A 71843-nucleotide genomic window follows, 5' to 3' on the forward strand; every position below is an offset into this window, starting at 1 on the left:
GAATCATTTTGAAGGTTTATCCAAATATAGATATCCCTCGATAGCCAAACTCTTACTCTCTGAAACAAGGATTTGGAGAGTAAGGGACACTTTCAGACATATCTCAGTCAAATATCACACCCATGATCTTCTACCGAATTAGAATCTCTTCAGGAGTGCAGGTGGGGGCTGCTCTATGTGAATGCAGCCTACAGTAACCTCGGTGTCTGGCAGTCCTATTGTCTACTCTCTGAAGGTTCAAGGGGATCTCACTACCTGTGGGACCTCCCACCCCAAAACATACACATCCCACAAAATAGCTGCTAAATCAAGGCTTTCCTGCCCCCACGTTTATACTGGTCACATCCTTGCCCTAATAATCCCAGTTTAAACTGCTGATTTCATGGGGTTGTGTTGGGATGAACTCATTGGGCCAAGAACAAGCACTGGCCAAATGTGAGCTTGCCTCCCCACCTAGGACGTAAGTTCGCAAATGCAAGGGACTTCGGAAGCTGTTTATTTTGTGTCTCCCCCAAGAGCTTAGCACAAGGTTCTGCACACAGCTAGCTTGTAGGTCCTGTCTGCCAGCCCATTATCAAGTTTGAGGTGGCCTTGTTCTCTGCACTACTGATCTGGATCACTTCTTTAGCTGAGAGCTCTGTGTACCTGGAAAGTAACCTATAAAATGCTAATGTGTTGCCCAGAAGGGAAACCTATTTAAAAAGTGTTTAGGGCCCATTAGCCAGCTGGGGCTTGACCTCAGGGGACTAGGACCCAGGCAGTCTGCCAGGAGCGAAAATTGGGGGAAGGCAAGTCCAGATGGAGGAGCCCCGGACCCCCAGAGCAGGGGCTGCCCATCAGGGGAGGCACATCTGAAATGGAGACAGAAGGGCAGCGCTGACCACACTCGTTCCCTTCTGTCCTGGGGGGTTTGGTCGCCTCTCTGCACTTTGATTCAGGTCCCCACCCCCACTCCCGCCGCCTTTTCCCAGGCCTAGGCGAGGCGGCGGCCCAGCGCCCTGGTTAGCTGGCTGCCTTTAGTCGCTTTGCGGTTACTGTGTGAGCTCGGCTCGCGGCCGGGGCTGAGCAAACAGGAAGCGGGCACATCCTGCGCGCCGGTTCGGTTCGGGGACGCGCCGTCGCGGTGCGAGCCTGGGAGCTTCTGCGGGGGCTCCAGCTGCGGGAGCCCCCGGTGCCCTGAGCCCCTGCAGCCCTGTGCCCACCCCTCGCCCCGCGGGGCCGCGTCCCCCACCCCTGCCAGGCTCCTTCCCAGGCAGCAGAGACCGGAAGCGAGCTGGGGTGCGGAATCTGTTCAGGAGCCCGCCTAGCAGGCTGAGGACAGAGCCAAAGAAGGATGGTTTCAGCCTGGGGGGAAAGGACCGGGTCTTCCCTGAGCTCACCCCGACGAATGGATGGTCAAAGGGCGTGGGGCAGGCTGGGGGACAAGCGGGGAGGAAGTCAACAAGAACATCTTGGGAACAGGAGAGGGCCAGCCCAGGATTTCACAAGTGCTACAGAATGCAAAGTCTTAAAAACATGCACACCTTTTACCCCGGGATGCCCCTTCTGGAAATCCATCCAAAGGAAAAAAATTGTGGCTATGAATATTTACCTTAAGGATGTGCAATGAAAAGTGAAAAAAAAGTTGGCATAGTTGAATATTTCCTAGCATGAGAAAGTCTCAATGACACTGTATTCGGTTTAACAAGGAGATACCAACAGAGTTGGGGAAATGTGACTTTTTTTTCATTTTTGATAATTTAAAAACAGTTTCTTTAGGTATGATTGACCTACAATAAACTGCACATTTTAAAAATGTATGATTTATTTTGACATATGTATACACCCATGAAACCACCACAACCAAGATAGTGAACATATCTATCACCCCAAAAAGGGTCCTTGTGCCCGTTATGACCTCTCCTTCCCCTCCCCACCCCCTCAAACCACAGATCTGCTTTCTGTGCAGTATGATTTTTTTTGTAAAATACGTATATAGAGAGAGAGGTAGTTAAATGCTCAAAAATAGAAAGATATTTATTCAAACAGTATGGAAGATAATTATGGAGAGAATTTTTAAATTTCCTCCTTTTTGTGTATCCACGTTTGCTAAATTATATATGATGAATATGAATTGCTTCTGGAATAAGAAAATCATTGAAGTTATTAAAATATCTGCCACAGATAACCCACAAAGTGAACATTGTAAACTTAACTACACACGCATTCAAGAAATTCCTTGAATGGGACATTTGCTAGTGGTATGAAGTTGCTTGTGAAATCATGTCTTTTTCATGGTGATGGCTATTGTGATGACAAATATATGGGGGTGGTCAAGGAGTTTTGACTCCAGGCATGACTGCTGTGGTGAGGATGGCAGTCAGCATGGTTGTGGCAGTGGGGATGATAGCTGTAGGGAGATAGCTGTAACCATGACTGCAGATAGAGGCGGATGGCTGAGAGTTGTTGACTACACAGGTGGTTGTTCTAGCAAGTGGCTGTGGTAGCATTGGCAATGACTGCAGCAGTGACAGTGGTGGGATGTCGTGATGGCTGTAAAGGGTGATGACTGTAGGAATAACTGTTGTAGGGGTAAGATGTTGGGGTGGTAACTAGGTGTCTATAAGGGTGACAGCCGTGAGGCTGATGATTGTAAGCTGATAGCAATGATGAGGACTGTGGGGGTAACGGCTGATGGTGCTGACTGTAGGGGTGATTGCTGTGGTGATGATGGCTGTAAGTGTGCTGATGATGGTGGGGATGACTGGTGGGAATGACATGGTTGTAGGGGTGGTAGTGGTGGTAGCAATGACCTTGGTGATGCAAGGTGACCAGGAGCATTGGGTTAACAGGCAGAGAGACATGGTCCAGCTTCTGGCTTCTGGCTTCTGGTCAGTGAGATAAGAGGTGTGAGTAGGCCATATAATGTCCAGTTGATTGGCCACCTGCGGGGAGATGGAGCAGGATTGCTGATGATTGACATGAGATGGCATAGTAGGGACTTTGCTTCTTCAACCTAAGAGCCGTCTGCATCGGAATCTCTGGAGACTGAAGCTGGGACTTCCTTCCTCCCTAGGGGCCAGCAGGGGCTGCGATTGCTGTAAGAGCAGGTCACGTGGCGGGGCTTCCTGTATGCTGCCGCTGCCGGGTGTCCATGGCCCGCACCCCCAAGCTGCCACTGCAGCAGTCAGAGTGGCGGCCAGAGGCTCGGTCCATGCTGTGCTCCCTGGACAGTGTTAGCGAGGCTGAGCAAGAGGCCTCAGTGTCTCGACACCTAAGATTGCAAGGACGGAGCGTCACCAGGTCGGAGGACCATGTTGCGCCGCAAACCCTCCAACGCCAGCGATAAGGAGCCCACTCAGAAGAGAAAGGTGAGGAGCATCTCTGAGAACCCACTCCTTCCTTCCCTCTGGTCTCTCAACCCATTCCCTCCAGGAATCTTAGAAGTGGGAAGAGCCAAAGGCCATACGTTGTGTCGGTAGGCAAGGGCCAAAGGGCAGTGGGGCAGGGGCCCAAAGGTTACTAGAGTAGCAGAACTACAGAAGAGACTTTCAAAAGCTAGAGAAGCAAGGTTATAGAATAGACTCTTAGAAGTCTGGAATTCTAGAATTCAACTCCACAACGATGGGATAGAGACCTAAAATTAAGGGTTAGAACCCTAGACCAGAATTCAAGAATCACAAAATATAATTCTCGAGTTGAATCCCAAGATTGTACTTAATTCTCTATCCCCTACGCTGGTCCTGCCACTACTTCTGCCCAAGCGTGGCCTCTCAAGAGCTGCTCAAAGAGCCTTGCTGGGCCACCCGGTTAAAAGCCATGATGCTCCTGGGGCCCCTACCCTGTGGCTATCACCTGGACTCTGCCCCCTTGGTTCAGTTCTGTTGCAGCTCTCCAGTACCACAAGAGTGGCAGCCAACTAGAGAGTGGGCCCAAGGTGATTTCTATACTCAAGAAAAGAGTTTCCAAAGCTGAAGTAGAATGCACATGGTGTACAGCTTCTTCCCAGGTGGGGAGAAATTATTTGTGAAGACTGAGAAATGAAGCTGGTGAGATGGGAAGGAGGAAAATTTCAGTGGAGGGATTTTAAAGACCAGGAAGAAAAGCAGGTGCCATGGGCAGCTGAAATATTCCTCTTCCTGGAGCGAAGGCCCAATAGAAGATTACTTGAAGACTGCCAGATCTAGATTTCCCTAAGTTGGATTTGAGGATTTCTAGACTTATTCTTTGATTTGATTATGGGATTTTCCCAGGAAACCAGCAAGTACATCCCACACATCCAGCGGGATCCTAGGGCCATCACAAAGCAGGCTTGAACCAGGTCCAAGAGGCCCAGGCCTAGCTCCCAAGCTACACTCTGGGGCCTCCAGGCCCTCACTCTGCCCTGCTGTTTTCTCCTGGAGCTCAGCCCAGGTGCCTTACGGGGGAGCCCCTTGTCAAGGGAGCAGCTCCCAAGCGGAGGCCCAGCCAGCTGAAAGGCTGAGCCCTGGGGCACTGGGGTGTGCCTCCTGCCCCATCTCAGGTCCTGGGGTGGCTGCCACTTCCGGCTGTACACTCCCCACTCCAGATGCTCCTCTAAGGTTGCAGCGGAGGTGGGCACAGGCGGGTAGAGACTCATGAGTCTTCACACAGGCTCGACCACCACCATCCAAGCCCTGCTTGGCGCTCGGCCCAGCAGGCTTACCATTGGCTGCCACCCCTCAGTGAGCAGGTCCACTTCCCCTTGATCTCTGGTTGATGGGGGTGGGAAGCAGAGACTGCTTTAGACACTGCTGGGCCCCAAACCACAGGGGAGCTGAGCTGGAGGAAAGGGTCTGAGAAAGAGCTGACACTTTGACAGTGGGACCATGTGTACTCCAGAGGCACACAGAAGCCAAAAGTCCCTGTCTTCTTCCATGACTTTCCTTATCCAGATTCTGTTTGGTGACTCGGCCTCTGGGATTCCCGCCCCCCACCCCCACCCCCACAGGCTTCTCCCAGGAGAAGCAAGGCCCATGTGGCACTCTGAGGTCCATGTCCTCTAAGGAGGATCATCCAGGCAAATCCCAAACCACCCCTGCCTGAGCCTGGGCCAGCCTCCAGAGCCACTCTCCGAGCCCTGTACTGTGGAAATTCCCTTAGCTTCCAGAAGGTAGGGATAGCATCTTCCCCAGGACTGGAGGTGGCAGCACAGCTCTAGTGCTATGACCTTGGGCAAGTCCCTTCTTCTCAATGGCTGAGGTTGATGTGATGGAGGGAAAACCACAAAGACAAATGAGGCTTCTCTCTCCTGCCCCCGCTCCTCATCCCAGGCCTGCCAAAAAAGAATGTGCTGGGCAGGGGGCAAGAAAGTGGGGTTGAAATCCTACAGGTTCTAGGTGTAGGACCTTGGACAGTTCATTGACCTTCTCTGGGCCTTGGTTCCTTCATTTTGGAAAAGGGGGATAGTTCTTGATCTGCACATCTCAGGAGGTTGTATAGATCGCCTGGAACAATCAGTATGAGAGTGCTCTGTTACGTGCATGCATGTGCACACAAGAGGGTGTGTGCTGTAGGCATGGGTGGGCATGGGGAGCATGCTGCAAAGAAGACAGCCTCAGTCCTAGCCCTGAAGTGGAGGCAACAAGACTTGAAAGCACTAAGAGCCTGCACCAAGGGAGGACTCACATCAGGTGCCAGGTGCTGCACGTGCACCTATATCTTGTTTGCTTCGCATGTCAGCCTTGTGACATAGGAGCAGATCTTGTCTTTATCTCTGTTTTATGCCCAAGTCTCAGAGAGGTGAAGTGACTTACCCGAGTGCACACAGACAGGAAGCTGCAGAGCAGGGATCCAAGCCAAAATTTGTCAGTCTCCAGAGTCTTAACCCCTTCTCTTTACACCCTCGTGTCCCCCTACTGATCCCAAAAGCACTAGGAAAATCTGGTGAGCATAAAAGACCCAGCCCACCAGTAGGAAAGCATACCTCTACATGAAACCCTCACCAGCATACACTTTGTATTTCCAGTGCTTTCTCATTGCCCATAGGCTAACTAACACCCAAGTTCCTTGGCATGGCTGGCAAGGGCCTTCCATGACCTTTTCTGCTCCACCTCCCACCATACCCACTATACTCAGAATGTTTCTAACTCTCATTCTTGCTTAAACTTTTCCCGGATCCTCCTGGAGAAATCCTGGCTCCCCTGCATGGAGCAACTTAAATGTGCCTCCTTCTCCATGAAGCCCTCCCAAGCCCTTCCTCCTCCATGCTTCCACCCGCTCTCCTGGAAGCTCCCTCCAAACACTGCCCACAGTTGCCATTACACTCAATCCATTCCTGTACTGGGAGGCAACTCCGTAAGCTCTGAGCACAGCAATACACACAGGCTTCCAGAGTTGCAGACCTGAGTTCAAACTCCTGCTCTTGCTGCTGCCAGTTGTGTGACTCTACCTAGGACACTTCATTTCCCTGAGTCTCAGTTTCCTCAGCTGGGCAATAGGGACATAAGACAGGACCGTGGTGAGGCTGGAGTGAGCTGGTATGCACGAAGTGCTTGGCAGGGTACAGGGTACCTGGGAGGTACTTAAGCCCTTTCTTACTGGATGCCCACATATACACAGGTCAGTGCCTAGGGCCTAGGGGGTGCTATGTATATGGCTGGTACAATGAAGGAGCTGAGAGGGTGGTTGCAGAGACACCCAGGGAAAGCCAAGCTTCCTTAAGTAGGGGAAGAAGATGCCAATGGGGAACAGTGTGAGGCTCTGAGGGGCTGAGCAGGGGAGCCTTCCTACAGGGAGCAGCATCTTTGAAACTGGAATTGAAAAGCCTTTCTATGGATGTATAATATTCATTCAAAGAAGTGCATAAATTATAAGTGTTCCACTCAATGAATTTCTATAAGGCAAACATTCCCTCACAGGCAGCACCCAAATCAAGAAGCAAAGCACTTTCAGGGTGCCCAGCTGGTTCAGTTGGCAGAGCATGCAACTCTTGATCTTGGGGTCATGAGTTCAAGCCCCATATTGGACATAGAGCTTACTTTAAAAAAAAAAAAAAGCACTTCCAACATTCCAGGAACTTCCTTTATGCCCCTGATTGTCACTACATGCTCTCTTTTCCTAAGGATCACCATTATCCTGGCTTCCAACAGCATAGCTTAGTGTTGCCAGGTTTTGAAATTTCTATATGACGAACTGTATAATGTACTCTGTGGCTGACCCCTTCTGCTCAACAGCGTATCTGTGAGATTCATCCATATGTTGGGGAGAGCTCATTGCTATGTACTATTCCCTTCCATGACTCTGTTACAATTCCTGTATCCATTCTATAGTTTATGGGCATGTGGGTTGTTTCCAGTTCCATTGGATTGTGAAGGAGGGGAGAAACTATGTCTGACAGAGAAGGGTGGAGTTTTCCAGGTGGGGCACGCCCTGGGTGAAAGTACGGAGGGGGTCAGAGGAAAGGCTAAGCACACATGGACATTTGCTGAGGGGCTGCTGTGTCAGCGCCTTCTATTCTCACAGTCACCAACGAGGTAGGTGCTCTTGTCTTCATGTTACCCACAAGGAAATGGAAACCCAGAGAAGTTGAACTCTTTTAGCTTTGCACAGCTGGTCAATGGCAGAATCAAGATGTGATCACTTGTGAGCTGACAGAGACTAAGGATCGGGGAGGTTAAATAACTCACTGAAGGTCACACACCCCCAGAGTTGAACTCACCAACATCTGATGCCAGAAAAGTAGCTCTTTCCAAGAGGCCCACATACTCCTCTTGGACATGGAAAAGGGGCCAACAGTGTATGGTACTACCTCCTGCCCTGGGCAGGACCCCTCCAGGAAGGTCTCACCCCTTCACCTGGAAGCCAGGTGGAAAATCCAAAGGGGCTCAAGGGTTTCAACCCATACATGGGTCGGGGGATCATTTCAGAGTCACCAAAAGGCTTTCAAATATTTGTGGTTGTCCCTCAGGTTGGAGGTAGGCTGGGCCAAAGGCTACCCTGGCTGGCCCCCACCCCTAGTCACCTGAAGAACATGTTTAGTTTTTTCCCTGTCCCTGGGATGAGGAGTGGCCAGCAGGCCCAAGTCCCAGCACCACCCCTACGGCCATTTTGGATGGTTTTCCTCCCATTTTGAGCTAAAGCTGGGACAGAGGGGCCCTGACATAAGGTCTTGGGGGCCAAAGGCCCTCCTCCCAGCCCCCAGCTTGCAGATTAATGACAGGAAAAGGAAAGAACTGCGGCCTGGTGGTGAGTTTACTCTCCCCAACAAAGCCCACTTCCGGCCCTGTGCCTGCCCTCCTGCATGCTTTCCTAGGCTTGCCAGTCCCTGGGGCTTCTAGGGCAACTCTCAGCCTCCTGGTCTGCAGACAAGCTAAAGAGCAGTGAAAGGAAGGCCATAATGGTCCCATTGGTCTATAAATAGCAGCCCAGCCTGCCCTCCTTGGGCCCAGGCCAGCCTGCTGCCCACCCTCTCTCTGTTCCCTCTTTTCCAGGCAATAAGAGGAGGAAGTTATCCAGGCAGCTGCATCCTAACCATTCAAGAGAAGGAAATAAACAAAAGGTGGAGGAGAGAAGGGAGAAAAAAGGGGGGGGAAAGAGGAAAGAATAGTGGGTGGGGAACACCAAGGAAGGAGGATGGAGGAGACGCATGGGAACCACAACAGTCACCCCGTGGTCATGCTTTCCCCTCCCCATGCCCACTCACACCCCCCTTTTCCATCTCTCCAGTGTAGCACAGAAGAGGCTTTCTAACTGAGGCTGTAGGTGCTTCATTCGGGCAGCCCTCGTGGTGGTAGTGTCTGCTTGGCATGACTGCTGACCTAGTTTCTGGTCAGCTAGTTGGCTGCAACCTCTAGGAAGGTGTGGCCCCTGACCCTGATTGCCTATTTGCCTTTGGTCAAGACCCACCAAGAGAACTAAAATCCCCAGGAGTCCTCGCTGTAGTCCCCAGGAGTAGGGGCCAATTGTGTGTGTGTTGGGGTCAGGTGATACTGCCCCTGTCCTGGGAGGGATTGTCACTGGACCCCCCCTTTCATAGGAAAGAGGATGTGAAACTTTCAGCTTTGTGTGGGTTTGGGGCTTCGGTTCCTCAAGCCCTTATCTCTGGTGTCTGCAGTATATCCCGCTCTATCTGTCTGGCCATCTGTGAACCCTGGTTCCTGTGTGTATCTCTGGTCTTGACTGTTGATCTTGATTCAGGCTCAGCCTCCACTTCTTGTCTGTAAAGCCTGACTCTTTACCTGCCTGGCCCTGGTTTCTGGCTGCCATCTTGCCATGCTCATGCATATACAGTTAAGAACGCTCATTTCCTGAAAACAACCTCATCAGTGCAAACCACTGGCAGGGTTTAAAAGTCCAAGCACTGGAGCCAGCCCATCATATTAGTGGGCTAGTATGCCGAGATGAAGAAAGAAAATGGCTGCTTTTTTTTTTTTCACTAAATTAACCCCAATAGTTCATGTCCCAAATCTGTTGGCACCTTCTACTGAGGGTTTCCAGAAAGTATAATGCCAGGCCTGATTCCTGGGGTGTGACTGCCTTGCTCTTCTGAGGACACAGATTCATCAGGCTGGAAACATCAATTGTGCCACTATCACTGTGACAGGGACACCATGCTTGAATCAGATCCAGGGCAAAGAGGCCGCTGTGGTGTTGGGGAAGGTTTTCTGTTATGTAAAGGTGATGCTATGGTCGTGCTGAGGTATGTCTCTAGTAAGAGATATGCTTTTGCCCAGACTCATTTAGTATTTCACTGCAAAATTCTGGAGCCCGAACTTCAGGTACCGGTGGAAATGTGGGCTTTGTCTGAGGCCTGGCTGAGGTCACAGGCTCCTGAGGTCTGGAGCTTGCCCTGGGACCAGCATTCAAGGCTATTCTTGGCTGAAGAGCAGCAAGCAGCCAGGTACCTCCAAGTACATCTGGATGCTGCACCTCATTAGCTCCAGGTCCTCAGGGCACACGTGGGCGCTCCTAGCCCTGGGCTATGTGCGGTGCGTGTGTCAGTAGCAGGGGACAGCTCCTCGCTCCTCATTCCGCCAGCCACTCATGGCAGCTCCTCTGCCTCTTCCAGCTCTCACTCCAGCGCTCCAGCAGCTTCAAGGATTTTGCCAAATCCAAACCCAGCTCCCCCGTGGTGAGCGAGAAGGAATTTAACCTGGATGATAATGTGAGTTGCTGAGGCTCCTCCTCCGGGGATCTGGCTGCAGGCCCCGGGTGGGGGGATGGCAGGGTGGGGGAAGAGGAGATTTTCAGACTGTTGAGGAAAGCCTGCTTAAATACAGAAGGCCCGCCCTCCCACCCACCGAAATTCTGGGCCCCAAGAACTCAGCCGCGTTCTTTTCAATCGCAAATTACAGTGGATCCTAGAACCATACGGGTTTGAATGGCGCAGGTACACTTGCAGGCGGATTTTTTTCAATAAACCCAGGACAGTACTGCAAATGTATTTTCTCCTCCTTGTAATTTTCTTAATACCATTTTCTTTTCGCTAGCTTACTTTATTGTAAAAATACAGTATGTAGTACGTATACATACAAAATATGTGTTAATCAACTGTTTATGTTATGGGTAAGTCTTGTGGTCAACAGTAGGCTATTAGTAGTTAAGTTTTGGGAGAGTCAGATGTTATACATGGATTTTCACCTGCAGGCAGTGGGGGTGGGATTTGACACCCCTAACCCCCATGTTGTTTAAGGGTCAACTGTAATTATCAAATTAACTACAGATTAATAGGGCTGATCAGGTACAGGACTAGGAGGGAAGGGGATGGGGGCCTCTAACTTCCACCCCCTAATCCTCTGCCAGGACCTGAGGGCCTCCTTCTGCCCTCAGATCCTGGACCCAGGATCACCAGTGTCCCTGGACCTCCTCCTTTGTTGTCACAGATTCCAGAAGATGACTCAGGTGTCCCTATCCCAGAAGATGCTGGGAAGAGTGGCAAAAAGCTGGGGAAGAAGTGGAGGGCCGTGATTTCCCGAACCATGAACAGGAAGATGGGCAAGATGATGGTGAAGGCCCTGTCAGAAGAGATGGTGAGGCCTGTGGTCCAGGGGAGCAGAGGGGGATGGGGAGGACGGGCACTGCTCTGGCAGGATGTGAGCATGACCACTTTGACAGCCACTGCTCAGGTGCCGTGCCTGAAGGCCTGATTCAGTACCAGAAGGAAGGTCATACAGAGGAGAGCTCACTCAGCCGTGGACCTGGCAGCAAGGCATAGTCCTGAGGGAGCAGGGGTAGGGTCTGAGGATGGATGGGAGTCTGGGTATCAGAAACTACTGGGAAAGGCAGCCCTAAGGAGGGGGGCCGCTGACAGGGAAATGAGACTGCCTGAAGCAAATTCATCCACCTCAACATCTCACTTAGAACCAGCGTCTGGGATTGGGAAGACTTGATTCGAAGAGGGGCCCCTGTGAGGGAAAATAGAGAAGGCTGGCTCCAGCCCAGGGAGAAAGGGTAGGACAGACAGCTGAGGGGCCAGCACATGTCAGGAGCTGAGGTCACACAGTGGGTGTGCTGAGCTCAGGGCTCTTACAGAAGGTGCCCGGCCATGGTGTGCTCTATTCCGCTCGCACTGGCTCGTGCCGACTGGGGCCAGCAACTGGCCAAATTTTCGGGAATTTTGTGAGTCAGATGTGAAACCCAAACACTGCTGAAAATGAGATTATATGAGTTTAGAATTAAACAAATATTACAAATAAGGAGACGACCGTCAATCTTCAGAACTCATAATTTCCCGACTCTTCTACTCTCTCTTACTATTCTCTAAGTTCTTGAGGGTGTTTGCATCTACAGTCTCTGTGTGGTGGCATTAGCCTATCTGGTGTGCTGCTCAGTCAGTGACTTCGTACCAGTGCCTTGACGTCGGCTGCCGCGGGGAGGATTCCCGACACAGGAATTGGCAACTGCTACGAATCGGGGCTTTTATTCCTAGGGAGCCGGTTGTGAAAGGGCCACCACCACACTGAGGTGTGGCGAAGTGGAGGAGCTGGAGTCATTCCAACTTGTTGTGGGTTCCTGTGTGGCCTTGGGGACGCTCCTCCCTTCTCCTCTGTAAACTTGGGAGGGTCATCGCACTACCTTTTGGTGTCACCGTGAGGATGAGATGAAATGGCGGGCAGGGCTGGCACATAGGAGCCCAGCGGAAAGCAGCTCCTCTCCAGCACCGTGGTCTGCTGGACTCTGCCCTAGCAGCAGCGCTCAGCGCAGGCTTGGGCACCGAAGCCCTTCCCGCGTGTACGTTGGCACTTGAGGCTGACCGAGCACATTCACGTGAATGTGCAGAGTCCAGCAGACCACGGTGCCGGAGAGGCTCCTCATTCCATGAGGGAGGCAGGGCAAGGACTGTCATTCCCACTTCACAGAAGCGGAAACTTGGCCTCAGCGATGCCAGGCAGCCTATAAGCGACAGAGCCCACGCTCGAGCGAGGCCCCACTTCTCCACGGAGCCCAGGCCCGTTTCCTCTGCACCCGGAGCTGCCCCGTGTGCATCCCAGTCAAGGCCTCTCAGGGCTCCCTGCCTCCCCTCCCCTGCAGGGAGACACTCTGGAGGAGGGCTCAGCCTCCCCGACTTCACCAGACTGCAGCCTGGACAGCCCCAGCCCTGAGAAGATGGCACTGGCCTTTTCTGAGCAGGAGCAGGAGCTTCCGACACTTAGCCGCCAGGCATCCACAGGTGAGTAGGGGCCAGAAGGGAACATCTGCTGAGTCTGGAGAAAAGGACTGGGTTAGGGCCATGCAGGTGGCTGTCTGGGAGGGAGGTGAGAGAAAGGAACCTTCACAGTTTACCTGCTGGGAACTTTCCGAGCCCTCTCACGTTAAATTTTCACAACCTCATGGTGCCAGTACTATCATCCCCACTGTATTGATGTGAAAACTGAGGCCCAGAAAGGTTTTCACTTGCCCAAGGTGACCCAGTCTTGAGCTCAGGTCTGCCTAGAGGAGCTGCCACTTGCTGTCTCCAGGCCCTGGAGGGGCCCAGAGTCGGAGGAAGAGCCCCATTGCCCTCTTGGACTAGTCCACCCCCACCCTCCCAAGGCGAGGTAGAGGCTACAGCGCCTGGGCCTCTGACGTCCCAGGCTGGGGGTGGGGGTAAAGGGTCTCCACCTGGGAAGACAGCCTCTTGGACTGCAGCCCTTGGTTTGCTGGGCTCAGGGCGCCACTTGGCATGTTCTAGATGTCTATGGGGTTGGACAGCCCCTCCTGGAGGAGGGGCTGCAGACTCTGGGCCGCAGACCCACAGAGCCACTGTCCTCACTCCTCAGGCTAGTTCTAAGTTCTATGCTCTTTCTCTGACTCCACAGACACCTCCCTGCCCCCACCAAAAGCCACTTATAATGCCCTCCATCCCTCCCCTCCCAGAAAGAGCCTGTCTGAGTTTCCATGTGATGTTATAACCAGAGTCTTATTAAGTAGAGAAAGTAAAATATTAGTTTAGGGTGTGGTTTCTCAGGTGCAAGGTGGCTTCCAGGAGCACTAGAGTAGGAGTCAGGAGACTCGGAGTCTAATGGCCCCAGTGCTACCAATTGTAAGTTGAGAGACCTTGAGCTGTCAATTGTCCTGTCTGGCCTCAGTTTTCCTCTTCTGTTCATTGGGGTGTTGGCCCAGTTGGTCTCTAGAGGTCCTTCCAAATTGCTCATTCTTTAGTCCATGAGCCATTTCTCCTTCTGTGGTCAACCATTTCATGCCTGTGGTCCCAAAGGTAAAGCTGTGCTCCTGCAGGGTGGTAGAGGAGGTGGGTCAGAATCCCTTCTGCAGTGTGAGACTTGCCGGAGACCAGCATTCTTCCCCAGCATGAATCCTAGGCATTTCCAGCCACAGCCCCTGGAAGGTACCTCCCAGGTACTGCCCCAGCTGTCTTAGGACAAAGGTGACCCTCCTCCCTGCCCCATATCCTGCAGGCAGTGAGCTCTGCAGCCCCAGCCCAGGCTCTGGCAGCTTCGGAGAGGAACCACCTGCCCCACAGTACACAGGGCCCTTCTGTGGCAGGGCACGAGTCCACACCGACTTCACTCCCAGCCCCTATGACCATGACTCGCTGAAACTGCAGGTAAGGTTGGCATGTAGGCCTCTCCTGAGCCAGGAAGGCTGTGCTCATAAAGGAGCCTTCTTTGAGCCAGGGTGCGACAAGTGTCCCTGGAGGCCAAGGGAATACCCCTCCCCTCTCCCCTGCTCCACTGTGCTCTCCTGTCCTCCCAACAGAAAGGAGATGTGATCCAGATCATTGAAAAGCCACCTGTGGGCACATGGCTGGGCCTGCTCAATGGCAGGCTGGGATCTTTCAAGTTCATCTATGTGGATGTGCTGCCTGAGGAGGCCGCAGGACCTGCCCGCCCCACCCGCCGACAAAGCAAGGGCAAGAGGCCCAAGCCCAAGACTCTGCATGAGCTACTGGAGCGCATAGGCCTGGAGGTTTGAGCTGGGACCTGCACTCTAAGATCAAGGGAGGCACACTTGGCCCAGAAATGGAGGCTAGGGCATGGTCAGCTATGTGGGAAGGGGGGGATCCTGAGTGGGGGTGGCTTGTAAGTGGCCACACTGGTGGTCTGCCTCTGCCCACAGGAGCACACGTCCACCCTGCTGCTCAATGGCTACCAGACACTGGAGGACTTCAAAGAGCTGCGGGAAACACACCTCAATGAGCTGAACATCATGGACCCACAGCACCGGGCCAAGCTGCTCACGGCCGCCGAGCTGTTGCTGGACTACGACAGTGAGTGGGTTTAGGAGCTGGGTGTGGGGGTGCCTGCAGTTATTCCAGGGAGGGGAGGCCTGCCCTGGTCCTGCCCTCTGAGCACACTCAGCCCCAGGACCCCTCTGCAATGGGAAGGCACTTCCCACACTCCAATTCCAGTCTCAGGCAAAGTTTGGCAACAGAGAGGTCTTAGGGATGATGGGGTCCAACTCCCTTTGGGGTCAAAGGGAGACCTAAGGCCAGAGAAGGTAAGGTATGTACTCAAGGCCTCAAAGCTGGGTAATAACAGAACCAGGAACAAGTGCAGCTTTCCCAGCTGCTAGCTGGGTGCTGAAGAAGTTTGAGCTCCTGGGCTGGGTTGCTGCCTTGGAAACCACTCCCACATGGTTCTAAGCCAGAAAGGGTGAGCAGGGTAGGGATGGTGGTGGGTGCCCAGAGGGAGAGACTGCCTATGGTAGACTTCCCAGAGTCCCTACCCCACACACAAGGGGCCCTGGGACTTTGGAAACCCCTCCCAGCTAAGGCGTAAGCACCCCCACATTCCATCTCCTTCCTTTGCCCCGGCAGCCGGCAGCGAGGAGGCGGAAGAGGGCACCGAGAGCAGCCAGGAGCCAGCGGCAAACACAGTGTCTGAACCCAAGGTGGACATTCCTCGCGACTCTGGCTGCTTCGAGGGCTCAGAGAGCGGGCGTGATGAGACGGAGCTGGCGGGCCCTGAGGAGCAGCTGCAGGGCCTCTCCCTGTCCGGGGCGCCTTGAGGCAGAGGCGGCGGCACAGGCCGAGGCTGGGCCCCAGCGGCAAACACTGGGGATGCGCCCGGCCTCCCACAGAGGCCCAGACCCCAGAGGACTGGTGCCGAGTCTGGCCCTGCTCCCCTAGAGGTGCCCAGGGCTGCGGAGGCCGGCCAAGGCCCTCCCTGTAGGTTTGGCTGGAGTGGATGCGGAGCCACCCAAGAGCATGTCCCACCCACCCAGTCCCCTCCCTCCACCAGCTACTGACAGCACAGAACTTCCAGGCACTGCCTGCTCCCAGTCACAGCAAGTGGGACACTGTGGGGCCATCCTACCCATGTCCCTCACCACCGAGGCCCCCAAACCCTCCTCACCCTCACACCACTTTCCCCTGTCACACTGCTCCTGAAAAGGGGGCCAAGTCAATGTTTCAGGTACGTTTCAAAACCCCAGGGAGGCTGGCCATTTGAAAGGACCCTAACTCATCATGGGTCCATACAGACTTCCCCGAACAAGGCTTGAAGAAAGCCACATGGACCTTCCCCACATTCCTTCTCCTTAACTTTTTGAGAGGTCTGGCCACTAAATTGCCATCTGACTTAAACCAAGTGCTTTCCCCAATTAAGGTCTAGGACTGGTGAGGATTAGAGTGGATACTGCTGAGGACCTTGCCAGCTCTGACATTCTGTGACGTTAAAAGTCTGCTCTCCTGTCACCTGTGGCTGAGGACACCAGTGGGGTTTACTGAGGGAGCTGAAGGGACTTTGGGCTCCCAAATGAAACGGCTCCTCCTGCTCATTCGTTCCATACCTCCCCACGTGACTCAAGCCAAGATACAACTTCCCCCAGCTTAAAACAATATGACCCTCCCTTTCCACTCCTGGCACCATCCAATGACACTTCCCCTGAAGGCCAATGGCAGATAGATCTGACTTCCAAGGACAGAACTGCCCCTCTGAAGCCAGATGCAAGTCTGGACTCAGACTCGGCCCCCTGTAAGGGTTCTTAGAAACAAAGAAAGCATGAAGCTTGACACTGGGGAGTCCACTACCCCCAACTTTGCTTTCCAAGAAGTTTTGATGTACAGTTCTAGAACGGGAGGAAGCTTATCTGTCGGTGGGGGCCCTCCCTTGATGTCAATACCAAGTCTGTGCCCTGAATTCCCAGAGTAAACCTTCCCCAGGGTCCAACTGGCCTGGGGACAGGGCCCACTACGTCTAGGACGGCCTGCTTCGTGAACACACTTCTCGACCTACTATGAAGAATTTTGGTAAAAGCTACCTTGGGGAAAAGGTTTGGGTGTAAATATGAGGGGATGGAGGCGGATAAGTTGGCAGCAATAAACATAGGTAGAACTAAATACAGTCTCCAGTTATCTTTCTTATGGAGAGAGGGTTGGAGGAAGGTCACACCAGTATCCTTTGAAGCTGGACTCAGCAAAATGACCTCCAATGACCTTTCAGGATCATCTGTCCCTTCCCTGAAGATGCTCACTGCCCTTGATCCTGCCAACCTAACACTCCAGTTTGAAGCACTAACTGGCTCTGCCCTCCCTGTTAACCAGCAATCCTCAGAGTACAGGATCCCAGAGCCACAGGCCTTGCTGGGGTCTGAGAGTGTGGGTATCTATTTCCCTCTTCCTAGAATGGTTATTTAACAAGAGCCTTGAAGACCTACACCAGTGAGGAAGGGCCCATGCTAGGGGCTGTCCAGGGTCCAAAAGGGAGAAATTTGGATTCCCCTCTGAGGCCACCTCTTCTTGGACCCCATCCTGTCCCCACTGAAACTATAGAAACTCCTGGGATGTGGGACAGAGACGAAAAACTCCCTCTGTTTCTGCCTGCATGAACTGCACTAGGGATGGCAGACTGCGGTAAGAGCTGCCGCCAGAGTGAACACAAGGCTGCTCTGCTTCCAGGCTTTGTTCTCAGCTGTGCTCACACCACTGCCCTTAGTGGCTGTGGGCCATAGGCAGCTGCAACCATTATCCTCACCAGAGAAACCAGAAGCTCAAACAGCCTCTAAGCTCCAATGGTACCATGTACTTGCTGCCATTTAGTAGGCACCAACTGCGGTACTAGAAACCAAGCACTTGGCCTTTATTCTCTCAGATAATCTCCGAAGTACCCTCTGCTCCTGCTTCCCCCGGCCCAGGTACATGCCATCATCTTCCCACTTTACAGAGGAGGAAACCGAAGCTCAGACAGGTTGAAGAAGTTGAGTAGGGAGTCCGACAACCTTTCAGAAGCCTCCTGCCCTCCAAAGGGCAATCTGACCCTCTGTCATGTGCCTTTGACACCCTTTGACCTGGCCATTCCCCTCCTAGGACTTGATCCACAGAAAGAGCCACACAAGTGCACAGATATATGGACAAAGACGCTAGCAGCTTTGTCTGCAAGGGTAAGCAATTGGAAGCAACGCAAATGGGGAATTAGTTAGATATGTTATAGTTCGTTCACATAATACTGTGCAGCCATTAATCATGACATGGTAGAAAAATATTTCATAACACAGGGAAGAATCTTTGTGATTTTTTATTGTTTGATTACAAATTTTTAAATTATACAATAATGTACAAACATTCCTGTTGTAAAAGAAGTCTGTGCTGGATCATGGGGGGCGGGGAATGAGTACTAAAACATTATTTATAGGGTGATTCCATTTTTATTTAAGAAAAGGAAAACATACAAAAGAATAAAGACTAGAAAGATCTGCACCAAATGGTTACCAGTGAGACTAGTGTGGTGGGACTGGGGGAGGGAGGGAGAGAAGTGTCCACTTTGTACATTCTTCTTGTGTTTGGATTTTAAAAGTATCTATTATTTTATGTCTATTTAAAAAGGAACAATATTTTAAGTTTTGAAAAAAAAAAATTAAATAGGCCCCAACCTCTGGCCTCCAATGTGGAGCAGTAGCAAAGTCATTCTCCTGCTGTCTTTTGGCACAGGCTTCTGGAAAGGTGGGGAGTGGGGGATGAATAACGCACAAAGTACTTAAAATCCACACAAACTGAGGGGACCTTATCAGAGTAGATTCCGAAACCTTTTAAAATCTTCGGGTAGTACCTATCTATTAGGCCTAAGCTGGGGAAAGGAAAATATCAGAAAAAGCAAAATCAGACTGAGAAAGTGTTTTGAACTCCTCCCCACCCTAGGGAGGGGAGTGTGGAATGTCTCAGAGCTATCAGGCCCCAGTTTTGTCTACAGGCTGGATACAGGCTGATAGCTATGCAAAGACTCCAATGATCACAAGACTTTGGGATAGGCAGCTGAGGAGGGGCAATGAGGAAATTGTACTCTACAGGCCAGGGCCTGAGGGATCAGAAAGGCAGGGGCCAGGTGGGGTTACAGCCCAGGGCCCTAAGTGCCTCCATCAGGCAGGGCTGCCAGAACCTTTTCACCAGCCCATGGACATCTAGAAGATGCTAAGGGCACCCTATCCCAGCAAACCAAGGGTTGCAGTCCAATTGGCTGAGTCTTCTCAGCTAGAGACCCTCTATCCCTTCCCCCAGCCTAGTATTTCAGAAGCCTAGGCTCCCCTTGGGAGGGTGGGGGTGGGCTAGTCCAAGAGGGCAAGGAGGCTCTTCCTCTGACCTTGGGCCCCTCCAGGGCCTGGGGACAGCAAGTGGCAGCTCTCTCGGTCAGGCAAAGCCTAGCAGTTAAGAGTCCAGGCCAACCTGAGTTCAAATCTTGGCTTTGTCACTTAGCTGGGTCACCTTGGATAAGTCACTTAACCGCCTCAAGCCTCATTTTCCAAATCAATAAGGTGCAATAATAGTACTAGCCCCATGGCGTTGTTACAAAGATTGAATGAACTAGTGTATGTAAAATACTTAGTAGAGTGTCCAAAACAAAATCAATGCTTAATGAATGATAATATATATCTGATCCCCCAAATTCACATCACCTTGCTACCTCCATTTCCCTCCATTCAAGGCCCATTTCACCTTGAATCCCTAGTGTAGTGACCAACAACAAAGGCTTTAGAGTTAAACTAAAGAGTCTACAAATCCTGACTCCACCGCTTACTAATTACATGACTTCAGGTGATTATATACATACACATTTCTTTTCTGTAAAATAAGAATAATAATTTATATTGCAATATATAAACACATCGAGCCAACACATTGCACATGCTAAATGTGTGCAACGTTATATGTTAATTATATCTCAATAAAAATGATTTAAAAAATAAAAATTGAATTTAAAAAACAATAATGATCTAATAATACTTACCTCTTTGGGTTGATAGAGAAATAAATGAGATAATGCATATAAAGTTCCTGGCACATAGTAACAATAAATGGTGGCTTTCTGACTTTTTTGTAACCTCCAGGGTACTGAGCTCAAGACTGGGTACAAAAGCTGTGTCGATATGTGTTTGCAGACTAACTGCTATAGCCCACAGACAAACTGATATCCCAGCTCCCAGAGGGTTTTGGGATTCAGGGTAGAGGATGCCAGCTGTGGTGCTAAGAAGCTGGTGATGGAAAGAAAGCCCACCTGAGGAGTGAGGGGAAGCCCTGGATCTGCCCCGTTCACAGTAGGATGATCAGTCCTAAACAACAGACTTACTTTAGGCAACTCCTTTGGACATCCATGGGCTACTAGAAGGAACAGGATAAAGGCTAGATTCAAGAAGAAATAGAGTCCAGCCAGTTCCTCCCCAGTTCAGGTTTTGAAGCAACTTCCCCCTCCTTGGCCCATCAGGGAAGCAGCTGGGGGAATCAGCACATCCCACCTGAATGAATCATCCCCCTTCTCACTCGCTGTCCCTATTTCTTTTTTTTTTTTTTCTCGGAAATATCTTTTATTGTTTGCTCAAATCAGTGTCAAAGCAAGGTCCACACTTGACATTGCATTGCTAATTTTTTTTCAATATATGAAGCTTATTGTCAAATTGGTTTCCATACAACACCCAGTGCTCATCCCAAAAGGTGCCCTCCTCAATACCCATCCCCCACCCTCCCCTCCCTCCCACCCCCCATCAACCCTCAGTTTGTTCTCAGTTTTTAAGAGTCTCTTATGCTTTGGCTCTTTCCCACTCTAACTTCCTTTTTTTTTTTCCTTCCCCTTCCCCATGGGTTTCTGTTAAGTTTCTCAGGATCCACATAAGAGTGAAAACATATGGTATCTGTCTTTCTCTGTATGGCTGTCCCTATTTCTAACAAGCTTCATTAGACTTCCCCAGGTACGTTGTGATCAGCTCTCCCCAAATCCCACAATGAAGGCTGTCAACTCCACAAATTCCCTCTCCTACCCGCCAAACCCTACAGCAGTGTGGTTTGACACAGTCCCCAGCCACAGCTTCCAACTCGCAGTCATAGAGACCTCCACACTCAGGTCTTTTGCATAAGTGGAGGCCATGGTGGGGTCATTAGAGACTAAGGGCATTAAAACAAAAGCTAAAAGAGGGTTTTAAAAGGAAAAAAGGACATAGATCACTGTAGTCTCAGTGAGGTCCAACACCTTCCCCCACCCTGAGTCAGGAAATTCACGATGACGTATGAAGTTTCCCTGGCTGGGGAAAAGAAAGCCACAATAGAGGCTACCTTGGCTTCTCACACAACATTGGCCACATACTATAGTATTCAGCCAACAACACAATCAAGTGGGAAGGAACTGCCTCCCTTCCAGACTCAGCCAAGACTCCTCCTCCAGGAAGGCCCTAAATAAATGGAATTCTATAGCACTTTATATGTAGGCTTCACATTTTCCTATAACTTCACAGTTACCAATATAGCATTTGTATACCATTGCCTCTGGGACCTGCCAGGGATAGAGACAGAAAGAGCCCAGGGCAATGGCCCTCACAAAGGGACAGCCAAGTTGACTGTGGGAACCAGGCAAAGCAACTTCCTGACTTTCTGTGCTAAAGAAACCCAACCATCAGTTCAACCTAAGTGCAGGGATCTGGGAAATATTTAAGAGATTTAAGTTTAAAACAAAAATCCACCACCCACCTCCACATCAGCCTGAATATATACAGTCAGACCTCTGTATGCCTAAAATGGAGACATCATTGGTAAAATTAATCCAAAATGGCAAAAAAAAAAAAAAAATCCTGAAATCATTGCTGGTTCTTAACTCACAACAGAATGGGGTCAGCAATGCAATTTCTCCTAAAGTCAACCCCACCACACAGTTTTCAACAGGTACTTATTGAATATTAAATAAATAAATGAAAGGCTCATTTCACTCAAGTGACACTGGAGTTATTCAAACTCCTTTATCTGTCTGCGCCTGGCTTATGTGGGAAAGCTCTCTGAACTGGGAGTCAAGACATTTGGGTTCTGGTCTGGGCTCCAGCAGTATATAACCTTAGGTAAGTCACAGTATTTAATTTGGTGGGAGAGCAAGAGCAAATGCAAGCACATTCCTTTCAGCAATGCCATTTAACAGAGCCTGGGTTTTATGACAAATAATCACCCTGTGTCTACTTTGGCACACAACTACAACCCTTTAGCCACACTGGAACAACCAGATAGCTGAAGATGGTCAGTGGCTGGCAGAAAAACCAGACAGAGGAGCTTGAAGAAAGTGAAGGGGCATGGAATATCAAGGGAGGTAATTCTGCACCATTTTCCAGAGTTGTAAAACCACTTCTAAATAAGGGTCCCCTCATTTCCTGGCCTGTGGTGGAGTGTGAGCTCCAAGCTCTCATTTATTAATCAAGTAGAAAACCCCCCAATACCAGAAGAAAAAGAAAGGACTTGGGCAGCCAATTCCCAGAATACAATTGGCAAGAAACGCAAGAGAGAGGGGAGGTGCAAAAATGTTTGACCTTGTTATTAACAAAATAAATAGAAATGAAGCGACACTGAGACACCAGTTTACAACTATCAAATTATCAAATGTTTAAATGAGATGTGTTGAAGCAGGCTCTCTGATACACTGCTCACAGGACTAATGGTGACAGCTTTTCTGTAAAGCAATTTGGCCATATTTATCAAGAGCCTTCAAAAGAGCACTCCCTTTGACTCTAGTGATTCCATTTCTAGGAGTCTAAGGAAATGAATCACAGATACACCCATATTTTAAGAAGTTCATCACAACATTATTTACAATAATGTAAAATGAAACTCCTGAATGGCTGACAATAAGGGAAGGGTTATGTATATGTTATGGAATTATTTTCAAAAATTCCTAATGATATGGAAAATGCTAAGTTTAAAAAAAGCAGGATACAAAACTCTATTTATAGTTGAATTCCAGTTATCTTTTAAAATGTACATGCACACTGGGGTGCCTGGCCGGCTCAGTCGGTAGAGCATGCGACTCTTGATTTCAGGGTTGTGAGTTCGAGCCCCATGTTGGGGGTAGAACTTAAGGTATATATATATAGATATATCATATATATAGATATCTATATAGATATCATATATATAGATATCTATATCATATATATACATATATAGGTATATAAGATACATATATATAGAATTTTATATACACACACACACACACACACACACATATATATATATATGACTAGAAAGAAACACACCAAAACATTAACAGTGATAATTATATCTTTCTTGGTGACGAGTTGATGGATAATTTTTAAAATCTTCTTACTTTCCTATACTTTCCCAATTTTCAACAATGAGCATGTGTTGCTTTTAAAATTAAAAAGCGGGGCGCCTGGGTGGCGCAGTCGGTTAAGCGTCCGACTTCAGCCAGGTCACGATCTCGCGGTCCGGGAGTTCGAGCCCCGCATCAGGCTCTGGGCTGATGGATGGCCCAGAGCCTGGAGCCAGTTTCCGATTCTGTGTCTCCCTCTCTCTCTGCGCCTCCCCCGTTCATGCTCTGTCTCTCTCTGTCCCAAAAATAAATGTTGAAAAAAAAAATTTTTTTAAATAAAATTAAATAAAATTAAAAAGCACATTAAGTGTGTGAGGGGAGGAGGATGTTTGTTTATATTCTGAATTTTCCAAATATTTAGAGGTAGAAAGGGACTTTTGAGATAATATAGTGTTTCTCAGCCCTATCAGCCCCAATACTCCCTTGGAAGATACAATATTTTGTGATGCACACTTTGCCACTCTGAAATGATGACTTTCATAGTTAATATAACCAGCTTCTACACATAATTTCCAGAATAGCAATATAATACACTAATTACAATATGAAGGAGAAAACCAGGAAATTTGTTTATAAGATAATATGTATTTCAATACGCAAAACCTGGGCAAGACTATACTAAAAGATATGAAGTAGTCAGAGGTTCCACTTATACATGTAGATCCACTGTGAATGCAATTGCTACAAAGAAAGATAAATACAGGTACGTTGTATTGGCAACTTAAAAATCCATGAATGGCATTGTTGTCAGTGACATGATTTTCAAAAGTCACAACTCTTGGTAAAGTTCTGAACCAAATATAGTACCCTGTTCCCTCAACTTACAGAATTGTTGCATTCCTGGAAATTCAGTGTATATATTAAAACTGTAAAAACATATTTTGTGTTGATTTGTAAAATAATTAGGCCCAGCTAATTGCACTAGGTTTTCCCACCTACATTGATGTCCTCGAGGACGTTCAAAAGTTTACAGATGCAGATTTCTAGTTCCCATTCCCATTTCGTATTTACCCAAAACATGAAATTCACAATGACTTCCTTTTTTGTGAGTTGGGCTTGCATCCTTTAAAACTAATGATATTCACAGTTTTAGCCTTTGGTACTATTTCTAAAGCCTATTGCCTAAGAATAGGAAGTGATTCCTAGAATGTATTCTTAAAACTGACACAAATGTGTTTGGAATTATTGAAAGCACTGTTCTTCTTTAGTAGCACCAAAGCACAAGAGCAAATTACCACTTTTTAAAAACCATTTACTGTGATCCCTCGGTGATTTTCCCTAGCCTGGCCCCAGCCAGCCTCAGGAGTATAAAATGAACAGAGCTGGAAGAAAAGGACTAACAGGACTAGGCCATGGAGGGGGGAGGGGGACTAGGTTGCTAGGTTACCGCTTGAGCCATTCAGAGCAGTCCCAGAGGAGTACCAGACACAGAGGACAGGTCCCTCTCCCTGCCCCACTCAGCTGAGGGCCCTCTCAAAGGAAGGCGGGGGCACAAAGGTGGGGGAGGGGCTGGTCACTCACACTAGGCACAACAAGTAAAGAAACAGGACATCCCTGTATTTCTAAAACCATTCAAGTCTCCTTCATTGATTGGCTTCACCCCAAAAAGAAAGATTTCTTTATTAAGAAATACCAGAAAGAGAAAAACCTACCACACATACACATTTGTAGGCTCACACAAAAGTGCAGAGATTTACATATTAAATTGCATTTAAGTTAGAAAATAGATTTAAAAACAAAATACTTTTTTCCCCCAACAAGGTAAAGAGATTTGGTCAGTAGGAAAAGGGGCCGTAGGGGTAAAGGCAGGAAGGTCAGGGGAGGAAGAATGGGATTTAGCTGCTATAGAATTGGAACCCACAACTACCACTGAGGAAAAAAAGCAAGGGGGGAGATGATGTTCTCTGCTAGGGCTAAGAGGACCCCAGAGCCAAATGGACATGGAGAAGTGTTCCCAAATAGCCAAATTCCACCACCCCCCAGAAGGTTTTGGATCTGTGCCAGCCATACTTCTGGGGAAGTGGGGTGCATAGGAAACTTAAGGGATGGAGAGGAAGGGGAGAGGTGGAAAGAATGTCAGCCATTGAAAAGAGTTGAACAATTTAAGGCTTATTCCCCTGGGAAGGACCAATTCTTCAATCTCCTCTCTAATCAGAACTCAGACTAGGGACAATCTCAGCTGGTGCATGGTATGAATGGGACAGATATTCAGGCCAAGGTCTTAAATACAGAAGATTTATAAAGGAAAAGAAAGAGGGCAGGGAGTATGAAAATGCAGAAACTTAAAAAAACTCATTTCACACTAGAGATAAGGGATTTCCGTGTTTACCATTCACCTCAGAAAGAGAAATTTTCTCTGACAGATCTCAGGGACAGCAGAAAAGTCATTGAGGTAAGTTGAATGAGGAGAGAAATCTGTCCAAACCCAAGAGAAGACATGGGCTGAGACAGGGTAGGCTGAGAACTGACTAAAAAGGGGTTCATCTAAGTGTCAGGTTAACTGAAAAAATCTAGTAACTTCCAAACTCTCCAGGTTTGGCCTTATATTGAACTAACTCAAATCTAACTACACGAATAAAACTGAGAGATCCAGAAAAAGAATGGGAAAGTAGAGGCAGAAAGGAGAGGAATCTGAGACAGTCAGAGCCAGTCTCCCCACTCTCCCTAAAGATTGCTAAACTCAAACCTTGCTACAAGAAAAATAGGAAGACATACAAAAAATCTGCAAGCAGCCAAACTTCATTAATTGTGATTAACTGGGAAGGGTGAGATAGGTATTGGTAAGGAGTCTTGACTTTAGACCATTTAAAAAGAAATATATACCATCACTTGTAAAAGATCACTAACAAAATATTTCCAAGAGGGGGCCCTGATGAGCCTGCTTTAATAACTAAGACTCATTTGCAATTAACAGCATCCCTCTGCCTAAAAACAATATTCTAATAAAGAATGTGTTCTCTTGAGTAAATACAATCCCCTCCAAGCCTCCCAATCTTGCTAACACTGTATATTGCCTTGAAAGCCCTTTTTTCATAGCCCAGAAAAAGGTAAACATCGGCCCAGAATGCAGTATAGATCAGTAGAGAGTTTGGGAGCTATCTCTCCAACCCAAGGACTCCGTAGAAAATGGAAGTATGGGTAGTAACAAGCAACCCCTTCAACCCCCACCCCCAACCCCCACCCCCAAAGACATTCATACCCTCATGGTGGTTCTTGAAATGGAAAGGGGAAGGAGGAGGCAGGCAGTTTGCATTAGACACAGTTTAATCACCTTCAAATAGATTAAAAGTTCTGGTTTATACTCCCCCCACCCCTCCCCATAAGTCATCCAGACAGGACCCTGGCTTAGAAAGAGAAAAACACAGGTGCTCTAGGAAATATAGCCACATATAATACATAAATCTTCTTCCCTGAAATAGAGCAGATCCTGAGCAGAGCTGACTGGGGGCCACAGCCAACCCCCAGGGTGAAGTGGCTCTGGGACTCTGCCGGTGGAAGTGCTGGAAGAGTGGGGCTTGGAGGAAGCCCCCGTGTGGTTACCAAGCCCGAGGTGGGCCAAGGCCTTGGAGTGGGTTTACCCGGGAGGGCAGCAGTGCTGGGCTTTCCCTCCTCACTCAGCCGAGGCCTAATGGAAGTACTGGTTATTCTTTTTTTTTCTTTTTTGAGGGGACATAGGGGGAGAGGAGAGGAGAGGAGAGCCTCTCTGTGCCTTGGTTTCCCCATTTGTGCATTCAGGGCCTCTACAGGCCTCACACAAGGAGTCTGAGGGGGTAGTGTTTAAGTGAGCACTCAGGCTTCCTCTGAGGAAAAGGAACCACCCAAGTGCACACTTTTATTACTGCCATTCCTGCTCTTAGTGGGAGCAAGAGTCAAAAGGAAAACAAAAGGAGCTAATGAGAAAGGAGGAGAGATGAGACAAAGAGTGCGAGGGGCCATGCCGTTGGCATCTCATAAATTCTTACTAAGAATGGCACAGGTATTAAAAAGATTCCGGTAGTCTACAAGAAATGTGAATCGTTGTCTCTACTGCAACTACTTACATATATCTAACTGGAAACGGGTGGGGTTTGGGTGTTAGAAAGTGGGCAGGGGACAAAGGAGAAACTACATGAATAAATACAAGTGGAAGGTACCTGCCCCATTCCTGAAAGGATTTGCTGGCAATGTTGGCACTTTGTAGCCAGGAGAATCCTCCAACCCCACTCTCCACCCTCTTCACTTCTGAAAGCCCCAAGAATCCCTTTAGGATTCCCTGGCCAGAGTTCTGTATGACTGCCTCTGGACTCATGGCATTCAGCAGTTTGAGAGGATTTGAGCCAGTCTCAAGACCCTTTATCCCCAGAATTGGACCACTGACCCCAAGCAGGAGAGCTGGGATCTGGAGGAAAGAGAAGGGAGTCCAAGGAGACTCCATGGCTGAGGCCATGGAAAGCCAGTGCTGGGGTCCAAGAGACCCATTTGTCCAGTTACCAGAGGTGACTGACATCTTCTGCAACTGTCTTGAGTCCAGAAATTAAAAAAAAAAAAAAAAAAAAAGCTTGCAGCAAGAAAATGCCAGTGTGCAATTGTGTGAATAAAGACCAAAGAAAAATAGTAACAGGGACAGCTCACTTGCTCTCTGTCTCAGGTTTATATCTTCTCCCCTTAAATCTCTCACAGCCCTAATTAAACACAAACAAAAGTCTCTTCCATAGATAGGCTACTTCTCAGCTTCAGTCACCTCCTGTGGTGGCTCTGGGGGCTCTGGGGGTGGCATCTCTTCAGGAGTGCTGGTGTCCTCTGGCATCTCATTTGGGCTCAGATGTTCTGTTGGGGCCTGAGAAGAAAAACATATCAAATTCAATACAAAGCTCTCCCTCAACATCCAAATGGAGATAATCCATAGACACTGAACTCTTCCTCTCAACCCATCAGCCACACTGATGCTACAGATATGCAGCCACCCACACCAAACTCAGAACCAAGACTAGACTATTGTCTTCTCAGCAAAATGCATCTGAAGTTAAGTTCTAGTCTTCACTGTCTGCAGAGGATAGATGTTTCCATTATTATTCATGATAATAATAAAAGGGACCACAAATAATTATGCAGACACCCCCCCTTCATAACAGAATGCTGTAACATACTTGTCTAACATAGGCCTGATTCAGTGGTTCTCAATCTTTTTTTTTCTTCGCCCTAACATACAGCTCAATAGAACAGTGATTCTAAACCAAATAGGGTGGGGTGGCAAAATCTTCAGATGGTATATGTGGTAGGAAAATGCCCCCTGAGTGATTCTAAAATACTACCCTTCCCTACATTCAACTTAGAGCTACTAACCTAGATTGTTACGATTTAAGATCATATTCATCAGAAAAATGATATTCAAAATGATGATAACAATTTATAAACAAGAGTTTGCTGTATTTTCAAAAAAAAAATTCAAAATTTAGGAAAGGCAAAGTAGAGAACAATGATCTACTTTACAAAAAATCATTCACTTAAAAGTAGGATTCTATTTGAAAAGAAAGTTCAAATCTACTAAAATCTATTACAATAAACAAGTCCAGCAAGGTTTCAAGACACAAGATCAATATACAAAAATCAACTGAATTTCTATAGAGTGCCAATGTACATTCCAAAAATAAAATTAGGAAAATAATTTCACCTACAATAACATCAAAAAGAATAAAATACTTATGAATAAATGTAACAAAAGAAGTATAAAACTTATATTCTGGAGGTGCCTGGCTGGCACAGTCAGAGGAGCATGGGACTCCTGATCTTAGTGTCATGAGTTCGAGCTCCATGTTGGGTGTAGAAATTACTTAAATAAAACTTAAAGAAAAACCTTAGGGGTCCCTGGGTGGCTCAATTGGTTAAGTGTCTGACTCTTGATTTTTGGCTCAGGTCATGATCTCACAGTTGCATGAGTTCACAAGTGAGTGATTTGGGTTCAGGGCTGACAGTGTGGAGCCTGCTTGGGAGTCTCTCTCTGCCCCTCCCCCGCTCATAAGTTTGCACTCTCCCTCTCTTGTTCTCAAAATAAATAAACTTTTTTTAAAAAAAACCGTCTACTCTGAAAACTACAAAATATTGTTGAAAGAAATTAAAGAAGATCTAAACAAATGAAGACATCCCATGTTAACAGTTTGGAAGACTTTATATTGTTAGGAAGACAATATTCCAAAAATTGATCTATATAGATTCAATGCAATCCCCATCAAAATTCCACCTGGCTTCTAGAGGTACCTGGGTGGCTCAGTCAGTTAAGCATCCATCCGACTCTTGATTTTGGCTCAGGTCATGATCTCTCAGTTTGTGAATTTGAGCCCTTCATCGGGCTCTTTTCGGAGCCTGCTTGGGATTCTGTCTCCCTCTCTCTCTGCCCCTCCCCTGTTCTATCTCCCTTTCAGAATAAATAAATAAACATTAAAATTTCTTTTTAAAGAAGCTGGCTTCTTTGCAAACTGACAAGCTGATCCTAAGATGTATATGGAAATTCAAGGGACCCAGAACAGCCAAACCAATTGAATAAAGAATAAATTGAATGACTCACACTTCCTAAATTCAAAACTTACTACAACACTACAGTACCCAAGACAGTGTGATACTTACATAAGAATAGATATATTGATCGATGAAATAGGATTAAGAGTCTAGAAACAAACTCTTACATTTACAGTCAATTGATTTTTGACAAGGGTGCCAAGACAATTCAATGGAGAAAAAGCAGTCTTTTCAACAAAGGGTGCTGAGGGGTGTCTGGGTGGCTCAGTCAGTTGATCATCCAACTCTTGATTTTGGTTCAGGTCATGATCTCAGGGTCATGGGATCAAGCCCTACATCAGGCTCTGCGCTGAGCATGGAGCCCACTTAAGATCCCTCCCCGCTCTGCCCCTCTGCTGCTCATTCTCTCTCTCTAAAAAAATAAATAATAAAAATTTAAAAAAATTTTTAAAAAGGATGCAGAGATATCCACATGCAAAAGAAAGAATTTGTAAGTTAACTTAAAATGGATCAAAGATCTAAATAAGAGCTAAAACTATAAAACTTTTAGGAAAAACAGGCATAAGCCTTCATGACCCTGGATTAGACAATGGTTTTTTACATATCTACTGACAACAAAAGCCAAACAAACAAAAAAAGATAAAATGGACTACATCAAAATTTAAACTTTTTGTGCTTCAAAGGACATCATCAAGTAGGTAAAAATACAGCCCACAGAATGGGAGAAAATATTTGGAAATCATATATCTGATAAGGGACTAACATAGAGAATAAAGAGCTCTTAGAACTCAACAACAACAAAAAAATTCAAACTGCCCAATTTAAAAATTGACAAAGAATCTGAATAGATACTTCTCCAAAGAAAATATACAAATGGCCAATAAGCTCATGAAAAGATGCTCAGCAGCATTAGGGAAATGCAAATCATAACTACAGTGAGATACCACTTCACACCTACTACGATGGCTAGAACCAGAATGCCAGATAACAATGACAAGTGTTGCCAAGAATGTGGAAAAACTGGAACCCTCATACACTACTGGTGGGGATGTAAAATGGTGCTGCCAGTTTGGAAAACAGTCCAGCAGGTACTCAAAAGGTTAAACATAAAGTTATATGACCCAGTGATTTCACTCCTGGGTATATAGCCAAAATAAATAAATACATATGTGTCTATGCAAAAACTTGTACATGAATGTTCATCATTGCATTATTCATGATAACCAAAAGGTGGAAACAACCCAAATGGCTATCAATGAATGTATAAATAAAATGTGGTATTATCCATATAATGGAATATTATTCAGCCATATAACATAATGAAGTATTGCTACATGCTATGACATGGATGAATCTTGAAAATATGTCAAATGAAAGAAGCCACACATTATATGATTCCATTTATATGGAATATACAGAAGAAGCAAATATATAGGAATGAAAGTAGATTAATAGTTGCCTAGGGATGGGGCTGGGGGAACTAGGAGGAAAGAGAGAGTGACTGCTGATGGGTGCTGACGTTTGGTGAGGAGTAAGGAAATGTTTTAAAATTGATTGCTGGGATGATTGCACAACTCTGTGAATATACTACAAACCAGTGAACTATACATTTTAAATAGAGATTTTACAGTATGTGAATTATAGCTCAATAAAGCAATTATACAAAAAGAAAGTTCAAATAATACCTTTTGGGGAACATATTTTATAATGTGTATCCTAAACAAGACAGCTGGGAGGTTTTCCACAACATCTACATATTCTAGGGAGGAAGCCCCTTCTACCAAGTTAACCACTCCATTAACTCTAACCCGCTGCCCTGACCCCTATCTTTGCTCTGATAGCATTTTATGCTTCCTTCCTCAAGGCACTTTTCACAACATTGAGCAATGGCCTGTTTTCTTGTCTCTCATCTCTACTAGACAATGAGCTCCTTGAGAGCAGAGACATCTTTGCCTTGTTCACTGGCATATCCCTAGCACCCAGCACAGTGACTGGCACAGAATGTCAAAGAAACTAAATCCACCTTGAGGGCACAAAGATTTGAAGACAATGTCAGTGGAGAAGCAGAGACAGAAGCTGGAGCCACTGGACATGGAATTGCCTAATTGTATCTCAAAGGTGTAAATTTAGCCTACACCTTCTATCACTGACTCAGCCGTTAAGTCAGGAATACTTACTGGGCTCTGTGGCAAAAGGCTGCTACTGGTCTCTTGAGTACTGGGAGGTCGACTTCCACTTTCCTCCAGTGGCAAAATACCCCTTCGATCCAGCACACTGAAGGAGAGAGGACAGTTAATAAAGCACTTTGTATTCCCCCCTCCACCCACCCACCCCACTGAACCTTGCTGTGTATACTGGAAAACATAAACCTGTCCTTTAGCAATCTAGCAATATCCTAGCACATGCCTCCTGTCTTCCGTTCTTTTTTCATTCCACAAACCAGGGAATACCACATTAACCAAGGAACAAACAGATGAAATAAGAATGAAAGGTCGTCCCTTCAAAACAACTAGCCTGTGGTCTGTGGTCCATGCAGATATAGCACCAAAGGATAATCCTTGGGAAGACCTATCTGACATGAAAAGGCCACATTCAGAAGAATGCATCAGACCAGGTAATAGGATCAGGTTGAATTGCTTGTCCCAAGAGTCCCAGGATTTTCTAGTCCTCTAAGTACCTGGGGGGCAAGGGGCCACATAACACTTCACAGCAGTTCTTCACAATGTTGCCATGGCTATAGGGATTCTGGACACGATTCTTCCCTGTCCATGAGCCTTTGATCTGTAAGATAAAAGCCAAGTCTTGTATTAAAATTTACATTGAAGAAATGCAGCATGAAAGGGTGAAAACGTTCTGGGGATGGATGGTGGCGATGGTGGCACAACAACGTGAATGTACTTGATACTATTAAATTCTACATTTAAAAATGGCTAAGATACTGCTTCCGATTCTGTGTCTCCCTCTCTCTCTGCCCCTCCCCCATTCATGCTCTGTCTCTCTCTGTCTCAAAAATAAATAAACATTAAAAAAATTTTTTTTAAATGGCCAAGATAGTACATTTTGTATTACATACATTTTGCCACAACAAGAAAAACAAATACCTGCATAGCCATGGAAAAATGTTCACAATAGAGTGAAAAATCAGGAGCTGGATAATATGTATTATTTTCCACTAAAAATACAAAATATAAGGGCGGCAGGGTGGCTCAGTTTGTTGAGCGACTGACTTTGGCTCAGATCATGATCTCACAGTTCATGGGTTCGAGGCCCACATCAGACTCTGTGCTGACAGCTCAAAGCCTAGAGCCTGCTTCGGATTCTGTGTCTCCCTCTCTCTCTCTGCCCTTCCCATACTTGCACTCTCTCTCTCTCTTTCAGAAATAATTTTTTTAAAAAACATTTAAAAAGTTTTAGGGGCGCCTGGGTGGCGCAGTCGGTTAAGCGTCCGACTTCAGCCAGGTCACGATCTCGCAGTCCGTGAGTTCGAGCCCCGCGTCAGGCTCTGGGCTGATGGCTCAGAGCCTGGAGCCTGTTTCCAATTCTGTGTCTCCCTCTCTCTCTGCCCCTCCCCCGTTCATGCTCTGTCTCTCTCTGTCCCAAAAATAAATTTAAAAAACGTTGAAAAAAATATTAAAAAAAAAAAAGTTTTAAAATACAAAATATAGGGGTGCCTGGTGGCTCAGTAGGTTAACCATCCAACTTCAGCTCAGATCGTGATCTCAGTGAGTTCAAGCCCCACATCAGGCTCTTCATTGCCAGCACAGAGCCCACTTTGGATCCTCTGTCCCTCTCTCTCTTCCCCCCACCCCAAATAAATAATTAAATAAAAAAATACTATATATATATATATATATATATTCATATAAACAAACACAGGAACAGGTCTGAAAGACTACAAATCATACCATTAACAATGGTGAATTTAAATAAAAACTGAAAAGAAACCAATGGTGACATCTAGGAGGTAAAGTTGTAACCTATTTGCTATTGTTTACTCATCTGTATTTTCTGATTTTCTATAATAAACATGGATTAATTGGTAATTTTTAAAAAGGAGGGATTTAGTCAGTGAAACTGTGCCTCTCCATTCCAAATCCAGAGGCACTAACTAGCCTTTAAGGATCTATGAACAGCTGAAGACAGTGTACCCGCTCAACCATTGAACCTCTTCTTCGCAATTCTACATAGGTACTCAGTTCCAACCAAAGCAGTCTGCTTTCTCCTCCACACAGTAAATTTAACAGTCTCCCACACCAGGTTGCCATTTGCCTCAACCTCCCAAGCCCTGGAGACTCAGTTCTCTAGCAGGTATAGCAGGTAATGACAGAATAGGCTTTGGAGAGGAGAATATGTGATAAGGAAAAGGGAAAGTTGACTCACATCTTCATTGGTTGTCTGGTTGAGAGCCACGAGGAAAGTGTGAAATCCAGTCAGTCCCACGACGGACCAGAGTGTGAAGAAGCAAATGAGCACTTCTAGAACAGTGAGGTGATGTTAAGGAATGTTGAAGCAGCTACACCAGGGGACTCAATGCCTCAGCCCATACTCATGGCACCAATCACACCATCTTTACCTCTCAGAACATATATCACAAATGGCCAAGTATCTGTATATAACAACAGATGAATTCTAAACTCACTGGATACATGAAAGGAAAAGGACCCCTGTGTATTCACTACAAGTAGTTCTCTAAGAATTCTTGTGTATTTAAGTGTTCATTTATTTATCATTAGCTCTTTGAAGAGGACATTTCATCAAAGCTAAACAATGTTGGCCATCACTGCCAATGGAAAATCCATCAAAAAATAAACTTTGTAATGAAAAATTGGTGGGAAAAACAGAATGTGACTTATAGAAATCCCATCTGAATCTCCTTTTCAGAAATACAACTGCTATACAAAATAAGCCTTAGCTGCAACAAAAAGGTAGGACTTCCATCAAGTGACATAAGAGGTATACTGAAGCAAAGACAGCCCACTAGAAGAGGCAGGGCTGAGACTGATCAGAAGGACTTAGGAGGGAGGCAGTGGAGAAAGGGGTGAGGGAAGGACCTCCTTTTAAGCCCTGGCCATCTTCCATTCTGGTTGCTACCACTAAGACTACATTTTTTTTTATTTTAGACTTTGGCACTCTCTGACATCTGAAAAACGAGATGGTAGGAGAACTGCAGAGAGAAAGCCTACTTGAAACTAGTTTAAGAGGGAGTCACAGGGACATACTGCCAGGGGAGGATATGTTCCAGGAGTTTCTTTCAACGTCTCCAGGAAGCCAATTTTCAAGGATTCTGTTAAATTGGGAGGACAAGTGGAAAGAAAAATCAATAACTTTAGTAAAAAATGCACACTTACACTAGTACCCACTCATTTTCCTCCCTCCCTATCCCTTGTTACAAGCTGGCAAGAGATTAAGCCCTCACTCAGACAAGGGACTCTCACCTACAAACTGGTAGTCTCCTCACTAAAGAGTTTACATTTTCAATGCAGGACCTGGCACTGGACTAGAGAGTCTGATAGAAGCCAAGCTTCCCACTCCTTTCCCTTTTCCCTAGCCTCCAACTATGGGCACAGATGGGGAATATTCATTCATAGCTGAAAGAAATCAGAAATATCCAAGAAAAATCCTCTCTCCTGATTAACCCGTATCTCTCCCTTATTCAAAATCTAGTTGAGAACTCATCTCTTGATCAAGAGATGCCCCCTTTAACTCCACATCCCATCTGCCTTTAGGGTTACTTGGTAGTTGTGTGTGTGTGTGCGTGTGTGTGTGTGTGTGTGTGTGCGCACACACACACACACACACGCACACACACACACATGTGGGTATGTATTTTCTATCTCCCAAAGTAGACCATGAGCAACTAAAAGGTATTTTGCTGGTATAATCCCTCCTATCACCTGGACAGGGCAGGTCTTACAAGGCAGAAGAAGAAAGGATGCAGAGCCAACATACATCCTCAGTCTTTGAGACTGCCTCAGAAATGTCCACTAGTCTGGGTACAGGCCATAATCACAGCCTCAACCTTCAGCAGAGGGCCAATGAGAAGGCCAACACACTCAGTAAATACAGATGGATGTGAGCTGAGTTTTGGAGCTCTGCTCAAGAGCAGTGCTCATTTCTACCAGGTCCTAGGATGCCTTTGCAATAGTAAAGTCCCACCAGGAAACACAACTTCCCTCAGCTGTCCTTAAGTCTCCTCCCACTCCTCACCCCTATTCCAACAACACACACTGCCTTGCATACTCACTGAGGGCCACATAGACGATGTTGAAGGCGAAGACATAGATCGTGAGGAGGGAGAGAGACAGGATAAAGAGGTAGAAGTAGCGGTAGTTCCTCTTTCCAACACAATTCCCCACCCAGGGGCAGTGATGGTCGAAGCGCTCTGTGGGAGAAAGAGAGAGTCCAGTGCCAAAGCCGCCCAAACAAAGCACATACGACATCTACATAATACCTAATTTAGAGACCCCCACTGTCACTGCTGATTTCAACTGTAAAAAACACTGGTTTCTATTTTTCACTTTTTCACTATGTTTTCATAGTCATCTCATTTGATCCCCACAATCACCCTGGAAGTTGAGCAAAATAAGATATTCTTTTCCTCATTTTACAGTTGGAGAAACTAATGCACTGAGGGATCACTGCCTCACTGCCTCACTGCTAGTTGACAAGAGACTTTGCTTTTCCAAAGAAAAACCTTTGGTGGACTTACTAAGTTCAGGAAGAATAAGTAGGTGAAAATACCCAAGGAAAGTTTTAAAAAATGAGTAGTGTGGTTTTTCTTAACCTCTAGTTATTTTTTTTTAAATGATAAAACTAGGTGGCTCAGTCAGTTAAGCGTCCGACTTTGGCTCAGGTCACGATCTCACAGCTCATGAGTTCAAGCCCCATGTCGGACTGTGTGCTGACAGCTCAGAGATTGGAGCCTGCTTCGGATTCTGTGTCTCCCTCTCTCTCTGTCCCTCCCCGCTTGCATTCTTCTGTCTGTCCGTCTGTCTGTCTCTCTCTCTCAAAAGTAAATAAACATTAAAAAAATTTTTTAATGATAAAACTACAACACTTAAAATGATGTGGCATAGCTCAATGGAATGGAAAGTACCCAGAAAGTCTCTAGAATATTTAAGAATTTACTGTCTAATAAAGGCAGTTCTACAAAAACAGTGGTGAAAGGAAGTATTATTCTATAAATAACTGACACAATTGGCTACTTGGTGGAAAATAAAGTTAGATTTTTTTTCTCCTCACACAATTAATCAAAATTAATTACAGATGAATTAGAATTACATGTAAAAACAGAGTACAACCATAAAATAACTATAAAGAATAGATGAACATTTATCCCCTGTAGAGCAGGACATTTTTAGCATAAAAGTAATGGAAGAAAACACAGATGATAAAGAAAAATATATTTGACTCCATAAAACTTAATATGCATTTTATATATGTTAAAAATACTATAAAGAATCTTTAAACAGGAAAAAAACCAATGGGAATGTATGTAAATTTAGTATGTTAGTATATGAGAAGTCCTTACAAATCAATAACAAAATAAAAATACTCCTTTAAGAAAATAGTCAAAGGGCAAAAAGAGACAGTTAACAAATACCACATAAACATATATTTAAATGTTTTCAGATTCACTAATGATTCAGTGCAATACTAATACAACAATAAGACAATTTTTGCCTATTGAAATAAGAATATAAAAATAACATCCAGTGCTGGTGAGAATAGCATGGAATGGACACTAATATACTCTTTGTGGGAGTATAAATTGAGAGAAGCTTTCTGAAAAGCAATTTGGCAGTATGTGTCAACAGCCTTAATAAGGCTAACACCGCTTTGGCAAAATAAATTCATTTTTAGTAATTTCTCTTAAGGAAATAGAGATATGCACAGAAATTTAAGTTTAGCAATTTTTTATTACTATTTTTTATTGTGGTAAAATATAAAGCATGCATTTTGCCAATTTATTCATTCTAAGTGTACAACTTAGTGGCAATTACTACATTCACGATGTTGTGCAATCATCACCACTACCTATTTCCAAATATTTTCATCACCCCCAAAGAGAAACTCTGTATGCATTAAAGAGTAATTCTCCGTTTTCCCCTTCCCCCAGTCCCTGGTAACTTCTAATCTTTCTATCTCTATGCCTATTCTACATATTTCATATTAGTGGAATCATACAATATTTGGCTTTTCTGTCTAGCTTCTTTCACTTTAGCATAATGTTTTCAAGATTCACCCACACTGTAGTATGTATCAGCACTTTCTTCCTCATTATGGCTGAATAATATTCCATTGTATGGATATACCACATTTTGTTTATCCATTCATTTATTGATGGACACTTGGGTTGTTTCCAACCTTTGGCTTCTGTAAACAGTGCTGTCATGCTCACTGATGTACAAAAATGTTTGAGTCTCTATTTTCAACTCTTTTTGGTATTGATATGGACAGAATTGTGTCCCCCCAAAATTCATATGTTGAAGCCCTAACCCCCAATGTGACTGTATTTAGAAACACGGCTTCTAAGGAGGTAACTAAGGTTAAATGTCATAAGCTTAGGGCCCTAATCCTGTAAGATTGGTATCCTTATAAGAAGATGAGACACCAGGAGTGCATGAACATAGAAAAAGGCCACATGAACACAGCAAGAAGGTGGCCCACCTGCAAGCCAGACAGAGAGACCTCACCAGAAATCAATCCTGCCTGCACCCTGATCTTGAACTTCTAACCTGCAGAACTGTGAAAAAATAAATTTCTGTTGTTTAAGCTACCCAGTCTGTTGTATTTTGCTATGGTAGCCTGAACAGGCTAATTTAGGTATGTATATATATGTACACACACACACACACACACACACACACACACACACAAGGGATGGAATTGTTGGGTCATATGATAATTTTAATTCTATGTTTAACTTTTTGAGGAACTGCCAAACTGTTTTTCACAGTGGCTATGTCATTTCATATTCCCACCAGCATTGTATGAAGGTTCTAATTTCTCCACATCCTGAAATTTAATCATTTTGACTGCAGTGCAATAATAATGAATAAAATGGAATAGTAAATAATATTTAATTATAGGAAACTGCTTAAATAAACTAGAATATTGAAAATTTTAAAAATAAACTAGAATGTAGCCATATGATGGATTATGCAGTCATTAAAATAATATATTCAAAACACATTTATTAAAGATCTGGAAAAATACTCAGGATATAATGTTAAGTGACAAAGGCAGGATTAAAAACTCTATCATGTGTGATCTATATAAGATCTAAATAAGTGGCACTGGAAGGAGATACAGCAAAATGGAGAGTAAATTTGGGATTAAGTTTTATTTATACTTTCTGTACTCCCCATATTTTGTACAATGAACATGGATTATTTTAATGAAAAACACACAAAGAATAAAATACATCATTTTTAAAAAGGAATAAGCTATGCACGGGTCAAAATAAAGACTGCAAGAATGGTACACCTCCTGGGGAGCCTGGGTGGCTCAGTTGGTTAAGCAACCGACTTCAGCTCAGGTCATGATCTCATAGTTTGTGAGTTTGAGCCCCGTGTCGGGCTGTGTGCTGACAGCTCAGAGCCTGGAGCCTAGTTCAGATTCTGTGTCTCTCCCTCTCTCTACCCCTCCCCCTCTCTCTATCCCTCCCCTGCTCATGCTCTGTGTCTCTCTGTCTCTCAATAATAAATAAATGTTAAAATAAGTAAATAAATAAATAAAAATTAAAAAGAATGGTACACCTCCTGATTAAAGGGCTACAATATATCTTTTCAGAAAAGAAAAAGATGTAGAGAAGACACACACAAGTAGTAAGAATGGTACATCTCCTGACTAAAGGGCTACAATATATCTTTTCAGAAGAGAAAAAGAAGATGTAGAGAAGACACACCCAAGTGGTTAGGGTAATACCTGAATCAAGAATTACAGATATAGCCTCACTTTAAGCAAACTTGCCATAAAAAATATTGGAAACTGTAGATTTATACAGATTTATTTTCACTACATTTTAAATTATACTTTTTCTGATAATATAATTAATATACGCTCATCATAGAAAACTTGAAAAAAAATAAAAAAGAAAATGAAGGAAACAGCATCACTCAAAATTCCACAACCTATAGATAATAAACTATAAGCCTAAGCATTCTGGTGTATTTCCTTGCATATATCTTTACATATATTTTTTCAAATGTGTAACTGAGATCACACTATAAATGTAGCTTATCTCTTATTTTAGTTCATTTAGATTTCTGATATGAGCTTTTTCCATAAGTCTATTGCATAAATGTCCCACAATTTATTTGACTGCTTATCTACTGGTGGACAATTACATTTATTGAATTTTTAATCATTATAATAATCCTGAGATAAATATTTCCATACCTAAACCTTTTACCACATCCCTGATTATTTTCTTAGGACAGGTCTCTAGAAAAGGAATCACTAGCATCAAAGGGTATACATGTTTTAATAAGGCTTTTAAGAATCTCACTAGGTTGTCTTCCAAAAACTTTGTTCCAATTTACACTCTTACCAGGGTAGGACTAAGCATTATCAGGTTTTCCTTGCTAATATTCTAGATTTTAAAAGATCCTGTTTTAATTTTTATTTCTTTGATTTTTAGTATGGGTGAATTTTGTTTCTTGTTAACTAGTTAATTGCATTTCCTGTTTCATAAACTGTCCATATTTCTACTGGAATGTTACTGCCTCTTTTTTTTAAAGCAATTTGTATGAGTTCTTTATATTTAAGAATATTAATAAGGAGAGGGAATTATTTATCAAAGCCCTCACATCTGACCTTCTTGAAATATCAAGTTTCCTGGCTAATTTAAAATGAGTTTTAATTTATAAAAATCCTATCTACACACAGATTTTTACCATATAAATTAAGATATATCTTCCCAACCTTTGCCTAAAGAATTGGCTAATAAGAAGAAAGCAATGTACTCAGTCAGGCATATTCCATGGCATATATAAAGAATGCTAGAAGTACGCTTATTACATATATATATATATATATATATATATATATATATATATATAAAGAGTTGCACATATATGTCTATCGATGGATATGTTTACTGCCTGTTTCTGATCTTTCTCAGGGTGCAGCACACATGAGGCAATGCTTACAACTAAGCCACATATATGCAGATAGAAGCACAGACCCATGTATTCTGCACACCTGCCACCCTTGCAGCATTACCGGAGAAAGATAAAATGACAGTTTTAGGATCAGACCTGTTCCAGTTGCATCTCACATTAATTACACGAACCTGCACAAAGGTGCTTCACCTATTTCCTCATCTGTGAAAAGGGGATAATACCTCATGGGGTTTTACAAGTCTTAAATGAGAGAAAGGGAAAGCACTTAGCACAGTGCCTCCTATATAGTAGGATCTCAATAAATCTTAGCAACTTTCTTCTTCTTGGGAACAGGATTTATATATCCCTTCTTTCCCCGAAGTTGCCCTCCAATGGACTAGGGTTTTCTTCCCCCTACATAAGATGGGTTCCACTTGAAACAAATCCAGTCAAGGAAAATGCAGATTTTAAAAACAGGTAAAGTTTACTTCCCCATTTACCAAAAAGGTTTTTTTTTAGTAAATTTTAGACCAGAGGATATTTAAAATAAGATTTGATCTACACAAGTACAGTTGCTTTTTCACTTGTTCAGAAGCTTGCTTCCTATCTAAAGTTTCCTAACTAAATCTAGCTTATTTCCTATGTAAATCTATCTTCCCACTCCTATTGATTTTTCCCTAGAAAAATAACCCTGACCCTCTCCAACTCAGCCTTTCCCCCAGACAAAGCCCCTTTGGTTTTACTCACCCACACAGTTGTCACAGATGCTGCAATGGGAGGCCCGGGGTGGCCGGAAGATCTTGCACGTATAACAGTATTTCAGCTTCACAATCTGGTTGTTTATCTGAAAATTCTTGATACGAGGAGGTGGTCGCTGGCCCTGGGGCACTGCACCATTGGTAGCCTCTGAAGATCAGTAAAGACAGTTACTATCACTGCTAGCTAGCCATTATTTGAGTCCAAAAGTCCCACCACTTCTCAAAAAGCACTGGGAGTACTCAATAGTGCCCTAAGGGCCCACTGTTTTCTATAGACTAGCATTCCAGAGGACACTTTCAACATCACAGTGTCCCCCCAAATTCCACTGAATGCCATGCAATTCTTTTGTGCATATGTGAAAAAGGGTTTCTTCAAGTTTTGGGGGTTTTTGGCAGATTACAAAGAAAAGCATTCATAAAAGAAATAGAAATGGCTAAAAAATATATGAAATGAGGGGCACCTGGGTGGCTCAGTCGGTTAAGTATCTGACTTCGGCTCAGGTCTTGATCTCATGGTTCATGAGTTCAAGCCCCATGTCAGGCTCTGTGCTGACAGCTCAGAGCCTGGACCTGCTTTGGATTCTGTGTCTCCCTCTCTCTCTCTCCTGCTCATTCTCTCTCCAGAGCGCCCTTCTCCTGCTCGCGCTCTCTCTCAGTCTCAAAAATAAATAAACATTAATATATATAATATATATATTATATATTCCATATATATTATATATTATATACATTATATATATTATATATAATAATAAACATTAATATATATATATAATGAAAATACCCAAATTCACTAACAATCAAAGACATAAAAACCAACACAGATACTGTTTCTACCTTCTATATTAACAAATATTAAAAAGAATAAGAATACCCAATGTTGACAAGGATGGGGAGAAGGTATTTTTATATATTACTGGTAAGCAATAAAGCAGTGGCTCCCAAAACTTTAAAGGTCTATATTTTTTGATCCATCAATTCTATTTCTAGGAACTTAACAAAATTACAAAGAGATATACAAAAGATGTTGGTGGAAGGATTATTTGTCACAGAGTCCCTTTTAATAGTGAAAACGTGAAAATAACCTCAGTGTCACAATAGGAGGTTGGTTAAGTAAATTATGATACATGCACAGGATGGAACATTATGCAACCATCTAAAATGATGTAGACAAGTGAATGAAGACACAGGACAATATTCACAATGTATTGCAAAATGAAAATCTAAGCTAAAAAGCAACATCCATAAAAAGATATTATCTTGCAAAAATAAAATATATGCATGAAAAAAGACTGGTAATACTTAGAAACAGAAAAACAACCTTTTAAAAATAAGAGTAATGTGTACTTATTGTAAAAGGTTTGGAAAAAACAGAAAATACATATAAGAAAAAATAAAAATCACTGAGAGTCTCTCAACTCAAGGATACCCATGCATTTTGATATATTTCCTTAATAGATAAATAAACATTCATGATTTTTAAAATTTGAGATATAGATATGATTTTGTACCCTATATTTTTTACTCAACATTATATGGTGAATGTTTTTCTGTGGTTGTTAAATTCTCTTCCAAAAAGATGAATATTGGCGATATAATAATATTCCATCATATGCACATCCTGTAATTTATTTGACCATTCCATATAGTGGCGCATTTAAGTGGTCTCTGAGTTTTTACTATTTAAGTGATGTTGCATGCAAAAACCTAAAATATTACAGATAAAGCTTAAATCCACTTTGATCACCACCACTGGGAATCCCAGTTCCCACCTCCCTTCCCCAAGAATATATATGTGTGTTAAAATTAATTTCTAAAACAAAAAGAAAAAAAAGAAAAGCATGTTGAAATCTGAGTAGTAAATATAAAGTTGCTGGCATTAAAATAGCTAGGCCCATATTAAAAAGAAAAAAAGTTTGGGCTTAATTTCAGCTCAGGTCATGATCTCACAGTTGTAAGATTGAGCCCCATGTCTGACTCTGTGCTGACAGCGCAGAACCTGCTTAGGATTTCTCTTTCCCTCTCTCTCTCTCCCCCTCTCTCTCTCTCTCTCTCTCTGCCCCTTCTCCGCATGTATGCTCTCTCGCTCTCTTTTTCTCTGAAAATAAATTTTTAAAAAAGAAAAGGACAAAGGAAAAAATGCCGAGCTAAAAATCCTTCTGCAGTAATTTGTATAACTCTCTGATTATTTCCTTTAGCTAAACTCTAAGTGAAGTGGAATTACCGAGTCAAAGGGTATGAACCCTTAAAACCCATACTGCTTATTGCCAAAATGCTTCCCGGGCAGATTGTATCAATTTGCACGCCCATCAATCTGTAGCATATGAGAATGCCTGTCTTGTTGCCCCCTAGATGTGCAGGATAATTCTAAAAACAGAATAATTTTTCAATTCACTTTGATTTTAAAAATATCTACCATATGGAATTTTTTTCCTTTTTTTGAAGAGTGGGGTAGATGCTGTGAAATCAAACAATAACAGTGTGTCACAAGTCTTAAAAGGATGATAGCTATTCATTAGAGAATGATAAAAGTACCAGCATGCCACCTTAATATTCCTTTGCATGTGCTTTACATGAGGGCACCTGTGAGATACAGTTCATGGTTTGTCCTCCCCATGAGGCACTATGATACAAGGAAATCACAGTGTCGCCTGCTGCCCATCCCCCAGCCCTCATGCACAGCATACCCAGCATAGGGCTGAATGTAGTGTTGACAAAAACTTGCTAACATAAACATATGTATGAACTCAAGAATGCAATCTTCTACACAGAGAACATGCTAAAAGGGGAGGTCAGAATGTGACAGCTCAAACCTGGGCTCTAGGCCCAGTGATCTGGCAAAACAAAACTAACCTTGCTAACACCTGCTGTGAGATGCAAAAGACAAGTCAAGGCACTGCTTTGACCTTCAGTTTCTCCATATGTGAATGGAAATGGGATGATAAAAGAATAATCCAGATGGAGAAAAAAAGGCACACACAACTCTCCCTCCTATCTTCCTCCTAACTACCCCAGCTTTACCAGGTCTCCCCTGAACTCCGGCTGCACCAACACACCTGGCCTCTTCTTTCTCCCCACCATTCCCACCCTCTCCCCATCCCTAAGTAGTTCAGATGTGCACAAGCCTATGTCCCCCTGGCTCAACTAAAACAGGATGGAATTTTTAAAAAAGAAATTCAGGGGCGCCTAGGTGGCTCAGTCAGTTAAGCACCTGGCTTCAGCTCAGGTCATGATCTCACAGTCTGTGAGTTCAAGCCCCACATCAGACCCTGTGCTGACAGTCAGAGCCTGGAGCCTGCTTCGGACATGTGTCTCCCTGTCTCTCTGCCTTTCCCCTGCTCATGCTCTGTCTCTCTTGCACGCTCTCAAAAATAAATAAACATTAAAAAAAATTTTAAAAAAAGAAATTCAGCAAGAAGCTAGAGGTAAATGCAGCTAAAATAAACAAAAGGAATACAAAAGCTTTCAAACCACTCTAGGAGTATCAAACCATCATACTTTACACCTTAAGCTTGCACAATGTTGTGTCAATTATATCTCAATAAAACTGGAAGAAAAAACATCAAATGGAAATGGGAGAAAATATTTTGTTAATAATAGCATGCATATAAACATCAGGAATAAACTCAATATAAGACATACAGAAACTAGGCTTTAAAACTATAAACATTTTATCCAAGGGCATAAAACTCAATCTGAAAATAAAAACACAACATTTTCTTAGATAGGCAGATAATATTATATAAATGTAGATTCTCTCAAAAAATATAAATGTAATGCAATACCTATTATAACCCTGATAGATTTGTGTGTTTTTAATTAAATAAAATAATATTAAAATAAAAAACCAAACAGTCTAAAAATCTAGAAGCATATTGGTGCTCCATGGGCATAGCTTTTAGTCTTACAACTTCTGGGTCCCTTTCTTCTACTCTGTCTGGCTTGGATGCTGACTCAAGCTACTTGGGTACTGGACTTGCAAACAATTTAGGGAGGCACTGATGTTGGGTCTGCTGGGTTCCCAGTCCCTGCTAGTACTGGTATCAGAGCCTTCTTTCCCCGTGTGAGCTCCTAGGATATTCCCTCCTCTAGCCCTGGGATCTTCAGCTTTAATTTGTGGAGTCACCCTGGCCCGTGGCTATTGTATCACTTTATCTCTGTCCCAAAGAGACCTGAAAACTACACTGTAATCAGCCTATAACTGCTTCCATTTCCTTCCTTTACCTTCCTAGAATTCTCAATGGTTCTTGGCACCATGGCTGTCTCCTCTCATCTTGTGTATTCCCTTAAATCAGGAATTCTTGGTGGGGCCCGTGAATGTGCTTCAAAAGATCTATAAGTCCCTGAAATTACAGCCACAATTATATGTATATGCAAACATATAAGAATATTTTTTATGAAAAGAAGGCTTATAGCTTTCATCAAAAAAATCGAATGCGTTGATGACCCTTCAAAAGTAAAAAAGGCCATCCTCTTGGGAACAGTGCAGCAGGACCTTGGTAACAAACCCCTCCCGAAATGCAACCCAACACAAGGAAGTATGAAGCATATGGCTTTCAAATCTTGCTAAATCTGCCTTACCAAATTCATAGGGTGGTCATGATCTCAGATTCAGTTTCTTACAGGGAAAAGGCTAGAAGTGATTCTTAATCTGCAACTACATGATTCTATTCCCTTAGTGATTAAAGTCACCCACTGCACAGCATCATGCCAGCTGGTCAGAAAACTCACCTATCTCCATTTCTATGAAAGCTGCTTCATCTGGTAGGGCCCGCGGGATCACTCCAGGGTCACTGAAGCTGGTCCTCAACAGTGTAGCCATGGAGAAAAGGAAGAGCATGGCAGCAAACACAGGGATGGCAGGAGACAGCTGGACAGCCAGGTAGCGGCATCTGAAGAAAGCAGCCAATTGAACATTTAGTTATACCTACCCTGTATTGACCTCAAATTGTTACCAGCTTGTTGATCGGGTCTCCACAAGAAAATCGGCAGTACCTTGAGGGAAGGGACCATGTTTTTTCTTCTCTTGAATTACCCATAACTCCTTATATACGGTTCTGCACATAATAGGAAGTCAACAATTATTTGATTGGTGGACCTATAACCTAGAGAAGACAGTCTCAAGGGACTTCTCCTATCACCAAGTCCAGTCCCTCCTTTTGGCCTGCTGAAAACCCCATTTCCTCTGTGCCTCATGAAAGGCTCACACCTATTAAGGTCAGGGAAGCAACTGAGCCTGGACTTGTAATTACCACAGGTTGCTCTTACTCTGGCAATGTGTAGAGCTTTTCAAAAACACTCATCTAGCATTAGGCCTGAGCTCAAGGAGGAGGAAGAAAAGATGAGGACTATTTATGAAGCAGGGTCCCAGTGTCAGACAGAGGGTAGGTCTGGCATGTTTCAAAGCCAATGAAAAGTTTCTGGGCTGCTGACTGACTTTGAAACATCCATTCTTTTCTCTCCTCAATGACCTCTGCTAGTAGGTGCCTACTGACGTTAGGCAAGGAAAATCTCCTAGCACCCCTTCTCAACATAATGTTTCCTCCCCCTTTCCTCATAATTCATCTGGAAGACTACCCCTCTTCCTCTCTGGATATCCCAGCTCTACTCATCTTTCAGGTCCCAGAGACATCAATGCCATCATTGTCATCATCACAATTTACTGAGCATTCACCATATGCCAGGCATTGCACTAAGCCCTTTATATGCACCATCTCATTCAATTCTCACACTAAATCCACAAGGTAGATTTGATAGAGAGAGGTCTTAGAGAGGTCTTGCCTCCTCTGAAAGGCCTATCCTAAGCTGCACTAATCTCTCCCTTCTCTACCGCTGTCATCCTCATTGCCAGAGCCTTGTATTGTTTCCTAGCTGTTTTTCACTATGTTGACCTCATCTCCCCCAGCTGGACTTCATAAGAGCAAGAACCTTGTCTTTTTTGGAGTGGGAACATTTGGGGTTGAATTGTGGTTCTACCAGCTCCTAGCTGGGTGACTTAATTAACTTCAGTCTCCTTATCTGTGAAATGAGGATAATAATAGCACTACATAGGGTCATTTTGTGGATCAAATGCATGAATATAAATAAAGTACTTAGAACTGTACCTGACACATAGTAAACTTTAAGTAAATGCCAGCTGTTAACAATTACCATCATGCTTCTTTATCTCCCAGAGCTTAATGCAAGTACAGGAACAAAGAAGCTACCAACAAATACTTGTCACATTCAACTGAATTTCAAACCAAATAAATAGGAATATGCGATGAGAGTTATCACTGACCTATTTTTATTCTCTTCCTCCTGGGGGACATTTTTTCATTCAACACAGAGATCTTCTCTTAGAGGCAGACTATAAGTGGATGAGCAAGGACCAGAGGGAGAGCAGAAAAAGTACGCTAAGGAAAAAGGCTTACCTCATCGGCATGGGGATTAAGCAAGCTGCTGTCCATTCAGAGCAAACATTTAACCCCGGGGTTATACATTCGCTGTAGTTTTGGAACAGTCCCCATGAGATCCTCCCCTTGCCTCCCCGCCACACACACAACTGCATGAAGGGTGCAAGTCAACTATAATATTAGGCTGAGCGGTTTGTCATAAAGGTGAACATATGTAGTAAACTTGCAAAATGATGTTTGTGGCTTTTTGTTTGCCTGCTTATTTGTTTTTTAACAAAATCCTTGGTCTTAGTCTGCTTTTGTATGACTTACTTCCTTCTAAAAGCTAAGGGTAGGGGACAAAATTTGAAGAACTGAAGGATCTGACTTAGTACAGAGTAATTAAAGCCCCTGCATATCACTACCTTGTGGATTACCCTCTTTTCCATTGTTTCACCTTCAGTAGTACAGATAATCAAGAAGTGAATTCAGAAACAAAAGTCACCTCCACCTACCAGGGACCCAAAGGACACAAGAGAAATACAAGACTGTTTCACAAGCAAGCCAAGTAAAATTACCACACTAACAGAAAACAGCCATCTTTCTAATCACTGCCCATTTCTAAGATCACTCTTGAAAACAAGTAATGTCTCTAGGACTCAAACTGCTCTGGGTGTACAGAATCCAATAAATAGACTTAGAAAAATCAGAGCCATCCAAGCAGCCACCAAAGGGCTTTTAAATTGTCTTATTACAGGAAAAAAAATAGAGAGGAAAAAGGGGTGCCTGGGTAGCTCAGTTGCTTGAGTGTCTAACTCTTGATTTTGATTCAGGTCATGATCCCAGGGTCATGGGACTGAGCCCTGTGTTGGGCTCTGCACTGAGTGTGAAGTCTGCTTGAGATCCTCTCTCTCTGTCTGCACCTCTCCACCACACTCTCCCTTTCTCTTTCTGTCTCTCCTTCTCTCACATAAAAAAAAAAGAATACCAAATAAAAAAAAGATAGAAAATATATATACATCTCTCTCTCTCTCACACACACACACGCACACAGTGTTAACCCCATGCACAAAGGACCTGAGATTAACTAAGTCCCATTCCAACACCTGCTTGTCAACCAGACAAAGAGCAACTTAGATTTGAATTATGCTACGCCGTCAAGGATAAAGGTCTCTGTAATCTCCACATGGACTATCTTCTGCACCTGCTAAAACAATCCACTCTGTGTGTCAACAAGTACACAATAGGCCCATTGTATTGTTCTCCAGAGATGAGGCTACTGGCAGCCAGTTGTCACTAGTGAGTGGGTGTGGCTGAGAAGGCAGATGTGGAACCAACAGGCCTTTCTACTCCAAGTAAGAGGAAACTAAGAGAGCCAGTGGCTAAGACTACTGTAAACTATAACATGTCATGTCTGTCTTTAGCAGTTATGATCAAAAATATCCACATAGGTTAATACCATAATTGCAGTAAGCTATGGGCCTGTCTCTGACAGGAATAGGGTATGTGTAGATTTGGTGGTAATTCCCAATATTGATCTGAAAAGTCAGGAGTATCCTAAATCAGTAATTTGTCTTAGTGAAAGATGGGATCTGTCATCCACAAATATAGGCTGTTTCTGAAACCCCCTAGTACTTTCCATTCATATTACTTCTTGGAATAATGATATCCATACGCTTCTTGAAACAGAACTCTCTTTTGTCTTCAAAGTGCCAAGAGAATTTCCCCCTTCTAGAGGGTTTAGTGGTTGCTTTTCTCCCTTGTAAATTTTATAAATGCTACCATGTCCCCACTAAGTCTTCATTTATTCCACCTGAAGAGATATCATTATTTTAAGCCATCTTCTACCAACTTCTTGATTGGCCTCAGGTTTCCATAGCTAGGCTAAATGACTGGACTTCCACATGTCCCATGGGCCACATGGTGGTACTGTCTAGCAGTAACCAGTAGTGCCAGGCTGGGCTGGTGTGTCATGTTCCATCCCCCATCCCCAGCACGGTAGTTCATTGGAGGGACAATGATAATGACACAGACTTCAACTGATGTGAAAAAACTCAAAAGAGATTCATAAGTGGAACCTGTAAGAAACCAGACAGATTCCATAGCAGGGCTCTGCCTCAAAGACTGGGAGTGTGGATTGGTGTTCTATACAATACTCTACCTCTAAGTCTCCCCAAAAGCTCAGTGCCAACAAGTATTTATGGGCCTAACAAATGAAGAACAAGAGAAAATGGGAGTTAATATTGTTAGGGAAAACATAACTAACATATGAAACAGCTACAGAATAAGATAAGACCAGTAATCAAGGGTTAGGATGGTGATTCATACCCTAAGGACTATAAGTGGTCAGAGAAGAGCTCTCTTGGGAAGCTGGTGGCTGCTTAAAACTGCTCCCATAGCAGCCATTAAGGGTGGATTTAAGCACAGCTTGGAACAGCAGAAAGGGCCCAAGGATTAGAGCCCCATGATGGCCCTTAGCCCCACATAATGGCAATAAGCCTTTGCTATAAGTTCTCACTGATATGGGTCGTTGTCTGTCCTTTTACATACTACTTACCTCTAAAGCGTAGTAAACATATAGAACCACCTATAAGACTGACTCAAGGGTCTTCTGATGACACTTCAGAGTCTGCTGATAGGGAAAAAGTTTCCTTAGACACTAAAAACATAATTGAAAATCAGCCCCTGACTGCTATGTGAAGGTCAGGGGAAGATGTATACCCTGTCTTGTTCCAGTAGCAATGGGGAAAATTAACCAAACAGGGACATTTTCAATTTTGAGGCAATGAACCATCCTCTCACTGAAGAGGGCCAAAATCTGTAGCCAGGCAAGCCCGCTAAGTAGTTGCTAAATCTGTTATAATAGCAAATTTCACATTTCAGTTACACCAAAAGTAACAAATTTCAAATATAACAAATAAAAAATTTCAATTATAATATACCCCTGCCTAAAAATTTAGAATGATTCCCCACTCTTTATTAATCCCCAAACCCCACAGGCCAGTATTCCAAGGCCCTCCATTAGTTAAACTGCCCTTACCTAATCATCATCATAAGGTTCTTGTCTTCTCATTGCTCCATTCCAGAAACATACCCCTAATTACACTGAATTCACTAGCTTCTTGCTATTGCAAAATGAATAAGGTGCTTCCTTTGTTCTTAAACACAATACTAGCAGGCATCTCTGAGGAAGATTTAGAAGGTCTCTTCTCTCCTTCAATAAACATCTCAACTGATGTCGGCATGCTGGGGGACATCCCTGTTCTTTGTGCTTGCTTTTCCCAAAATAGAAAATCACTATACTCAGTTAAAACTCATTCTCAAAAGATGGGAGATACATTCGATAGAGATTGACAGTGTGAAACTCATTATCACAAAAAGTAGTAGAGACTGAATATACACAGATAAATTCTGAATTATGGAACTGCAAAGAAAGGAAAGCATACTGTTCAGAAGACATAACTCAACCCTTCTGCAGGGAGTGTGCTTTATCAGGAAGTTGAACTTAGCCAAGTACTATAACAGATTGGTATCAGAGAGACAACTATGATGTTCTAAAACTATCATTTGGTTGGCCAAGTCATAGACATAATCTTGGGCTAGGTAAAGCACAAGATAGAACCTGCAAAGAAAAATTTTCTGGAGAATGTTCTCTTGGTTAGAGATCATGATAAAGTCACATTTCCCCCTTTCCAATCTCATCTAAGTAACTTCAGGAACCTGGATCTTGTCACTATAGGCACAAATATTCTGCCAGGTCAGTTTGGCTTTTGTCTACATAGCTCTGTGTCTCCTCAAACCTGGCAACTTTGTGTTGTCAGATGACCATTTTTCTTTCCTCTGTCTGCAGGGACATGATGCCCCTTTCATCAGGATCACCCACATGGTAATGAGGTAGGGAGCACATATTGCTTAATTTTTCTCCAAGCCACCCTCATTCTGGCAGCAAGGACTCTGAGTGGTCACAGAGGTAATGACCCCTCATAACTCACAACGCTTACTTTCTAGGTTCACACTTAGAGATGGGCTTCCCTGTTCCTGCAAGGCTACCAGAATGCCATGCCAGGATGCTACCAGTTTTCTACAAAGATACCTTCATTTCCTAGGAGCATAGCTGGGGAGGCCCAAATAACCTAGATGCCACTAGGTAACATAATCACTAGCTAGCAAGAACCCAGAATATGCTGGTCTAGCACTTGGCAATATGCACACTTTAATAAACCTGAATGTCTTCTGGATTCCATATTCAAAAGGTTACAATGAGATGAAAGGTAGTGTGTCATACAGAGGTATTGGTTGTCCAGCTGATCTTGGTAAAGTAACCTCTTCTGTGGGCCTGGTTTCCTCACCTACAAAAGGATGGAGATAGTCTCCAAGGCCACTTCCAGTTCTACCATTCTATGATTATGTGAGTCAAGACATTTAAAGTGTATCCAGAATGTGTTATTAATTCAGTAACATTTACTGACCATCTATGCTATGTAAGCCCTGGCAGAGGGCACTGTGGGGGCTACATAGACATAGGAGATAGTCCCTGACATTGAAAGAGCTCAAAGTGCAATAATCATAGAATTTAGAAATCTAAGAAATGTCATAAGATTATGTGTTAAATGAGCAGTATGTATGATTAGTCCTACAAATGCAGGAATTATTAGAAAGGTTTCATGAAGGAAAACTCAAGAAGGGACTTGAAAGAGCGGTAGAATTTGGATAGGCTAGAAGTGGGTCAATTACTGAGCAGCGTTACAAAGCTTTTTTCAGTTCATCCAATTCAATGACTCCTCTGTACATCAGAAGCAACTATGTGTGTCAGTCCAACAGGGTTTGATAGTGCCTTGATACAATTTCCTCTACATACAGCACAATGAGGCATAAGCACTGATCATAGCAGCAAACTGCTTCTACTTCAGGTGTCAAAAGTCACATAGTCATTCTTGCCACAAGAGAAGTCTGGGTACCTTGACCCCACCAGTGATCTGGTCACAAAGTTAAAAGAGATAGCTAGGAAGCCAATTCCAGATAACAGTGCACTTGGTCCTTCCCCCTAGCTTTATCAGGAAGTTGAATTTGACTACCTACTACAATAGTCTTTGAGTGGCTGGACACCTCACAGTTGTCAGTGTCATTCTGCTATAATGTCCTGACATTACCAGCCAAGCTGGTGGCTACATGTTTACACAAGCTGGACAGGGTTTGGCCAGAAAAGACTGAGAATGGCTCATGTGGTCAAAGCTGAAACTGGCATATACACACACATTTCCTAAATGCCTCCCCCTAAAGATAAATTAAGAAATCCTTTTCTTAAGCACTGCACAATTTTCACTCTGCTTTTAAAGTCAATACTTTTACCATAGATACAATTACATTTAAATATGTAAATGTATTTAAATACGGCTACCTACTGGTATCTATCCTTTCCTTTTTGTGTGTATTTGAATCTTCCAGACAAACACAACAGTTATGCAGAATTTCAGACTCTTAGAGTTGCAAGAGGCTCAGTGATAATGTAGTCCAATTTCCCATTCCAGGCAGGAATCCACTTTGTGACAGCAGCCCTTAGAGGTGGCTACCCAGTATCTTTGGAAACACTTATAACAACACAGAGCTAACTAGCTCCTAGATGGACAACCTTTATTCATTTTATGTATTCAGCCTACTGTCTGTCCAATGAAAATTACAGGCCCCTCCTTTGAGAAGTCTAAACATATAAAGGCAAAATCCAAAAATAAAAAGATATCCACTGGCACCACTAATACTGCATGTTTTTCATCAAGGGGTGCCCACATGCCTGACCAGATTTCTCAAGCCATCTGGCCAACCCAGGGCTGTGCCATGGGCAGCTATAAATCAACTTGCGCTTGTTCCTAAGCACCTGCTGCAAGCGAGACCCCACTACTAAAATGCAGGTCCAGATGTGCAGCAAGATCTAGACTTCCCCAAGGCAAAAATGCAACAGTAAGAGGATGTGGAATCTATGCTCCTAGACAATTTAGGGATGAAAATAGACAGCCCTCTTCACTGGTGGTTCAGACACCCTCACCAGCCTGAAGGCAGGGGACTGGATCAGCTGATTTCCTGAAGTCTCCCTATGTTCTAATACTAACTAAGGGGCCCGTATCCTGTCCCCCAAATCCCATCCCCCACTGTGTGGTTGGTAGTGAATTATATACTCCAAAGGAAACAGTCAACCAGAAAAAGATTTCATTCTTCAGAGGCAGGCTGGTGTCCTTTGTACAGCCTGTCATCAGCTAGGCATAAAGCAACCACCACCTAGAGTGTCTGTATGTCTATACGTGACAGACACACATGGACAGACACACACACACACACACACACACACACACACACACATATGCATGCAAACAGATTCAACCACTCTCAGTAAAAATGATTCATTGCCAGGGTCCTCTCCCCTTTGGTCAGGCTTCCCCATTCCACTCCTTAGCTAACACGTTTACTTCCTTCTCCCTTCCCCCACTTCTCCCTCCCCCAGCCTTACACTAAAAAATATTTACTCTATCATACAGACAGCTGTAACTCAAGGCAGTTTATAAACAACCTCACCCTTCATATCTGAGGGCAAAGCACAAGAAATAACTTGGGGAAAAAAGTCGTCTTGGTAGAAAACTTAACCTGCCTCTGTCAAACAGTAACTTAGCTAATTATAAGCTTCATCCCACAGGCGGTTTTGTTCAAAGGCCTTTGGGGCCTAAGTGGGACAGATCCAAATCAGACTCTGTCTGGCTCCCAGTTACAAAAAAGGCCAAACGCCAATAGCTCCAAATTCCCAATTCCCCTGGACAGTCAAACCAGAGGTTTTCTGGGCCCAGAATTACCAGCTCACTCAAGGCATAGAAACAAATCTCATCTCTATTTTAAATAGTTCCAACCTCACAAATTTAACTCTAAGATGGAGGGGAGTGGCGGCAAAAAGAGCTAGTGATTCAGCAGGGTAAGGACTGAAAGAGAGGGAGAATGATAGAAATCAGAGTTCAGCTCTGCACTTCCAAAAAGAAGCAAGGAAAGAATAAAGCAAAAAAATATCTCTTTTTGGAGAGAAGGGTGAGAGGGGACAGCATTTTATTAGTGTTACACGTATGCCTGCCTGATTGCACATGCTCACTTATACCACACACAAGTACACACATATACACACGCCACCGTAAACCTAAGACTGGGAAAGCAACTAAGAAGCCATCTCCAACCTGACTGACTTCGCCAAATACTTCACAAAGTCAGAAGCAAAAGAGCCTTTGACAAAGAGCTTCTCTGACCTTCCTTTTCTAGCCCTGTTATAAACTTCCCCCCACCCCTGCCACTGTTGCTCAAGCCAGCTGCAACCATCAAAAAGTCTGGCAAAACAGCCTGAAAAATCACTCTTGATGCACTGGGAAAGCCTGGAGCCCTTACAGAAGGACAAAAATGAGCTCCAAGAGATCAGAGCTCATTTTGATTACCCACAAAGGCTAGCCAAGGGGGCCCCCCTCCTCCCTGCCACAGCCACACCCCAGCCTGGGAGCCCCCGGGGTCATGGTAGTGCATAAACTATAGCAGACTCATATCAGGGGTGGCTCACAGTCTACACACACACCTCTTGGCTCCTCAAGGCCCTCCTCATAATAATCCCAAAGCAATTAGCATTGTTCCCATCCCTAGAGCGTACAGCATTCTCAGCATACCCAGTAGTCAAGCCACAGTACCCTAGAATCCAACTGGTCACCTCCCTAGAGCAGTGACCTATACAGGCTTCAAATGGTGGCTCTAGTACTAGCTATTATATCAAAGAAAAAAACAACTCCAAAGCTGGTATCAGACACACACAGAATACAGAGTTGTTTATGCTGAGTGATCTAGAGTGAAACTCACATTTAAAAAGCACATATGTGCCACACATGCAGCTGAGGCTGGAACCAATCTGCAAGTTCCCAGTTCAGTTGGCTTTTCAATTTAATAGCTAGGAGAGGTGACCCAGAATAAAAGAATAGGTGAGTTTTGTGGTATAGAGTTATGACCATGAGGGCTGCCCCTAGGCCCAAGAGGGATGGGGAAGATGGAGTCTGTCACTAAACTCCTAAGGAGACCAGTGAAAAGGAGAGGTGAGTAACAAAGACAAATGCCTTTATTTCCCAAGTGTGCCAGGGGTAGCCCCAAATCTGTGCTACAAAATTGGTATCAAAGGTCTTGGGTTTTTAATGAAGCACATACCCTGTTACAAGCACAAGGAAATGAACTCAGTTAGCATAATCTATAGACATTACTCAAGAGGATAGTGGTATCCAAGGACCATCCACAAACTCTCCAGAAAGAAGGTTCTTCCCCTGGACTCAAAGTGACTATAATCAGGCAAGTCTACTCAATAGAAACTCACTCGAAGGCAAAGAAGAGTGTACATGTCCCCAAGATGAGGAAAAGGGTCAAATAGAAGATGCCCTTTTGCCGGGCCATCATGACTCGACCATCACAGCAGAAGGTGTTCCTGCCTGGGAGTTTCTCCCATTTCCGTGTCACCTTCTTTCTCACCACCATCACAGACATGATTGGAATTCCTGGTTCAAAACGGGCTTTGTGATTACAAGAGAGAAGAAAGAGAAGCTGAGCCCAACTTTGAAATCACGATGCCTGCTATTGCTGCCGCGGGGTCAAACATCATCAAAAGTCCAATTTGTAGCCCTAAGAGAAAGCACAAAAAGAAAAATATGAGGCAGGAACAAGAAAATGCAGTTCAACCCTCCTTTACCAGAGGTGGAAAAATGAGCACTGCCTAAAGGGGTAGTGGTAGGGAAGTGGGAAAAGTTTATTTCCAATCTGTATGTATCCTCTAAAAGTAGAAAAGGCTAAATGTTCTCAAAAAAGAAGGGGGTTACCATGTCTTCTTACTATGGATTTAATAATCCCTATATTTCCAATATAATACTGATGATTTTATCATCATAGAACCTTGGAACTAGAAAGGATTTTTAGGGCGATAGCCCCAATTACTTTGTTTTGGAAACAAGTAAAGACCAAAGAGAGGAAATCACTTGTCCAGGGTCACACAGCCGCAAAGCTAAGCCAAGAAAACACGTCTGCTGACTTTCAGGCCAGAGCACTTTCCACTGTACCACAGTGTTCTATAATCATCAGTAAGAAGACTCAAAATAATGGTAGAGTTTCCATCCTTAAGGAGCCATTCCCTCCCCTCCTCCATTCACCTTCTTTCTTTAATTAGCCACTCAAATATGAATCACACCAGGGAACAAGTCACCCTCTGGCAGGGCTAGGAGGTTCTGGACACTCTGTACACATATCCAGGTTGTATTTACTCAAAACAGATTTCCCCTAATCAAACCCTCTGTAACTTCCTGAGTCTGGGAAATGAACCAATCTTGCTAGTCTAGCCTAACATTTGTGGGAATCTTAATGAAACCACATCACAGACCTGTAGGTGAAAGGCTGACTTAAGCAGGAGAGTTCTGGAATGGTTGGGGGTGGGGTGGGTGGACATGTCAGCAGCTAAGAAAAGTCATAAAGGTGCTTGCTTTCTGGGACATTCCATAAGTACCATCACCACTTGGTGATCCTGAACCCCCAGGCCCAGGCTTTCTCAGCCACCGCCACCCTTCTCTTCTCAGGTGTGGTGCTGTGGCCTCTATTTACTGACACCACATGCCCCACTCTGGCAAGAATGAGGTGGAAACCTGCAGCCAGCCTGACTGATGAGAAACAACCAACCCGAAATCATTACGGGCTGGAGAGGACAAGGGTCCAAATAGAGACTAGGTTCTATTTGAGCAGGGAAATGAGAAAGCAAGAAGCCTTGGCAAAGGGGAGGGAGCACCAGAGGGGCAGAGAACACTTCCTTTGTGTAAAACTAACCTGGAAAACAATCTCCTCCAGATAAACCGGCCCAGCGGGAGAAGGGAGACCAGGAAGGGGAGCCGGGCCTGGGAGAACAAAGATCAAAATCCGTCGAGAGCCAGCGACCGGCCCACCAGCCTGGGGCCCGAGGCCCGAGGCCCGGGCGGGCGGCGGGCGCGGCCTCGGGAGGCCAGCCCTGCCTCCGCCACGCAGCGGACCACCGCCCCAGGCAGGTTGGGACGCGCGCCACCTCCCCACGCTCATACACACTCACACACGCCCCGCCACGTGTAGTCAGCCGCGGTCAGGGGCTCGGCGGCTGCCCAGCTGAGAAGGCCAGTGCCAACGTCCGCGCGGCTGGGTACAGCGGAGGGGCTGTTAGCCCACCATGCGGCCGAGCCCAGGAGACCCCAACCCCCACCCCTCGTTACCTGAACCCTGGAGACCGAACTCGGCGGGGAACTGAGGGCAGGAAGTGGACTGTCCCAGGGGACCGCGTCAGCCGCCAGAGGTGGCAGCGACTTCTCCTCCCCAGCCCCGAGGCTGCCTCCTCCTGACAAGGGGCCCCAACGGTCGGGGCCCTAAACCAGCTGTGGCAACCGCCCACCGCTGGCCGAATGGAACGCTCCTCACGTCACCAGGTCGTTCCAGTAGTTGCTGGCCCCCCATTGGCTGCTCGGCCTCGGCGCCTCCGCCCCTGCCACCCCTGCCCCGAACTACCATTGGCTGCCCCGAACGCCACTCGACGCTGCCTCCTCCCCGTTCCCCCACCCATCTCCCGGCTTCGTGCCCACCTGCCAAGCCACTGCCAGCCTCCCTTTGGGGTCCGAGAGCCAATGTGAGAAGCGTCGCTTTCTACTGATATAGTTACGCAGACACGGAGGTGAAAGGTATTGCTGATGAGACAAGGAGAGACAGGGGTACCAGCCTCTTCTCACACACACGGCGAGACGCTGAAGCAACACTGGCTCGCAGATCCGGGTGCTCACTCGGGCTCACCCAGGGCTCATACTAGGTCCGCCCTGGGCCTCTTCGGCCCTATTGGCAGGAAATCAACCGCGACCCGGGATTTTACTCGTTTTTAGCATAAAGACAAGTCCTCTGCCTCCCAAGTCCCATTCAGTAGTTAGGGACTTCACCTCTGTCCCAGCACCCTGGCTTTTGGAAGAAAACACACATAAAAAGGAACTTGAAAGGGACACCTGTCTCCAGGAACATAGAATCATTTTGCAGTACCGAAAACAAATAATTGACGAAGTTAGAAAAACTCTACTGACAGGACTTAAATTCTTCCAGGTAGGTAATGAAGTAACATTGCCAAGAAGGTTGTCAATTACTGTTCGTTTTGGAAAGCTTATGATAATTGAGGAGGGCGGGGATCCAAGGCAGAATCCCCACCCACCAACCACATTGATTTTTTTCCTTCTGCCACTCTCACCTCTGCAGTTACTGCCACAATGAGCCACTGCTACTGATCTGAGTGAGTCGCATCCTTTAGAAGTTCGAGATTGGAGTGGGGAAAACAGTTGAGAACCAGGGAATTAATATTATTACAGAGGACTTTAAAAGGCATTAAGTCTGTTTTCACTAGTATGGCTCTTGGCTTCCAAATATAAGAGGAAATATGACAAAGGGCTGAAGGTGACCTCTCCTTACATGTCACACTGTTGGGGACAATGCCTAGATTGCTACCCATTTTCCTGAGCTTGAATAAAGTTTCTCTACGGTGAGAGTATTTGCAATTAGTACACAGGAGACTGCCAAAGCTCTTCCCAAGGCAGAGTTTTGGTGTGTTAGTTGAAGGATCATGTACATGGTCAGGAACTAATTCTCCTTTACAGTATTTGGGTCCCACATCATATGAAGGAAAAAAAAAAAGCTATCTAATGATAATTACATTTGACACTTTCATGGCACCACCCTTCAATCAAAAATTTTAAAGGATTAAAAAATCACTAGGTAATTCTCTTATGAGAGAGATGTGTTATAATTAATTTGTAGGGTAAAGTATATCTTTATAAAGCTTCTATTGTTCCTTAGCACTCATGCTAATTATAATCACTGCTTTATTCCCTCTAAACTGTATGATCACTATAATTGCCTCCCATTCTCCCCTTTGATTCCTGGAAGGTGCTGGTGTTGCATACACTTGGCTATCAAAGGGAGAGGAACTTCCCTCGGCCCCATCAGACCTCTGGATTCCCAAGCCTGTACCCACTAGATGCCCTTAGGGATAGCATGTGTATCCCAGCTGCCATCCCCCTGACTGTGGAGCAGTCAAAAATAAATCTCTGCAGCTTCCAAACATACTTTGTCCATATCTCAGGTGCAGGTGAAGCCCAGGGAGTCCTGTAATTGATGTGTTACAGCAGTGCATTCCTGGGCTCTGCCCCTCCCTGCTGTGGGTCACATCCCTCTGGGATTAAGTGGCTGTGTAGGTCAGGCTTGTTTTATTACAATCTGTTATTACTTGTGTTTACCACTAAAAGAAAAATAAGGAAGATTTATATGGACAAACATTCTGTAACACTTCCTTCTATGTAATTACATCATTTTATATAATCCTGAAAGTCTTAATGCACACACACAACTAAATTGTGACTATAAAATGAGATTGTTTCTTTTCTCTTCTCAACAAACCTCCCAGACTTTATGTATCCAAATGAGGGTTGGTTCCTTTGAAGGGGAGTTACAGCCATGTGATGGGCACTAGAAACACCACTGGAATAAAGGCATCAGCTTCCATTGTGTGGTATACATTTTGGTGTGCTTGTTTAAAAATATCTGTCTCCATGGAGCACGTGGGTGGCTCAGTCGGTTAAGCATCCAACTTTGGCTCAGGTCATGATCTCGCCATCTGTGAGTTTTCGGTCCATGAGTTTGAGCCCCGCGTCGGGCTCTGTGCTTGACAGCTTGGAGCCTGGAGCCTGCTTCCAATTCTGTGTCTCCCTCTCTTTCTGCCCCTTCCCCACTCGTGCTCTCTCTCAAAAATAAATAAACATTTAAAAAAATCTGTCTCCATATTTATGGATCCTGCATTAGTGTGTATGGATGTGTAGGTATAAAGTGAGGTCCTGAGAGCTGCCAGTGGGTTGCAGCTTGCCTGTTAGTGTTCCTCCAGGTATTTCAGCAAACACCCAAAGACCCCTTTAGTACTTCATGCAAGAACAGACCCCCCAAGTCAGCCCCCATCCTGCATTCAAGCTCATGATGACCCTTTTTCTCTATTTTCTAAAGTTTCAACCCCCCTATGTCCCCTTGCCCTCCTCCCCACACACGTGTCCCATCCCACCCCACCTACCTGACCTGCAATCCTCTCCAGACTTTCTGGCTATAAATAAATATATATTTGTAGAATGAATTGATGAGCAAAAGAAAGAGCCACAGGATGCCCTGCCCACACGTAACCAACTAGTTCTTAGCCAACAGCTATTTCCCTAAAGCCTGGGCTACTACCACTAACATAGAAGAAGCAGAATGGTGTACATAACAGAAGGCACAAAAGCTTTATTGCCAGATAGACCTGGGTTCAAATCCTGACTCTTAGTAGCTTGTATAAACTTCTGTAAAATAGAGGTGCCTCGGTGGCTCAGTCAGTTGGGCGATCGACTCTTGATTTCGGCTCAGGTTCATGATCTCATGGTTTGTGGGATTGAGCCCCGCATCGGGCTCTGTGCTGACAGCGTGGAGCCTGCTTGGGATTCTCTCTCTTCCTCTGTCTCTCTGCCTCTCCCTCTCTCCCTCCCTCAAAAATAAACATTAAAAAATAAACTCCTGTAAAATAGAGTTAATGCCTATTTCATAGAGTTATAAAGGAGATTAGAGATAATGTGTACTAAATGTCTGGCATATAGGAGAAACACAATCAATGCTATATGTTATGATGACATCTGTATGTAACTACCCTCTTTCACCTCATTCCTTTGTCTACACTACTGACTAGGGGATAGAAAGGTAAAAAGAAGGAAACCTATTCTTTACTTTGTTGAACCCGTGTCATCCATGTGCCCCTATGTCTTCATAACCTCTAAATTTGTCACTGAAGTTAATCCTTACCTGACTGACCTCTTGGTTCCCCAATCCCAGGGGCACCCCACTCTCTGACTAGGAAAAGCTTAGGCAGTAATCTTGTTCTAGTCAAATGGCTGTTCTCTAGCACCATCATCCTCACCTGTTAAGTGAATCCTCAACATTGCTGCCACATTATCTGTTGCAACAGGTGAGAGATCAGTGGAATCTCTTTCATTACACACCTCCTGTATTCATAGCACTGTGCTGGCATTGTTGGCTCCTGTCAGAGACTGAAAAACACCTTTAAGATGCCACTGTGTGAAAGCTGAACATACAGAAAACCCAATAAAAATGCCTGGAGTGGCAAGGAAGGTGATGTTACAAGGCAAGTGAACTGCTCATACCGAGCCTTTGTTTCAGTCTCTAATACCTCTCTGCTCCTGCCAGTTCTCAATTTTGTTTCATCTCTAGTCTGTGGATTTGTGACTCCATCCTGAATGGTTTTAGGTGTTGTGCTTAAGCCCTCAACACTTGCCCTAAGACTACTCACTCACCAATAAAGACCATTTACTGAGGACCTATTCTGAGCCAGGGATTATGGTAGGTGCTTTATATAAGTGAGGTTCCTAGATTGTGGTCTAAACTTGATATCCAAGTGAGAGCATCTGATACTGACCCAGCACAGCCCTAGTCTCTGACACTACCCAACCCTCTCATTCCAGGTGCTGACCTCAAGGGATTGTGTTGCCCAATATATAAACTGGTTTATCATTTAATCATTAGGTATGTATTGAGCACCCACAGTTTGCCCAGCCTATACTAAGCAGTATAGGAAATACCAAACAAGTATATGACATGATCCCAGCCTCTAAAGAACCTGAAATATTCAAAGACAGAAAAGACCAGCTCATGTGAAGTCATTAAATATAAATAAAAAACAGTGCAGAGTCCAGTTCTCAACTATGCACAGTAGAGTCTCCAACATTTTTTTAATGTTAATTTATTTTGGGGAGAGCGCAAGTGGAAGAGGGGCAGAGAGAAAGGGACAGAGGATCTGAAGCGGGCTCTGCGCTGACAGGCTGACAGCAGCAAGCCTGATGTGGGGCTTGAAATCACAAACTGAGATCATGACCTGAGCTAAGTCTGATGCTCAACTGACTGAGCCACCCAGGTACCCGGAGCCTCCAAACTTTTAAGAAGAGCTTTCCTTGGGGCGCCTGAGTGGCTCAGTCAGTTAAGCGTCCAACTTCGGCTCAGGTCACGATCTCGCGGTCCGTGAGTTCGAGCCCCGCGTCGGGCTCTGTGCTGACTGCTCAGAGCCTGGAGCCTGTTTCAGATTCTGTGTCTCCCTCTCTCTCTGATCCTCTCCCGTTCATGCTCTGTCTCTCTCTGTCTCAAAGATAAATAAACGTTAAAAAAAATTTTTTTTAAAAAAAGAAGAGCTTCCCTAGGGGCGCCTGGGTGGGTGAGTTCAAGCCCTGCATCGGGCTCTGTGCTGACAGGGCTCTGCTGACAGCTCGGAGCCTGGAGCCTGCTTCAGATTCTGTGTCTCCCTCTCTCTCTGCACCTCCTCCACTCACGTTCTGTCTCTCTCTCTCAAAAATAAATAAACATTAAAAAAAGAAGAGCTTGCCTCAAAAGTTTGTACCCTTTCAAATAGTGTTAGAAGAGTAAATTAGCAATTTTTTTCCAATAGGGCTATTCATTAGCATCTCTTACTGTTTTTACATTTCATAACCATTGACCCAACATACCTACTTCTATCCAGAAATGCTAACACAAAAGCTCAAAGATATATGTTCCAAGATGTTTACATTAGCATTGCATGTAATTGCAAAAGTTATCAAACAAAAAATTCTTTAATGATTGCATTGGAGTACTATGAAAGTATTAAAAACAATGACATAGAGCATATATCAGAAAAGAGCATACCATTATCTTTCTATATGTTATATATTTCAATAAAAATTTTACGTTAAAAAGTTAAGCATGTGCTGATATGCAAGTATGCCCAATATATATCAAGTTTAAAACCCAAGTTTCTAAATGTTTATAAAACCCAAATTTTATTTTTAAAAAACCTTGGGGCACCTGGGTGGCTCAGTCGGTTGAGTGTATGACTTCAGCTCAGGTCATGACTGCACAGCTCCTAGGTTCTAGCCCCGCTTCAGGCTCTGTGCTGACAGCTCAGCCTGGAGCCTGCCTTGGTTCTGTGTCTCCCTCTCTCTGCCCCTCTCCCGCTCATGCTGTGTGTCTCTTTCAAAAATAAATAAACATTGAAATTTTTTTAAAAAATAAAATTTAACAAAAAAACTTATTTTGTGTAGGTGTATATATGTATGATTTTATATGTGTGTATTTTAAAAGTCTGGAAGGATATATAGCAAACAGTAGTTACCTCTGAGATGTGAGGGTGCTGAACAAACTTTTAAGTCTTATTTTACACATTTCTTTAATGTCCGACTAGTTACAAAGAACATTATTAATTTTAGGACTTAATAAATTAAGATTTAGAGGCACCTGGGTGGCTCAGTCTGCTAAGTATCCAACTTCAGCTCAGGTCATGATCTTGCCATTCCTGAATTCAAGCCCCGCAGCGAGCTCTGCACTACTGACTGGAGCCTGCTTGGGATTCTATCTCTCCCCACCCCCACCCGTCCCACCCCTCTGCCCCGCCCCAACTTGTGCTGTCCCTGTCTCTCAAAATAAATAAATAAACTTAAAAATTTTTAATTAAGATTTAGGGGCACCTGGGTGGCTCAGTTGGTTAAGCATCCAACTTCAGCTCAGATCATGATCTCACATTTCATGAGTTCCAGCCCCCAGTTGGGCTCTGTGCTGACAGCTAGGAGCTTGGAGCCTGCTTCAGATTCTGTGTCTCCCTCGCTCTCTGCCCTCCCTTGCTTGCGCTCTCTCTCTCTCAAAAATAAAATAAAATTTTAAAAATTAAGATTTAAGGGGCGCCTGGGTGGCTCAGTCAGTTAAGTGGCCAACTTCAGCTCAGGTCATGATCTCACACTTTGTGGGTTTGAGCCCCACATCAGGCTCTGTGCTGACAGCTCAGAGCCTGGAGCCCCTTCAGATTCTGTGTCTCCCTCTCTACACTTCCCCCATTCATGTTCTGTCTCTCTGTCCTTCAAAAATAAGTAAACATTAAAAAAATTTTTTAATTAAGGTTAAAAAATTATTGGGGCACCTGGGTGGCTCAGTTAGTTAAGTGTTTGACTCTTCATTTCAGCTCAGGTCATGATCTCGAGGTTCATGGGACCAAGCCCGACATTGGGGTCCACGCTAACAGAGCAGAGCCTGCTTGGGATTCTTTCTCTCCCTCACTCTCTGCTCCTCCCCTGCTTGTGCATGCTCACGTTCTCTCTCTCTCTCTCTCTCTCTCTCTCTCTCTCTCAAAATAAATAAATAAACTAAAAAATGCCATTTTCCAATAATTAAAGCAACTAGAATGTGGAATGATGTAGAGCAATCAGTGGAGGTTGTAACATTGGAAATATCAAGAAGAAAATGTAATCAAGGCCATTCCTTGGCTTTTCACAGAAATATATCTATATAATCATAATAAGGTAAAAAGTATCTATTGGCTTTCAACTTTTGGAAACCAAACTACAGACAAATCACATAAAGCTTAATTATGATTACAAAGTATAAAGTAAATATTAACAAACTTAATGTAAAAGCATAGCATACAGAAATTGGAAAGTAGACAAAATTAGGTGAGGTGGAAAATTGTGTGGAGGCACTAATATTCTAATTTTTAAAAGTGCAGAATCAAGAGATACTATCTATAGATGATGAAACAAGAAATAGAGACTTGTGTTTCTTATATAAAGGCACAAAGGTAACCAAGAAGACATACAAACAAAAAGATACACATTAGAATGGTTGTCTCTGGAGAGATGTACTAAATAGAGGAACTAATAAGAGTGATGCATTTGGAGGAAGAGAGGAGTGGTGCTGCCATGTAAGTGAGTGAAATCCCACCTATTAGAGCAGCAAGTCACTAGATGTTTACAGCCAGTAAGCCAAGCTCAGACAGTATACCCATATCGTTTAGAGAAAAGGGATTATTGCAATACTCCCCTTACTGGTCTCCTTGCATCCACTCTTGCCCCCTTTTGTTCTATTGTTAACATAGCAGCTAGAGACATTCTTTTCAATGTTAACTCAGATCTTGCCACCCACAGCTTGTCGAATGGCTTCCCATGTATGAAATAACAGAAAAAAATACATATTGGTCTCTGCCCCTCAGTTCATGGCACAGAGCTAAAGCCCTTCTAAATTCCTAAGTGGTAAGAGCACTACCAGCATCTTTTGTTCTAATGTTTGGTCTTTGACCCTGGTTCCTGACACAGGGCTTCTGAAACCCTTGTAATTTCCTGGATGATCGAAGCATCTTTTGTTCTAATGAGGCAACTCTGGTGGGCTCTTGGATGGCTCCTAGATGGGGGATGGTCACTAGAAAGATCAAGCCATGATTAAAAGCTAGGAATTTTCAGCCCCACCTCCATCAAGAGGAAAAGGGAAAAGAGCTGGAAATGGAGTTAATGATTGATTATGCCTATGTGATGCAGTCTCCATAAAAATTCCGGGAGTATGGGATTTGGAGAGCTTCCTGGTTGGCGAATGCATCCATACACCAGGAAACTGACACATCCCAACTCCACAGGCACAGGAGCTCCAACACTAGGAACCCTACCAGATCTTGCCCTATGTAGATACACCATCTCCATCTGGCTGTTCATCTGTAACCTTTATCATACCCTTTAAAAACCTAGTAAACCTAAATAAGTGTTCCCCTGAGTTCTGTGAGCTGCTGTAGCAAGTTAACAATACCCCAGGAGGGGGCCATGGGAACCTCAGATTTATAACTTGTCAGTCAGAAGCGCAAGTGACAACCTGGACTTGTCATTGGCATCTGCAGTGGGAGCGGGGAAACAAGACTTCTGGGACTGAGCCCTTAACCTGTGGGATCTGACGCTATCTCCAGGTAGATAGTGTCAGAATTGAATTCAACTGTAGGACACCCAGCTGGTATCACAGAGGATTCTTTGTTGTTGAGGAAAACCCCCGCACATCTGATGTCAGAAGTGTTGCAAATGTGACAGTAGTATGAGAGTAAAGGAGACACACACAGGAAGGGAGAATGAGACTTTTCTAACACACCATCTCACTCAGAACAGAAGCCAAACTCATTACAAGGGCTTACGAGACCTCACACAATCATCTACCTCACCATCTCCCAACCCCTGCACCTCCTGCTACTCCTTGTTCATTCTGTGCCAGCCCCAGTGGACTTCTTGCTGATACTTGAACAAACTGGACATGTTCTACCCAGGACCTTTGCACTGGCTGTACTTTCTGCCTAGAATGATCTTTCCCCAAATATTTTCATGGCATGCTCTATCACCTCCTTCAGGTCCTTACTTAAATGTCCCTTTCTCAAAGAGGCTTTCCTTGGCCACACTATTTGAGATTGCACCCCCTCCCCAAATCTCCCTATGTTCTTTCTCTGATTTATTTTTCTCCCATAGTACTTAGTGTCTTTTCACATACTATACATTTTAATTATTTATCTAGTGTATTGTTGCCCTCACCCACTAGAATGTAAATAAGAGCAGGGGTTTTCGTGTTTTGACCACCACTTTATCCCCAGTGCTGAGGAAAGTGATTGGCACATAGTAGGTGCTTATTAAGGGCTAAATTGCATCCCCCTGAAATTCATATGTTGAAGTCCCAGTATCTCAGAATGTAACTGTATTTGGAGATAAGGTCTATAAAGGTGATTGAGTTAAAATGAGGCCATTAGGATGGGGCTCTGATCCAGTATGACTGGTATCCTTATAAGAAGAGGAAGAGGCACTAGGGGTACAAATACACAGGGACAGTCACATGAAGAGGCACCAAGAAGGTGGCCATCTGCAAGTCAAGGAGAAAGGTTTGGATTGGATCCTTCCCAGATGGCCCTCAGAGAAAACCAAGCCTGCCAGAATCTTCATCTTGGACCTCTAGCCTCCAGAACTGTGAAAGAATAAATTTCTGCTGTTTAAGCCTCCCAGTCTGTGCTATTTTGTTATGGCAGCCATAGCAAACTGAGTGTTCAATGAATATGTGGTTTGAATGAAAAAGGATAAACAGGTGGATGGATATGGCAGGAACATTAGCAAAACCCAAACCAGAAACAGTTTAAAAGTGGTAGACCTCAGGGATGGGAATACAGGTGAAGAGGAGCTGGGCAGGAGATAGTTGCTTTCTATTATAAGTAAGTCCTTTGGTACTATTTAACTTGTATCTACGTGAATATATTACTGGTAAACAGTCTTTTTTATTTTAAAACATGTTTATTTTTTAAAAATCAATAAAAGTTAGCTAAACCTCAGGCATACAAGGGTAATATCTCTTTCCCTGTTGTCAGACCATAGCTTCTTCTATGGCCTGTTTTATCTTCCCCAGTTTGCAATCACCCACCTATCTTTTCTCCAGTTGACCCATTTTCTTCCTGGTAGATTCAGTCTCTTTTCCTCCCAGACTCTGGTGTTCAAAGTCCTTTGGCTTCAGCACTTCTTTGTTTGAGAGATGCAAGAAGTATGGATACCCCTACTTCTCTGCCATGTTCCATAGCTTCTTCTATGGAAACAAGACAATTTCAGCATATTACTCCCCAAAATTCTTCATCCAAAGGTAAAATGTGTGCTCATTTCAATAGGAATTTGACTTTTTCCCTAGGTGGAACTATCATAGCTCTTAGATGGGATGGTCACCCTTCCAGTCTCTGGAGCACTGTTCATATACTTTATTGTATTTCATCTCTGCCCTCGACTTTTTTATTTATTATTCTATTTATTGTCAAGTTAGCTCACATACAGTGTAGTCTTGGCTTCAGGAGTAGATTCCCATGATTCATCACTTACATACCACACCCAGGGCTTATCCCAACAACTGCCCTCCTCAATGTCCCTCACCCATATTCCCCACCCCCCAACCCCAACCCCATCAACCCTCAGTTTGTTTTCTGTATTTAAGAGTCTCTTATGGTTTGCCTCCCTCTCTGTTTGTATCTTATTTTTCTTTCCCTTCCCCTGTGGTCATCTGTTAAGTTTCTCAAATTCCACATATGAGTGAAATCATATGCTATCTTTCTCTGTCTGACTTATTTCACTTAGCATAATGATTTTGGTAAACATTCTTAAATATTAATTCATTTTTTTAAGTTTATTTCTTTATTTTGAGAGAGAGAGAGGGCAGGGGAGGAGCAGAGAGAGAGGGACAGAATCCCAAGCAGGCTCTCTTAGCACAGAGCCTGACATGGGGCTTGATCTCACAAACTGTGAGATCATGACCTGAGTCAAAATCAAGAGTCAGACACTTAACCAAGCCACCCAGGCACCCAAAATGTTAATTCTTAAAAAGCAGTTTTACAGAACAAAAAAATATAGGTTCATGAGGCTTTATATTACTTGTTATAAATCCAGGACAGTTTTGCCCTACAAGGGACATTTGGCAATGTCTAGACATTTTTGGTTCTCAAATCTGGGAAGACTGCTATCGGCGTCAAGTGGATCAAGGCCTGGGACACTGCTAAATATCTTACAATGCACAGTACAGCAACCCACAAAATCTCAATAGTGGCGAGATTACATAATTGTGTGGATTATAGAGCCATAACAAGTCATTAAGGAAAGTTATGGCTATTTAGTAAATAATTCGAATTAACCTCTGACAAGAACATAATATAGGAAAACTACCATACTATGCCATAATCTATTCTTTGATGCCTTTGTTAGAGAAAAATTCTGGACTGAATGGTAGTTCTGGTGGCAGTGCTAGGAACATGGGAGGCACAGTAAAATAGAAGGACTGACTGACTTCTGTCCATAGATCCTCATACAAACCGTCAATATATACAAATGCAAATGGCCATTCATCCTGTATTACCTCACTCTCACTGTACTGCCTCTTCCTGCGATCTAACTCATCCCCTCCGCTCTCCACTAATCAACACTCAACACTCCTTTCTTTTATCCCAAACCTGAATTCCAAGATTTTTCCCAGACCACAACTCATGCTGGTATGCCTTTTCTGCACTTTTCAGCCAAGATTTCTTTCTTCTTTTACGTCTCTCATGAAATCTTCTCCATTCTTTGGAAAAGAGTGAATAATTTCTCACTGGTTACATCTTGCATAAAACAGAACCCCTTCCTTGCTCAAAAACCTACCAAAAGCACCTACCTTTTCACACACACAACTAACTATTTAATGTATGGATCTGTTTGGTGTTTTGATTGCTGTCTATTCATGATAAATGTGTCTGTGCTAGTGTTATGTCCAGTTAGAGGTGGTGTAGACAAATGTCTGGTCATCTGCTTTGGGAATATTATTTCTAAGAAGGAGTGTGAAAAGAATCAAGGGCAGTCACTGTTCCACACTATTGTTCAGAACATTGGTTTTGACCTCAAAGAGCAACACTTTCGTGCTGCCAGGTACTGGGAGCCTGCTATGGAAGGGGAAAAGTCCAGAATCAGTGCACTGTGGAATATCAGTAGAAGGAAACACAAGAGACTGGTAACAGTGGTTGCCTTCAGAGATGGAAACTGGAGAACTTAGAGATAAAGGTGGGAGAGAGACCTAATTTTCAGTATATAACCTTTCGTAACTTTGGAATTTTGCTCCATGTGCATATACTAGCTATACAAAAATATTAATTTTTATATCAGTATACTGTACAAAACTACAGTATTTGTATCTTAAGCCAAACTTCTACCCAGCTACAAATGGATGCGAAAATATCATGTTTTTTATATTCAAAACTGGGGCATTAAGGATATATTCTGGCAATCTGTTAAACTCTGAATCCCACACTGAGAAAAAGACTAAAAAGAAATTGTCTGCAATGATATGTTCCTTATTGATATGATTGTCTTTAAATTACATGTAAATAGGCAGAAGAAAATTGACCTAACTATAGTGTTCCTATACCTCCCTAAAGCAACACATTTAAAAATAATTGGAGGTCTGAAGAAAATGCAGTGACAAAATTTTATTTACATTTTAATGTAATATATAATTGATTGACCAGAAGTTTTAAGCACTTTGTATTCTTGATGACAAGAGAAGACCATTTTATCCAGGAATAAATTGTTTTCTGCCTTTAGTTTGGATGTAATAATCCCAAATCCTTTGGAAAGAAAAAATGCTTTATCGAGAACTCCATTTCCTTAAATTCTCCTCATTTCCCCAGTGATTATAATATCAAATGTCACACATTTAAAACAAAACAAAAACATGGAAATGTCCCTTGTCTAGACTGAGCCTCTAGTATGAAGATATACTCTTTTTTTTTAATCTGACCTGTAAGACCCTTCCAAATTTAAGGATGTCTAGCACATCTCTGGCCATCCAAGGTAAATGGTCATCATTCTGGTGTACCTTCCCCTGGCCACTCCAAGGAACTGACTTGAATTCCCACTGATGAACCTCACCCTCCTGGCACCTCCCATCACATTTTGCTTCTAATCTCTGAATTAATCTGCACGGCAACTAAGCTGAAGACTGATTTTCAAAAGGTGACATGAGTGTGTTTTAAAAAATGTGGTTCTTAACGCCTCTTCTAAATGAAGGAGGAATCAGGCAGGCTAAGCTGAATCATCTAAATCAGGCTATCTATCTACCTGGAGATATTCAGTATATCTCTGTCCTTGTACGCTGTGTGTTTCTGTTCTGGGTTGAATAGACATCCCATCGGTTATTATATTTACCTATAGAAATTTAATCTCTATTATTCTAAGATAAAAAGAGGCATCTCTCCACCCTTACAAAGTCTGTTTCTATCTGGTAACAGCTTCACTGTTTGTGCATGTACACTGATATATTTGTCTGCTAAAGCCGCCATAACAAAATATGTAGACTGAATAGCTTAAACACAGAAATTGATTTTCTCACAGTTCTGGAGGCTAGAAGTCCCAGATCAAGTTGCCAGCCAGTTCAGCTCCTGGTAAGGGCTCTCTTCTGCCCTTATGACCCCACTTAACTTTTATTACCTCCTTATAGGCTCTATCTCCAATACAGTCACATTGGGGGTTAAGGCTTCAACATATGAATGGGGTCATGTGGTATTCAGTCCATAACAACTAAATTAACAGTAAAACAGACTGTTTTATATTTTAGTAAATTAGCACGTTATCTAAGATATATGCAGAAACGTGTATCTACCCACATATATACAAACATCTAGAAACGGCCAAGAGGCAAAACAAACCAGTTGTTTTGGAATTAGTGGGGATGGTGCATAGAATGCGTTTAAGGGCAGGAGGA

General features: G+C 44.1%; 2 protein-coding genes across 3 annotated transcripts; one reads left to right on the forward strand and one right to left on the reverse strand.

Annotated features, from left to right (window-relative positions):
- Positions 1 to 3117: 3117 nt before the first annotated feature.
- SASH3 (SAM and SH3 domain containing 3) lies at positions 3118 to 16717 on the forward strand. The gene is made up of 8 exons (XM_043571630.1): positions 3118 to 3350; positions 10007 to 10102; positions 10821 to 10967; positions 12469 to 12607; positions 13833 to 13981; positions 14134 to 14343; positions 14494 to 14644; positions 15194 to 16717. Exons 1-8 carry the CDS (start codon positions 3294 to 3296, stop codon positions 15382 to 15384), a joined length of 1140 nt encoding a protein of 379 aa, XP_043427565.1. The 5' UTR covers positions 3118 to 3293; the 3' UTR covers positions 15385 to 16717.
- A 9472-nt stretch (positions 16718 to 26189) lies between these two features.
- ZDHHC9 (zinc finger DHHC-type palmitoyltransferase 9) lies at positions 26190 to 58181 on the reverse strand. Of its 2 annotated transcripts, XM_043571632.1 has the most exons (11): positions 57944 to 58181; positions 57531 to 57598; positions 56044 to 56345; positions 46033 to 46193; positions 41291 to 41449; positions 35680 to 35817; positions 34671 to 34719; positions 33816 to 33918; positions 32113 to 32216; positions 31613 to 31709; positions 26190 to 27759 (listed from the first exon to the last, which is right to left on the reverse strand). In XM_043571632.1, exons 3-11 carry the CDS (start codon positions 56208 to 56210, stop codon positions 27643 to 27645), a joined length of 1095 nt encoding a protein of 364 aa, XP_043427567.1. In that variant the 5' UTR covers positions 56211 to 56345; positions 57531 to 57598; positions 57944 to 58181; the 3' UTR covers positions 26190 to 27642. The 2 variants fall into 2 exon arrangements, with proteins under 2 accessions (XP_043427567.1, XP_043427566.1); XM_043571631.1 differs by lacking the exon at positions 57531 to 57598 and having other exon boundaries at positions 57944 to 58146.
- Between the last annotated feature and the right edge of the window lie 13662 nt (positions 58182 to 71843).

Source organism: Prionailurus bengalensis, chromosome X (assembly GCF_016509475.1).
Source record: "Prionailurus bengalensis isolate Pbe53 chromosome X, Fcat_Pben_1.1_paternal_pri, whole genome shotgun sequence".
Lineage (NCBI taxonomy): Eukaryota > Metazoa > Chordata > Mammalia > Carnivora > Felidae > Prionailurus > Prionailurus bengalensis.

Bases quoted from the DNA above. Each gene is read 5' to 3' on its own strand.
- ZDHHC9 (XM_043571632.1), bottom strand. From the start codon at position 56,210: ATGTCTGTGATGGTGGTGAGAAAGAAGGTGACACGGAAATGGGAGAAA. The intron at 41,450-46,032 runs GTGAGTTTTCTG...ACTGATCTTCAG, and splicing joins TTTCATAGAAATGGAGATAG to AGGCTACCAATGGTGCAGTG. The intron at 27,760-31,612 runs GTAAGTATTCCT...TTTTCTTCTCAG, and splicing joins GCCTTTTGCCACAGAGCCCA to GCCCCAACAGAACATCTGAG.
- SASH3 (XM_043571630.1), top strand. From the start codon at position 3,294: ATGTTGCGCCGCAAACCCTCCAACGCCAGCGATAAGGAGCCCACTCAG. The intron at 14,344-14,493 runs GTTTGAGCTGGG...CTCTGCCCACAG, and splicing joins TGGAGCGCATAGGCCTGGAG to GAGCACACGTCCACCCTGCT. The intron at 14,645-15,193 runs GTGAGTGGGTTT...TTGCCCCGGCAG, and splicing joins GCTGTTGCTGGACTACGACA to CCGGCAGCGAGGAGGCGGAA.